Below are 61,308 nucleotides of genomic sequence, written 5' to 3' on the forward strand. Positions count from 1 at the left end.
TTGGCTCCATTGTCTCCCTGACAGAATGAAGGTAAGAAACGTTCATTCATAAACTAAGCCTTTGGTGGAAGGGGCCATATACCAAGGAACACCACAGGTGTCTGAGTTGTAACTTGCAGAGTAGCCTGGGAACTTTGCATGTTTCACCATTTTCAAATTGTGACTCATTTATGTATTTAAAAAAAAAGTTTTCTGGAGCTCATCGGACACCCACCACCTCTGCTAAAAGGACAAGGGCAAGCTGTAGCAACAGGCAGAGTCCAAGCCCGGGCAGCAGCAAGAGGAACCACAGGAAAAATCCTCAGTGGGACTGCATGACAGACTCCAGCAAAAGTCAGCCTCCCACCCCAGCAGCAACACAAACCCAAACAATGATTAGTCCCTTACAAACTACTGGGCTTCACTCTCTTCGTTTTGGTTGTTTAATGTAAACTCTGCCGAACCAGAGGAAACTAAACAAACAAAAAAACAGGTGCACTTTGTGCTGGGGGCATTTCCCCCTCCCACTGAAACACACACACACACACTACTCAGAGTAACCCAGAGACAGCCACGCACCAGACACACACATGTATCACTCTCCATCAACACACACACAGAGCACAGCTCACTCAGCCAGTCCTACCCACACCACCACTCAGGCAGCAGATCCAGACCCACGGGAGATTCAGTCACCTCCCGCACGCCCTCCACACATAGGGCACAAGCTCGTAGAAGCAGGACCCCCCCCCCCCCGCACCCCAAACACTCCAAGCCCATGCCCCCAGCGACGCACGCCAGAGGGGACTGCTCTCAGGCTGTGCCCCATCTGGATGAGGGGCATGCCCCACCATTAGGTCTGTGTGAGGCTGCCCCGCTCAAGTCCTCCCTCCCCTGGGGGTGAGGAGGGGACGGTTTAATCACCACAGATCTGGCGCACCACCAGCACCAAATGGGGCGAGTCTCCCCTCCCGGGCAGCGAGAACTAGCGCGGGGCTGAGAGCGGCCCCAGTCTGAGCTGTGCTGCCCAGGGCCGATTTGGGTGGTAGGAGAGGGGGGGGGGGGCCGGGAGAGTCATGGGGACCTGATGCTGCTGAGCGGGGATTGTGCAGCAAAAGGCGCCTCTCCTGCGGCCGCCCTCCCTCCTTTGCCCCGGTTCCTCGCGCTGCTCCTGGCCGCCGCGCGGGCTCCTGGCCAGGCAGAGGAGGGGGAGGCGGCGACTGAGCTGGAAGCGGCTCCCTGGGCCAGCCGCGGGAGCCACACACGGGCCAGGCAATCCCAGCCCAGCCAGCGGCCGAGGCTGGCGCTGGAAGGAACCTCCTGTGTCGGCGACGCGCTTGCGCACTGCAGGGGCGCCAGATTTGGCGGGAGGGGGAGTGTCCAAAAAAGCCCTTTGTTTGATGGCATCTCTGTTTACAGAGTATACTCTTTAATCTCAACCTGTTTCCTCCTCCTCCTCCTCCTCCTCCTGCTGCTGCTGCTGCTGCTCCTGAAAACTTCACTGTGCGGCGGTGGAGCACTTTTAAGCCGCACAGAAAGCAAAGCACTTCAGCCACCAGCACCGGTCCCCTTTTCCTCCCCCAGTGGCTAGTCCCAGGATGGCCAGGAGACCCAGGCACAGGTAAACTCTTTGCAGCAGGGAAGCATGTGTGTGTGTGTGTGTGAGTGAGTAATAGCCCACGGGGTAGAGCGATTTGGATGAGTATTTCTACTTTTGAGTTTGTGCAGGAGTGCTTTGCCAGAGCCTCCCCACGCCTGTCAGACTGTGCACAGGGAAGGGGAAAGGGAAACCTAAACGGACCCTGCAAGACCAAATGAATAGCGGGTTAGCAACCCTCCCCCACCCCCCGTTCCCCTCGCTACAGTCCCCACTTCGCCGCCCCACTCCCCAAAAGCCTCAGGGTGTTGGGAAGATTGCAATTTGCAGTGCATCTTGCAAGTTGCTCAGACAGAACTCTCCCAGGGCCAGGCATGGCGCGCGTGGCTGCAAATTAGAAACAAACAAACAAACAAAATAATCATCATAGTAACGGGCAGAGGATTCCCACTTGGACTTGTTGCCTGCAGTGATCAGTGCCGGGCTGCTCCGCGACCTGTTCGGGCTGGAGGAGCGGAGCAGATGGCAGATGGGAGCCCAAAAATGTCGGACGTGTTTAGTGGCTGCAGGTAGTTCATTGATTCCCGTTTCATTCATTCTTTGTGGAGGTGGGATGTCAGGTGGGTGGCAGACAGGCGGCGTGAAAGGAGGCGATGGGAAGGGAGCAATCCCCCCCCCCCCCCCCCCCTTTTTTTTTTTTCTTTTTTTTTTTTTTTGTACAGTTGCAGTTGCAGAGCCTTTCTTTTAATTACTCCGGCTCTGCCCCACTCCCCTCTCGGTTATAATTACGCCCTGCAAGGCTTTTATTTTTAATGCACACGCCGCTCTGCACATGTCGGAGCCCGAGCAAGCTTCTCAGCGCGGTGAGAGCAACTTAGACTTTGGCAGGAGAGGGTGGGGTGGGGTGGGGTGGGGTGGGGTAGGGAGAGAGGGGCGTTTGGCAGGAGCTGTCAGGTGGCTGTTTTCCTCCTCTTGGGCATACGGCTCGCGGCAAGGGGGGGAGGAGGTGGGTGGCGAGGGGGAGCTGGGGCTGACCGATTGCTGCTGCTCCCTTCCCTCTGGGTGGGGGGTGGCGTGCTGCAGTGCGAACTGGAAGGGCGAGGAGCGCCTCGTGGTTGCTGCTGTTACAGACAGACTCAGTGCAGGAGGATTGTTTTCCAATTATCTCCGGACAGGCGGCCGGACACGTGGAGAGTTTCTTTCTCCTTTCTCTCCAGCACCCTCTCGGGTGCCCCCCCCCCCCTTTGCTTGGTTTGGGACAGAAAACCAAATCCTACCGCCCCGCCTCCCCCCCTCCCCCCGCGCAGTTTTCCGATCGCTGGCTTTAAAAAAAAAAAAAAAGGCTTCACTCGCCCAGTGTGAGACATCTAGGAGGTGGTGCGGTGCAAACTGGTCTGTGTGACTTGAGTGTGAGAGACGAGCGAGGGAGTGTGTTCCTTGGACGGGCTGCGAATTACTCATCCTGCCCCTCCAGACCCAGAGAGCGAGAGAGGACACAGCGTGCGCTGCATGTGTCTCCGCCTCGCGGGCGCGCCTCCCTCTTGGGGCTAGATGGGAGGTGGTGGTGGTGGTGGTGGGGGGGGGGGAAGTCGGGGGTATTTTATTTTGCCTTTGCAGCGTGGCGGAATGAGCGTGTCAGGAGAGGTGGAAGGGGAGCCAGGCCTGCAAAACGAAAGGGTCAGTTGCTCTTTACAGGAACTGAATGAGCGGCAGAGACGGGAGGAAAGTGGAGCAGCTGCTGAGCTGGGCCGCGTTCAGAACGGTCCTTCCCAGCCAGAGTTGGTGGGGTCAGGTTCGCAGAGGGCGGCGGAGCGGCAGATACTTTACCTCTTGCTGCGAAGGGGATGTACTGGGGAGAAACGGGAAACTCTCTAGCCTGCATAATCTAAGCAGCTCCGTGCAGGGCTCTGCAAGGAGAAATCGGCAAGGTGGATTAGTCAAAACAACGAAAGTGGATTCCCCTCGGTTGTTTGTGCCCGGTTTCTTCAATCACAGTAGCAGCAGCAAGTCATTTCCTCTCCCCCCCCTCCCCTTTTTTTTATCATTGCACAATTTTGTTTCCTTGACAAAAATGTAGCATTCATATTTGTATTTAAACGGCACTGACAAATGCACTGGCATGTGGGGCATCATTAACCCTTTCATTTAGTCCACTTCACCGGTGATTAGCAAGTACATTTGTTGTTGGGGCCAGATTTTGTTCGGGCAGATATTTAAAAAAAAATGTTCCAGGCATATGCTAGAAACCAAATTTGCTACACATGGTGTAAGATCAGCCTGGAGAAAAAACACACAAATACACACACACACACACACACACACACACACCTGCTCTCCTGCCACAGGAGACACAGAGTGGAAGTTACTCATTCTCCAGTGCCACAATAAGATCCTTCCAAGGTAACAAAATAATTTAGATTACAAGCATTACATTAAAATAATATTAACCTTTTAATCACTAATCTTCTACTCCAGTTTCAGTTATGGCATGTTCCACTGATGTACCTGGAACATGTGGCAGTACTGGAGCTGTCACCCTGCTGGTTGTACCGGGTATTTACTTGGTACTTTCAGTATCAGTGACACCAATTTTCAAAATGATACATGGATATTTAGCTACAAAACTTCCTTTAACATCTGTAGTAGTCACACAGCTGTCTCCATGTGTCACTTAGAAAAGAAAATCTAACTTTAAATAAAAGCAAAGAAGTTGAGTTAAGGATGTCATTTTGTTCATACAAATAGGACCCTGCAATCCTTACTCATGAAAGTAATTCTGTTTGTAGTCACTGGGACTACTGCTGTGAATAAGGACTACTCTCTTGAGTTGCAAAGTTGAACCCTAAGTCACTAGCTATGCCTAAATAGTCCACAAGTCTTAATGAGTGAACTATCTAGTCACATGTGCCACCCTACCTAGGCACAGTGGTAGTGAATTAAGAACGGAATTAGTGGATTTGTTTTGTCGGTTTGTTAGCCAACTGGGACTGTCTCTCAAATAGGCCACATGCATCACTGCAGATGCTGAAAAAGCTCTTAAATAGTCATTTTTCCTTGATACGCAACATGTGTCAGAGGACAAGGCTGAAGACAATGTTATTTTAACCTAACATACTTTCTTTTAAGCTTTCTCATTGCTTGAATTTTGGTGGCACTTGCATCTTGACTAGCAACCTGTACACTGAACTTCAGCTTAATGCAAAAAAACAAAACCCAACCCCTGAAAAATAAGGTTCACAAGAGGAATTGTATCTGATCCTTAATTTAAGTGTTATTAGTGTGGATTTTTTTAATAAGGTTGTTTATCAAAAAATGGTTTTTAAAATTGTATTTAAATTTTTTTCTCTATATCATGATTATTAGTCAAATATTACATTGTCTTTTCTGTAGTACTATAGATGTCATCCCTTTGCTGAAGTTTCAAAAGTGATGTTTATATCTTAAAGTTGGAAATAAAACATTACCCAACTGTTGCAAAACATTTTAATTTTAGCTAGCGGGATAGAGTAAGTCTGATTGTGAAAACAGTAATAGAGTCTTTTTTACCCATAGATAGCCTCTGGGGAAATCCCTTAGTCATGAATTAGGTGAGTACTAGAGTATTTCAAAAACAGTATGAGGTATTTAGAAATGGGATAGAGATAGTAAAAATATAAAATTAGCAAAATACTCATATAAAAAAGCTTGATCATTCATGTGGTTACTATGTAGATCTTATATTGTACTTGCCCTCAGCTTTGTCTATACTTGACCATGAACTGTGACATATTTGATAAGAGTTTATTTACAAAATAGTGTGGATCACTTGATGGCCTTCATTTTAATTAGTTTTGAAAAACCTGTGCCCTTCAATATTTTTGGTCTTCTAATCCCAAAATGGTGACTTAAGTATATGATTGAATAATTTTACAATTTTACTGTTTTTATATTTGTACATAAAATACTATTTGGGAATTGTAAAACCAGCTACTTTATCAAATATGGGAAAACATTAAGCATTCCTCAAAATGTATGGCACAAGTTAAAGAATTTGTGTATACACTGGAACATAGCCTCTTGTTCTCTTTATTGTCCCAAACAGTGTATTTGAATTTGAAACTTTCATTGGTTGAAAGGTTGCCAAATGTGTAGTTGCCACTGATCTAACAGTACGAGCAGGTCTAAACATGCACAGTAATAAGAAGGTTGCCAGCCCTTTGCTTGTATCTGTGGATACCAAAAACAGCAGAACCAGTTCACAATAGTAGAACAGAATGCAGAACAAAATCTTGTTGTGCAAGTTTTCAAACTTTTATCTGTATAACCTTTGTAAATATTGTTGTTTTTCATATATTTTGTAATTCACTAACTTAAGTCTTCATGTTCCACTCTGTGTTGCCTCGTGTTTCTTTTTGTAGTATATATAGTAGTGATGAAGATGATGAAGATGTTGAGATGTATGATCATGACTACGATGGTCTGCTTCCTAAGGCTGGAAAACGTCATTTAGGAAAAACCAGGTGGACCCGTGAAGAGGTAAATAAAGGTTCACTTACTACATTTTGGTTAAAAAGAGAGAGAAAATGGGTCAAATTCTTCTCTCAGATGCAGATTTCGTTAGATACCAACTTCAGTGTGAAGCTTATGCATATGTATGAGGGCATAATTTGGCTGTATACATAATTAGATGTAACTTTGAGGGCTATTGTTTTTTAATTAATTAGCTAATGTCTAATTTTCTTTAAAATGTCTAAACACTGATTTTTGACTCAAGGAAGACTGATATATAGTACAGGTGTTCAAACTACTGCATTAAAATGATAGGGTATGACAATTTTAAAGTTACCTGTAGAATGTTTGATAGTTAGTACTGGCCCTTTTTGTTTGAAAATGGTTGCTATGTGAGAAATGACGTCTGTTGAGTATCTTAACAGCAGCAAACAACTGTGATGCAAACTTCTGCACTCCTCTTATTACGAATAAGTGGGTCATCTGAAGTTTGTGCTTTAATAATGGAGTTGTGATTCTAAGGAGCAATAATTCAAATCTGGAAAAAACATCTGTTCAGCACCAAAAGCCATCATTAAATATGTGTTCCCCTTCTAAAAGACTAAATATAGGAGTATGCTTTGGTAACTTTTAGTCATGCTGCTCTTGTGTTTATTTTCGATGTAAATTACAGTATCAAAAATTCATTTACAGGTACGGATAATCCATGGTAATTTACAGTAGTTTAATTTTTCTGTAAAATGTGCTAATCCAGTTATTTGAATTATATTTGGGCGTGTTCAACACCAATACCATGTTGATATATAAACATTAGCAGGTCACTTCATTTAAGGCTTTTTAAAAGCTTGAATTGCTATTACAGTATCTTTGTCCTTCCTGATGTGTGAATGAACTATTTTTTGTCTTTAGGGCCTACATTACTGGACTTTTCTTTAAAGATACTGGGCCAAATTCTCTGCTGATGTAAACAGGCAAAACTCCTTTGAAATAAATGGAGCTTCACCCATTTAGGAGTTTTGCCCATTTACACCAGTAGTAAATATGGCACATTACTTATATTATGCATTCAGTATAGAATCTTATGCAGTATCGTGATTAACATTGCCCTTAAAATCTTTAAAGTATGGCACCTGAATCCTATTGAATTTCAATGGGCATTGGACCTTTGGCTCCTTTAGACTTATTTGAAAATCCCAGCCCAAAAATAATAATTTAAGTTGCCTTGGCTGGTCAAATGCAGATCAGCATAATTTGCATAGTCCAGAAGCTCAGAAAATATATTATTTTTCTCTATGACATATTTAAGTTCCTGTTCATAACCAAAGAAAAAATATCTGCTGAATGAGGAGATGTATTTGGAAAGAAAAAAGCATAATCAGGCCGGAGACTTTCCTTCTTCCAAAGAAGTGGATCCGTCAGAATTCAGCAACATGGAGTATTTTCTTTTTTTATCTTAGTGTGACTGGTATATTTTAGTTGCAGCAGTAGGTGTTTGTAGCATTGATGATGTTTTCTTTATGACCCAGGATGAAAAACTAAAGAAACTCGTGGAACAGAATGGTACAGAAGACTGGAAAGTTATTGCCAATTTCCTTCCTGTAAGTGGGTATTGTTTCTGTTTTCATTCGTGGAGATGACAACCTTTATCACCCATTTTCAAGTAAAGGAAGGGGGAGAGGTTATTTCTTAACTACATTTTCATAGATATAAAGCCCCGCACAAATGGGAACTTAAGAAATGCAGCTATGGTACAGTAGGATGCCTTCTTGAATATCTTAACTTTTATGTTCAATTTTATTTCTTTCAGTACTCAGTTGGAGGTGGGGAAATGTAAAAAGACTTTTTTGGAGATTTTTTCTAAAGCAGATGGTTGAGATGTCAGTGAAACAAAGAGAAAAAAACCCTATCTTTGATCAATAGTAAATAGTGTTTATAAAATATGAGATCTCTTTTGTGATCTTTTAGTGTTGTTCAAACACTACTGGTAAAGATATTTTTTAAAGAACAACTGTTATGTTAATAGATGTTAAAGGATACATTTGTTTAGTTACCATGATACAGTGACAATTATGGAAAATATGTTTCTCTAGTTAAGTGTGCAGAGTGCTTACCAGCCATTGACTGCTGAGGACCCTCATTTCAGTCTTGTCTCAGTCATTGCCATATAAGTTTATTATATTAATTGGCAATGAGATACGTAGAGGGTCTGGTTGGGGAGCAAGTGCACCCAGAAAGAAATATTGCAATACTTTCATCTTATTTGAGATGTGATTAATTTGTATATTTTATGTGCAATTAGAATCGGACAGATGTGCAGTGCCAGCATCGATGGCAGAAAGTACTAAACCCTGAACTTATCAAAGGTCCATGGACTAAAGAAGAGGATCAGCGGGTAATCAACTTTCCTTTCAGTCTCATATTTTAAATAATATTTAATGATAGGCCGAATACGGCAGTCAGAACTTGAATAAAACTCATATAGACTTTAATGATTTCAGTGGGAGTACTGCCCGAGGAAGGATGTGAAGACTGGTCCAAATAATATCAATATTTAGCATTTATGTAGTGCTTCCTGGTACAGTTTCAAAGTGCTTTACACAAATTAAGTAATTAATACTTATAACACTGCAAGTTTTAATGTATGGTAGAAATGCCTTTGATATTACCAAAGCCTTTTTCCTTTCAGTTAAATATATAAATAGAAAATATGAAGCAGTGCCTACATATAGGTTCTACTACCGCGGTTTTGAGAAACTTCATTGAAAATATTGCAGCATCACAGAATGATTGCACTGATTCATTATGTAACACTAAAGCATGGCCGGTTCTTGTATGTTTTTTTGAAGGTGATAGAACTTGTGCAAAAATACGGCCCAAAGCGCTGGTCTGTTATTGCCAAGCATCTGAAGGGGAGGATTGGAAAACAGTGCAGGGAGAGGTGGCACAACCATTTGAATCCAGAAGTAAAGAAAACCTCCTGGACTGAAGAAGAAGATAGAATTATTTACCAGGCACACAAGAGGCTGGGAAACAGATGGGCAGAAATTGCAAAGTTGCTGCCTGGACGGTAATGACATATAGTAGCTCTTAAATAGGGAAGAGAAAGCTTTGGGTCTGAGCAGTCTGTTTCAGATGTCTTCTTAATATGCTGAAAGAATTGCATGTTATAAACCAAAATGCTTTGAGCCAAATCCTAGTGCCAGTGAAGTCAATGTGTGTTTTTGCCATTGACCTAAATGGGAGAAGGTATATGGAGAAATAAATATTTTAAAAGTATTTACCACTGGATAAAGAAAATTACCAAAGTAAATCATCAGGGTTTTTCTAAGTGTGGGTCTAGTCTTGTTTGCACCAGAGTACTTGTCAAAACTCCCATTGACTTAATGGTGCAAGAGCAGACACTATAAATGAAAAAAAGTTTACATTCAACTTAGGGGACAAAGTCAACTTGAAATCCAGTCGATATTTTTAACAATCAGTTAAAAGTTGTTTCACAAGCTACATCTGCCCCTGTGTCCCCAGACAGTTTTGATGGTTTTACATTAATATTTTCCCCATATTTTAAAGTGTTTTTCTCTTCTCTATTGCTATGTGAATGATTCACATACAGACTAAGGGAAACGGATTAACTAAAACTCCAGTACTGAAAACCCATATGTACAATTCATGTGAGCTGTTCTGTTGGCATCAGTAGTACTCATCTGTAAGTGTGCAAGGTTCCGGCCCTACTGACTTTGCAGGGGTAACAGTGAAAGTGCCCAAATGCAAAGTGCCGTCCAATGTCCAGAGTAAATGAGCAACGTTTTTTCCCCTCTAGGTTCCAATAGTTGGTAAAACATCTTCAAGACCCAAGTGTAATGGGCTCTTTTGGCTGGAGGGAAGAACCACAAATAGGCTTGTCATTTGGAGAGCATTACAATCTCACTACAGCCTTCCCTGTATCACAGACACCACAGTTAATAACACTGGGTGGTAATGAAGTAAAGGCTTTCAGATAGAGGAGTTATTTGGGTGTACCCCAAACCCTGATTTTAATAATATGGTTTTCATAGCTTTTGTCTAATCACACAATTGAATATTTGAAACAGTTTGTTTTCTGAAATAAACAACTGTTTCCCTAATAACTGTTCAATATATCGTAATCACTATCCAGGTTGCCCCATTAGAAAATTTTCTCTGCTGGTTCCTGCATTTTCTTTTTGCAGTAATAGAATGCAGCAAAATTCCATTGGAATGTTACTGCTTCAAAAAAAATGATGGTGCATCAGGCAACCTGGAAGATGGGTTTTGCTCCACATGCCAGTTGCTTCACCTAGTGGGGATGAGGTAGACCTCATGTGATTAATTTCTCACAGTAAGATATAACTGAAAAAAAATGCCAGAACTGGGTCCATAAATCCTATTCATAGCAGAGATCCATGAGTCTTATCCCATACATTCTTATGGTGAAAATTCCCCCTCATAGATGATTTCAGAGTGCAATGACCTGAGAGAACTGATCTGTATTTTGTCAATGGAATTGTTAAAAGTCTGTCCTTAAGTAGTATAGGCTAGTGGGAAGAGGACAGAACACCTTTCTGTGTGACATACACCATTGAATTGTAACAAATTTATTGAGGACTCCTAGAAATGCTCTATGCTAACAACAGTTTCCTATCAATTAACTGTAATTTGAATTAGAGAGACAAGGTCGGTGAGGTAATACCTTTTATTGGACAAACTTCTGTTGGTGAGAGAGACAAGTTTTTGAGCCACACAGAGCTTTACTTCATTCACTTAATTTGAATTGAATGTTCTATTTGAAAAACTCTTTGTGTATGTATTCCTTGTAGAACTGATAATGCTATCAAGAACCACTGGAATTCTACAATGCGTCGAAAGGTTGAACAGGAAGGTTATCTTCAGGAGTCTTCCAAAGCCAATCAGTCATCATTAGCCGCAAGTTTTCAGAAAAACAATCACTTAATGGGCTTTGCTCACACTCCACCTTCTGCACAGCTTCCAGCAGCCTCCCAACCCCCAGTTAATAATGACTACTCCTATTACCACATCTCTGAGCCACAAAATGTAAGCTGCTGAAAACTTTTTGCTAAATATGTAAATCTGTGATTAATTTATCTACATTGAAATGGATGAAGAGTGATGTTTTTGTTATTGCTTTATTGGATGGAGGAATGGGAGCAAATAAGGAATGTTGATCTTAGATACTCAGGCTCCGATTCCACATGTGCTTAACCTTAAGAATGTGCTTATGTCCCACTGAAGTCAATGGGACTTCATATGCATAAAGTTAAGTAAGTGCTTTGCTGAACTGGAGTATCCTATAATACAGGGATGGGCATGCATAACCCTAAAATATATAGATAAATCTGCTTTCCCTTGTGCTACAGCATTCTAATATCTTAATTTTTAAAACAAACTAACCAGCCATAATGCATATGAAATATCATTTCTTATGATGGTGAGTATTGCACTAGTTGAAATTCAACTATATTTGGACCTGATTCTGCAGTCCCTTTTTATGTGACTCTCCCATTTACTTCAATATTTCTTCTGTTTGAGTACTTATTGATGAACAAGTTAATGATTACTGTTTTTAATTCAATTCCTTTTATGCTAATAACTAATATGAAAATGATCGCTACCTTTAAAGAATTGTGTATGGGTTTTAGATTGCAGTGAGGTTTTAGATTGTAATAAAATATATGTATTTCACATTTGCACTTCAGTTTAGAAAAATTTAACAAACATAACTTTCTTTGATTTGTTCATCCACTCTCTGAACTGATGGGTGCCTCTTATTTGAACTTCTTTCCTCCTTTGGTGCTTAGTGTCATATTTACTTATAAAAACTGCTCAGTTTTCTTGCAAGTTAGAAGACAGTGGTTTTATGGATTTTAAATGTTTAAGATGCAGGAGTAGTGCTTGAGTTTAACCCAAACACACACTGCAGGATAGCTCGCATAATGGCATTAATAAGTTATAACTGTGAGTGTCTTTTGTGTTTTGGCCTAGGTCCCTGGTCAAATCCCATATCCAGTAGCACTGCATGTAAATATTGTCAATGTCCCTCAGCCAGCTGCTGCAGCTATTCAGGTAGATAGTTTAAAGATCATTTCAAGAGTCAATTTGTTAAACATTTGATATGCAAGTTAAAATGCAAACTTCTTACCGTGAAAAAACATTTTTAACATACTGAGTGATGGAGAGAGAAAATGGGGAAGAGGTGGGAGTTCTGACACAGCTAATAATCAGTTATTTTGAGGTAAATTTGAAACACATTAGATGACATTTAGTATGATATCTTTCACTTTTTCAATTTCAATGTCTGTTTTGAAAATTCAGTAGGGATTTTTACAGTGGAAAACATGACTGACATTTGTTTTACCCTCTGAGGCTAATTTGTCTGTGATACCACAGGACGGCAAGCCATAAGCATTTTAGTTGCAGCATCCAATCAGACCTTTATCTTTTCTTTTCCCTTAACTCTTAATTTCAGAGACACTATAATGATGAAGACCCTGAGAAAGAAAAACGAATAAAGGAATTAGAGTTGCTACTAATGTCGACTGAGAATGAACTGAAAGGGCAGCAGGCATTACCAGTAAGACTGTCACTGTGTGCTTGGATGGAGGGATAGCAGCTTTACCCCAGTGCTTGTCTTTTTACCTTCTTACTCCCCCTCTGCCTATGACACTAATTAGGGCTCTATATTTCCATTTTAAAAGAATGAAACATAGCACATATTTAATATGCATTTGCTTTGTAAATGCGTTTGCATTAAGGTACTAAACAATTTGCAGGTATTTTTATTTTTACAAAGTCAGTGGGAGCAGGATTGGGCTCTGTATTTTGCCACCAGGATGGTAACACTTAAGTTAACAGAGTAAATCCCACCAGATCTGCTATTGCTGGGGTTGTGTTTCCGAAAGTGTGCAATGATTCATGTAATGAAAATGTAGTGCCTGTTCATTAGATTTTTTCCTCTCTGTTGCATTCCTTACTTCAGCTGTATATTAAGTACTTTGTAAACTTCAGACTTGGTGCATGTTCGATACTTTTCTGTGAATAATGTTAGATCCTTTAGCTGCATGTGTGCAACCAGTGCTGGCTATTACTGAATTCTCACATTTTGTCATGTGTAGGTGGTAAAATAGCTAAGTAGCTTATGCTATGTATTAATATAGTTAAAGCAAATAAACCAAAATCATCCTAGAAGATAAGTGATAGCCAGCCGATACTTTTATGAGTAATTTTTTCTGGTTAATAATAAAACGATTGTGTGCATGATATGTTAGTTTGGCTGCTTTTAACTTTTAGTTAATGTTTTGCAATTTCTTCTGTTGCATGATCACACTGGAAAGAAACTTCTGTTAATTTGCTCTTCTGCTTTCCTAACCACGTTGATTTGACAGCCTCTTCATTGCATTGGTGTAAGCTGTAGCGTTAGACAGGGATAGAAGAAGATGAGATGTGCAAACAAAAGCAACTCTAACTCTTAAATCCTTTAGCCTCTTACTGGGCTGAGTGGTAAGCAGGGAATTCCTGCCAATTCTTGCTTCACACAACAAAGGACTTGTAGACTCTTTATGGACTTTTGCAGTAACATAGTAGTATGAATTTATTGGATATACAATATATATGCCCATGATACTTAGTACGGGAATTAAATAATGAGGTACTTTCAAGATAACAAATAAAAATTTACCATTACAAGGTCTTGCACTGATGAAAGGAAACATCTTGACAATTGTTTCATAGGCATAAGTTTTTAGATGATGCAACTACTTTTATCTTTCCTCCAGCAGCATCTGACACCTTGTGCAATTTCATTGCTAAGTTCCTTCTGCCTTTTTTCCCTCCTTTTTTTTTTTCTTCTTCCCTTAGACACAGAACCACACATCAAGCTACCCAGGCTGGCACAGCACCACAATTGCTGACAATACCAGAACTAGTGGCGACAGCGCACCTGTTTCCTGTTTGGGGGAGCATCACCACTGTACTCCATCTCCGCCAGTGGATCATGGTTGCTTACCTGAAGAAAGCGCATCCCCTGCAAGGTGCATGATCGTTCATCAGAGCAACATCCTGGATAATGTTAAGAATCTCTTAGAATTTGCAGAAACACTGCAGTTAATAGATTCCGTAAGTAGAACGGTCACTTCAGGTGAATTTTTGTGTAGTCTGGGTGGAAGGGTAGTGTAGCTGTGAGCTCCCTCTATTTATTTCTATTTTCTGAATAACGTACTTGCAAGATTTGAAACTGATTTTAAAAATAATACGTGGTGGTTTGTATCAAGTCCCAAAGAGTGATTTAATCTTATATAATATGTAGTTTTCTTTCTTTCTTTTTCCCCCTTTGTGTGTGTGGGAGGAGTACTTTTTGGCAAACTGCAAAATTCAGTAGTTTAAACAAACTTTTTATAATACACTATCTCTTAAAATGAAATCATAGTAGATATAACAAAACCAGCTTAATGGTATAAGTGATTTTCATTTCTGACAAAAGAGACAGGTAGGCTTATGTGTGATTGTGCACACTTCTATATGCTTTTCTGAAATTCTTCCCTGCTGTGGGACATAGCATCAATAGATGCCTCTTTTCAAGGTTTAACAAGCTTGCATGGCATATTTAAAGAATTGGAAACCTTAATTTAATACTGAGTGTCTTACTGCATTTAACATTAGCCATTGTTCACTGTGATTTTTCGGTATGTCAGTTGTAATAAAGGTATTGCATTGAAATGAGTTGTTAGGTGTCATCCTAATTTATAACAACTAGGGTGCACATCTCAAACTTTGCTACATCCCATTCCGCATGTAGTTGCAAGCATGCTGATTAGAAAGAGGATGAGCTTAGTTGGAGAGTGATTAACACATTTTTCCATAATACAAGTTGCTATCTCCACATTGATGCAGATAATATTGGTAGGACATTACTTGACTCATTGTTACTTCCAGGAATTTGGTTTCCAGCACCAATGGAATAACATTCAGTTTAATATATTCAGTGTATATATTAAAAACATGAGTAAGTGTTTATAATATTACTCAAAAAACTAGGGTCAAGCTAAATTAAATTGGGAAGGGCTTTTTTTGTTATTGTTGTTACTGGCATATCGTAGTGCTGTATTTTCATGAGGTGGCACTATATACTGTCTTATAGTTCCGTGCCTCCCACGTTGTTTCAGGATCCTTCATCATGGGGTGATGTCAGCAGTTTTGAGTTCTTTGAAGAAGCAGACACTTCGCCTAGCAAAACTCCCTCAGGCAAAGTCTTACAGCTTCAGCAAAGAGAGGTCAATGCGTGTAGACCCGAAGGACACCCTAACACAAACTTGAGCAAAATCATGTTGAGTCAGGGTTCTCTTGACTCACCAAAGTCCTTATCTACCTCAAAATGCAGCACAGCTCCGTTGGTCATTCTTCGCAAAAAGAGAGGGCAGTACAGCCACTTAGCCAGTGGCCACAGTAGCTCCTTCATATTTGCTGACGTCAGCAGTTCAACTCCTAAGCGCTCCCCTGTCAAAAGCCTACCCTTCTCTCCCTCGCAGGTAGATCAAGTCTTCTGCACAGATGTTACTAATTCTCAAAAGTCACCAGCGTGTTAACAATTTAGAAACTAATCCTTTGGAACAAATGACTAATTACTGTTGCACTTGTTGATTTCACTCCACGTTTGAATCTTCTCACTGCTGTTAGTCTTCACCACTGAGTTGAAATTATCAGCAAGCTAACTGTTGATTCTTTTTTTTTATTGTTTCTTTAATTCTTGGTGGTTTTGAAGGGGAAGATGGTTGTTTGCTTTCTCTTGCTTTTAATTCCTCCAACTACCAGAATTTAACATATCTGTTTGTTGTAACACTTTCCCATCTCTGTCCATTTACAGTGTGATTCACTGATCCAGAAAAACCCAAACTCTATTTATTTAAATAACATGCAGGTTGTGAGACAAAGTGACAAGAGTCAGAAAATCCAAAATTAAATAATAGTTCTCCATCCTTAACTCATGATTCTTGGGGTGGGACAAGACGTGGACGAGGAGAAAATTTGCATATGAAGGTCATTTTGATCTCCACTTCGGATTTCCTGTCATTTGTTGCTGTGTGTCACAGCTGTACCACCATGTCAGCATGTTTTTTTGATTGTGGATTTCTTGGTAATGGTTTTTGATAGTCCTTAAAGAAAGAAAAATAATTTATGGGAGGTTATAAAATGCATTTTATTTATCTAACGGTCTCTTGCTACATTTGCATTTAGATATATTTAAATATATGTTATTGACCAAGCTAAGTGCATATTTTGACGTGCTATATTTTTGTATGTGTATATTTTTAATTTGTTGCAAGTAGGCTTATTGGGTAATATATATTTTGGCAAAACTTTAACTCACAGAAGAAATGATGTTACTAAATTCATAGAACCATAAACATTAAGATGAAAACGAGGTTAAGTCTATGCCCTCTCAATGCGGAATTTTTATAAATAATACAATTTTTACTTACAAATAATACAACTGTCTCCTTTTCAATCAGTCCAGTGCTTACATTTCAGAACATTCAGTGCATTTGTAGCTTGCTATAATTTTCATTTTGTGTTGTGAAAATGGAGTACTCTGTTTTCAGAGAGATGATTGGGAGTTCAGTGTCCTGTAATAAACAATTTATTTACTAATTTAAAAATATGCCTAATACTTAAAGCTTAATGGAATTTAACCACCATACTTTACGAGCCAACTCCTGAAGTCCTTACTCATTTTTACTTGGGCCTTACTTAGCCAAATAGTTGTTGAAGTCATTTGCTATTTCTTTGATTAAAAATTCAATGGAGTTCTCAGGATTTAGCTCTGTGACTAGTGGTGAATGCTTCTTATTGCAACAGAAAGTAATTTTGTTCATACTTCCAGCACTAAAAATGCTGATTTTTTGCTTCATGATTCTCTCAACGAAATGAGGTAACACTCTTACCATGTATCAGACACTAATAACCACACATACAATTATATTTTGGGTCAATAGAAACATTTTTGTTAATTACCTAGAAAGATTTTTTTCTTCTTTTTTTTTTTGTTCAGCAAAGCTAACTTTTAAAGGCAACCTCATCATCTAGGTGTTCATATTATTTTTTCTTTTCATAACTGCAGTTCTTAAACACCTCAGCCAATCATGAAAATCTGGACTTGGACAATCCCACTTTAACTTCCACTCCGCTCTGTGGTCACAAAGTGTCTGTTACAACACCATTTCACAGAGACCAAACTTTTAAGACTCAGAAGGAAAACAATATGTAAGTCCTTTTTATTTTAATATTGTATGTTTAGACTCATAGGAGTTTATTTTTCTATGTTAGAACACAGCCAGCACAGAATGCTGGTTTGTTTGTTACAGTCTTGTTTGTTGATGCATTTTATTTGGATTTTCTTTAATTTAGAAAAATACTTGATGGGAAACAATCATGTATGATACATTCATCCATTTATTGGATTTATTATTGTTTTACATTCAGTTATTAAAACGTGATTTCTTCACAAAAGTAAAATAGCTTAATGTGAACTCATGGCATTATCACAAGATAATATTTAATAAAATCCATCAGTCTTTGACACCATGTCACTTTTCCATTGAATTATAGGGTCAGAACAAAGGTGCTCAAACACATTCTCTATAATCAAATTTTGTCTCTCACTCATTTTAAAGTTTCAGAACTCCAGCCATCAAGAGGTCAATATTGGAGAGTTCTCCAAGAACACCTACTCCATTCAAAAATGCACTTGCAGCTCAAGAAATCAAATATGGCCCCTTAAAGATGCTGGTAAGAAGGAAATTGTGATCAAAGTCGCTTTGATATTAGTGTGAAGCCATTACCTGGATTGTAACCTATACATGTTTCTCCCTGTCAGCCTCAAACTCCAACTCACCTTGTAGAAGACCTGCAGGATGTTATCAAACAAGAGTCTGATGAATCTGGAATTGTGTCTGGGCTACATGAAAGTGGAATCCCTTTAATGAAGAAAATCAAACAAGAGGCAAGGCATAAAACTTTTACATGGGGCAACCTAAATCAGCACTGTTAGCTGTGAAACGATCATCAACTTATTTTCACTCAGGCAGCAGTGTCTCTTTTTTTTTTTCCATGTGAATTCCAGGATCTTCATGCCTGAGCTAAATATGTTATTAATACCCAAGTCATCCCCCACTGACTTCATTCTGAGTCTTTCTGTTTATTCCAGTGGGTGTTGATTCAGGCTATTGTAACGTGCATTATTTGCATCTTACAAAGGTGAATTTATCCAGAAATTTGGACTAATTTTTCTAATATTGGTGAAATATATAAAACAACCTAATGGGGACCAAACTACACAGAGTGACTTAGAAGTCACAGCTACAGACTGGGGACTACACAGCTAGACTGGGGACCGATGAACTAGGCAGCAGTTCTGCAGAAAAGGACCTGGGGGTTACAGTGGATAAGAAGCTGGATATGAGTCAGCAGTGTGCCCTGGTTGCCAAGAAGGCTAATAGCATATTTGGCTGCATTAGTAGGAGCATTGCCAGCAGATTGCGGGAAGTGATTATTCCCCTCTATTCGGCATTGGTGAGGCCGCATTTGGAGTATTGTGTCCAGTTTTGGGCCCCCCACTATAAAAAGGATGTGGAGAAGTTGGAGAGAGTCCAGTGGAGGGCAACAAAAATGATTAGGGGGCTGGAGCACAAGACTTATGAGGAGAGGCTGAGGGAACTAAGCGTATTTAGTCTGCAGAAGAGAAGAATGAGGGGAGATTTGATAGCAGCCTTTAACTACCTGAAAGGGGGTTCCAGGGAGGATGGAGCTAGGCTGTTTTCAGTGGTGTCAGATGACAGAACAAGGAGCAATGGTCTCAAATTGCAGTGGGGGAGATCTAGGTTGGACATTAGGAAAAAGTTTTTCACTAGGTGGGTGGTGAAGCACTGGAATGGGTTAGCTAGGGAGGTGGTGGAATCTCCATCTTTAGAGATTTTTAAGCTGCGGCTTGACAAAACCCTCACTGGGATTATTTAGCTGAGGTTAGTCCTGCTTTGAGCAGGGGGTTGGACTAGATGACCTCCTGAGGTCCCTTCCATCTCTATGATTCTATAAGTCTGGTGGTTTGAAAAAATCTCATTACATTAATGTATCATTAATGTAAATTCAAAAAATACATGTTCTGTCAATAGTTTAAAAAAAGGATTAAAACTTGTATAAATAACGAAAAGTGGAACTAGTGGATAGCTGACTGCATGTATTCAAAGATGTTATTTTTTTAATTGACTATTTAAGAATTTTTGGGTGCAAAGAGTTAAAATTGCTACAAAGGGCTAAATTGTGTCTTTGGACCCATGGACCCTGCAGACTAGTACAGTTGCTGAGTAACTAAAGGACAAATATTTTCATGATGAGTTAGATGCTGCCTTTTAAGACACGGCTCCTTTTCTGCTTCCAGGTGGAGTCTCCAACAGGCAAAGCTGGAAACTTCTTTTGCTCAAATCATTGGGAAGGGGAAAACCTAAACACTCAGCTCTTCACACATGCATCTACTATGGAGGATGTGCCTGTATGTGCAAGTGTCCAAACCCCAGAACTCTTTCTTCGTTTTTAATCCAATATTCTTAAGTGCAAGAAACAGAACAGTTTATTTTTGAACTTCCTAACAGAAAAAGTATTGATTCATTATGTTGCAGGCATTCAGATATAGGTGCGGCATTCCCCATTGTCTTTGTAAAAGGCATCCATTTGGAAGAGAGTTGTACCTCTATATACAAGTGACTAGATCACGGAGTTAGTACTGTTAAAAGAGAAGAATCTCCACTTAGGTTCCACTCTAGCAAAGCACATGCTTAGCTTTAAGCCTCTGAGTAATTCCATTCACTTCATTAGAATGACTCAGGTAAAGTATGTGCTTAAGTGCTTTACTGGATCAGGGCTTTAACTTAGCACTTTATTATGCTGCTGTCTAATCAGGCTTCAAGGACAAGAGGGCCCAAGCTCCCTATATGACAAGGCGTATTATTATTATCCCCTGTGCAATTGGAGTGGGTCTGTTTTTGAAACATTTAAAATATTGTGTGTGGTCTTTGTACATTTAGTGTTATGAAAACTCCTCTAAATATTCCTTTTCTTTTTCTGTTTAGAACCTTCTTACTAGTTCTATTTTAAAGATGCCAGTGTCAGAAGAGGATGACAGCATTCACAAAACATTTGCAGTACCTAGAAACAGGCCATTGGCTAGTCCATTGCAGGTAATTGCTCTTTGGATATAAATATCTCTTTATACGTATAGTAGACATCAGAATGATTTTAACAAGTTTTTGGGTCCAGAGACCTGAGATGTTAAGATTAATTGACCTTGGTTTAGCAAACTGAAGGCCTCACTTTATCTGGTTGTGCATTCAATGGTATTCCATACAGTATAATGTAGCAGAGTGGCACAGTCAAGCTGGTCCTTTCTTAGCTGAAAATAAGATAATACCAGAGATGCATGTTTAACTCTACCACTTGAAAACCTCTTAACTCCTGAAGTCTTTTGCCCTGATTTTTGTATCAGTCTCTCTCAACTATATTAAATGTTTGTATGTTTAACTGCAATTTGAATATAAGGCTAGATTAATTAATTGTTTACATATGTATGTTTTGCCAAATTTTAACAAACACATCAAATTTTTAGCCTTTCATATTCAAAAGGAACAACACAGGGCTTGATCCAATTATGTCATGGGATGTCTTCCCGTTGATTTCTTTGTATCAGGCCTTAGAAAAACAACAGTAAAAAGTGAGGAAATTGAGTAAAACATGAATAAAGCACTTTACAGATATCTTTCTTCATCACGTTTTTTAAGGTAGATAGCTAAATAACATTATGGCCCTTTTACAGATGGGGAAAACCAAGGTAGAGATATTAAGTGATTTGCCCAGTGCCACAGAGAGAGTCATTGTTAGAGTGGTGATTAGAACCCCATAGTGCCTAGCTCCCAGGCATGTGTTCTATACTACTAGTACTCTTCCCCTCCCCCCCTCTATCCAGTAATAGCATGATTCAGCATTTATGTATCAACCTTTACTTTAATAAATACAGGGTAAGAATAGTTCTACTGGTAATTAAACAATCTACTTTTGAATTTGCATTAATAAGAATGTTGGTTATTTATTACAATTTAACAAAGCAGCAAAATCTGCCTTTGATTGATCAGCTCTAACCATGGTACATAAGGCAGTACACGTTAAAAGATCAAAAGTCTGTCTGTGTTTTTACATTTCAAATGATAATACTATGTAGATGTCAGTAGTAGAGTTGTGCGAGAACCAGAATTTCTGTTTAGCAGGAAATTCCACAATTTCTAAATTTCTTTTCTTTCCAAATTGGAATCAAATCAAAGAATTCAGAAGTTTCCTGCAGAATCAAATTTTTGAAAAAAATTTGGTTTGGGCCAATCGAAACAGTTTGTTTTTTGAAGCCAAGTTTTAAATATACATATATACATTTAATAATATTAAAAAATTCCTAATGAAAATTTGTTTCAAAAAGAAAAATGTTCCGTTCCAACAATTAAATGGAACATTTTCACTGCATAAGAATGCTTCTTTTCCATATATTTTTTAAAACCAAATATCCTCACAATCAACATCTTCCAGTGGAATGTTTCAGTATGGACCAGAGGTTTGCAATGTTTTTTTGCTGAACCACCCCATTCTCCATGGGAGTCACATATAGGCCCCTTCCTTAACTTCCACCTATCTGAGGAAGAAAGTGACTCACTGAGGAGAGAGGGCAGCTCATGTCCAGAGTGGTGACCGGAGAACCCAACTGGCTTCATCCCCAAAGGCATCTGTGGCAGTGCAGACTGGAGCAGACCAGGGTCCTTGCCCTCTCTCTTTCCTGCCCAGAGCCTCTTGTTCCTGCAGGCTCTGGAAGATTTAAAATACATGTGGCTGTGGCCTGCCAAGTGTCCAGGACAGGACAGAGCAATAGTAGGGAGAGCACACAGGGAGTCCCCAGTGGCCAAGGAAGGGGAGAGCAGCAGGCTGCTTCTAAGGCAAGGCGGAGCTGCGCTTCCTCTTCCCATTCCTGACTGCTAGGAACTTCCTGCTGCTCTTCCCACTGCACACAGCCAGTCACAGCCCCTCTGATAACCTTGTCAACCCTTCTCAGGGTTGCACCGCCCTGTTTGACAATAACAGCATTTTAGGATGGAAAATTGTTCTGTCAAAAAAAAAAATTCAGCCCGCTCCAGTCAGTATGATTAAGATCAGGTTGTGTTACTGAGAGGTGTCCAGCTAAATCCTGTATGCAGCTATGGAAAAATAAACCCCCATTTAATGTTAAGATTTTAGCGTGCTATTTTCCAAAATGTCTAAATGACATAGGAAACGTCTGGGATCTTAAATTCATAACTTTGCTAGACACTAAAAATCATAATAAAGACACAGGATTTATGGCTTATGACAACAATTTATAGCCCACTAACTCCCGTTTTTGTCCTATGGCTACAGAGGTGTTAATGGGCCACTTCACCTTGAATGGTACCTTAGAATATGTGTTAACTACTTATGCAAAACTATCTGTTCAATCTTGTATTTAGCTGTGAGACTCTTAGTACCTTTCCCAGACCTGAAGAAGAGCTCTGTGGAGAAAGCTTGTCTCCGTGTAGAAAGCTTGTCTCTGTGTAGAAAGCAGAAGTTGGTCCAATAAAAGATATTACCTCACCCACCTTGTCTCTCTAAATGACATAGGAACAGAAGTCCCATTGAAAATCAGCACTCCTTAGGAGTTTTTGAAAATCCCTCCCCACGTGACTTATAACTCTATCTGGTGAATGGGATATTTTGATCTCTGGAAATATTAAATGAAGTTACATTTCTTATTTTGTCAAAGTAAATTTCTTTATAGACCACTCTGAACCAACGGCCTTATACCACCTTTTCTCCTCCTCATATCAGTATTTATGGAGAGTTTTGCTATACATCCGGATTAGTATATCAGTCTAAATTTGACCTAATTTCTGTACAAAAATCTTGACACAATTCTGTCAGACAAAAATGCCATTGACTTCAGTGGGCATTAAAGACGTTCAGTGAGTGTTCAGCATCTCAGGATTTGGCCAAAGGGGCATTTTACCTAAGGAGGGACTGAATAAAAACTGACTTAATAACTTGGCCCAGTATTTAGTAACTGGGAAACTGAAAGAAGAACTAGTAGTAAAAAAAAACCAAACCAAAAACCAAAACAAGTAGCTGACACGAGACACCTTGGTACAATAGTTCAAAGGTTGACATCAGTGGATTTACACCAGCGATTAATTTGGGCCATCATTTCTCTCTTAAATTTGTAGGGACAATTTTACTCTCACCAGCTTCATTTCATTCAGTACAGTAAGATCATTTGTATGTAGTAAAAGCAGAATTTTTCTCACAGGTATAAAACAACTGAAACTCTTTAGTATATAACTATTTTCGGTAATCTTTCCTTTACGTTGTTCCCCTCCCTGTTCCATTTTCTAAATGTCATCTCCTTAGGTAGGTTTACTAGTAATCATAAAAGAATAGACTCGTAGGACTGAAAGGGACCTCAAGAGGTCTTCTAATCCAGTCCCCTGCACTCAAGGCAGGACTAAGTATTATCTAGGCCATCCCCGACAAGTGTTTGTCTAACCTTCTCTTAAATACCTCCAATGACGGAGATTCCACAACATCCCCAGGTAATTTATTCCAGTGCTTAACTACCCTGACAGTTAGGAAGTTTTTCCTAATGTCCTACTTAAACCTCCCTTTCTGCAATTTAAGCCCTTTCTGCTTCTTGTCCTAAACTCAGAGGTTAACAAGAACAATTTTCTCTCCCCTTTTTGTAACAACCTTTTATGTTCTTGAAAACTGTTACCATGTTCCCCCTCAGTCTTCTCTTCTCCAGATTAAATAAACCCAGTTTTTTCAATATTTCCTCATAGGTCAGACCTATAATCATTTTTGTTACTCTTCTCTGGACTTTCTTCAGTTTTTCCACATCTTTCCTTAAATGGGGCTCCCAGAACTGGACACAGTACTCCAGTTGCGGCCATATCAGTGCGGAATAGAACGGAACAATTACTTTTTTACAAACACTCCTGCTAATACATCCCAGAATGATGTTCGCTTTTTTTGCAACAGCATTACACTGTTGACTCATATTTAGCTTGTGATCCACTATGACCCCTAGATCCCTTTCCACAGTACTTCTTCTTAGGCAATCATTTCCCCTTTTGTGTGTGTGCAACTGATTGTTCCTTCCTAAGTGGAGTACTTTGCATTTGTCTTTATTGAATTTCATCCTATTTACTTGAGACCATTTCTCCAGTTTGTCCAGATCATTTTGAATTTTAATCCTATCCTTTAAAGCACTTGCAACACCTCCCAGCTTGGTATCGTCCACAAACTTTATAAGTGTACTCCCGATTCTATTATCTAATCGTTGATGAAGATATTGACAGAACTGGACCCAGAACTGATCCCTGCAGGATCCCACTCAATACGCCTTTCCAGCTTGACTGTGAACCATTGTTAACTATTCTCTCGGAACAGTTTTTCAACCAATTAAGCACCCACTCAGTTATAGTAGCTCCATCAAGGTTGTATTTCTCTAGTTTATTCATGAGAATAATTCTTTATAATAACCCACTAAAAATCTTTTTATTCACATGCGTACACATACATGATAGACCAAATGCACTGATTAAATGGGAGTAGAGTTTGACCTATAGAACAGATCTGGATGAAGTTTAATTGTGTTCAGGTGTGTTTGCATTGCTATTAATATTTTTGGCCTGATCCAGTACTTCTTACACAGGCAAAATTCCCACTGACTTCAGTCCAAGGAAGAATTAGAGGATCCTTGATTATTATTCTTCTAAAGTCGTGTGGAGACGTTGGTTCTAAATTAGTCAAAATATTTTTCTTTGACCTAAAGTATCATTGACACAAAGTTTTAGCCGACGAGTACCTTTTTTAAATTACGTTTTTGAACAGTATCTGTTTGTCTGTTTTACCTTTATGTAAGTGAGAAGCAGTAAGTTTACCAGCTTGTAACCTTTTTCATTGCTTTCATAGTCATACATGCCTTTGCTTTAAAAAACCTGACATTTGGCAGGCAATTAATCCACAAACTAGTCTGATCCCTTTCTGTATTTGAGTTACTGAACTCCCGAGGAGAAGACTGTGGCTGTTATAAAGTAACAAAATGTGCAGCAGTTTCATAGGGTATTTTTTGACTGCCTCTTTGAATACACAATCAGTTAGCATTGCTGCTGTTGAGTAAATAATAGTAGCCATATCATAAAAGGTGAAAATCAGCATTGATGTGGAAGGATGGCACCAGGTTGCCCAGGACACTTGAGCCCCAGATATGGACTATATCGTGATTCTGTCAGCTGAGCATCCCTGTGTGCTGCTGAGATGGTCTGTATGCCAGGCCGCTCTAGTCCAGTGTAGAAGGCCAGGTGGGCACAGGCCAGGGGTCCATGTCTTTGGTCCAGTGATCCCTGTTTCTTGTGTAACCTGAGTGCAGGGGCTATGAACTGGGTGTCCTGCAGGCAGGAGTAGGAGATGTTGAGGGGGCTCGTACTGGCCCTATGCCTTTACCTCAGAGTGAATTTCTCCTCCTTGCACTCTGCCACATAGAGACTAAATACAGTACACTCCTAGTTATCAGAATCCCCCCATATTGCACTACAAATTACAAGCAGTACATTCACAAGGACAGAATGCAGCAGTGACATCCTTCCCCTTAAAGAAAATAAGTCTTAATTCATGCTAGTCAGTGCTCCTTTCCCATCAACGAGCCCTGCAGCCCAGGACACGGCCCCTCCCAGTGACCAGCAGGGCAGGGATCTGACTGACACTGCAGTCGTTACTGACAGGGCTCCCTCCAGCCACAGCCCAAAATAGACAGCCTGGGCATTCGGTCAGCCAAATAGTGGTGTGCAGGGGAGGGGCCAACATGCAGAGCACTGCCATTCATTGGCTCATAGCCTGGAATGGCAACAGCAGCAGCAAATCAGGTAAAGCAATGCCTCTGCATGACTTTTCAGCTCGCCACTGCCAGCTGTAGCTGGACCTTTACTGCCTACCAGCTTGTAGCTAGACCCCAACTCAACCACACACTTCCATTTATTCAAACACCCAGTTATCCAAAAGGTTGGGATGTCCCTTAGGCTGTGCTTGGCCTTTCTGTGGGTGAAATTCACCACTCAGCCTGCTTTCACTGTCATCAGTCAAACAAAACTCAATTTCACTGCAGATGGAGTTTTGCCTGAGTAAGGACTACACGGGATGAGACTTTGGGATAAATCCTAAAGTACTTACCCAGACAAACTGATTCATTTCCGTGGGATTTTGCCTCAGTAAAGCCTGGCCAGAAACACTGTAAAGACGTTAGGATTTGGCTGTCCCAGTGTAAATACCCAGGCTTTTAAAGAAAATTTATATAGTCACCCAGTAGACTGACCTATCCATTAATCCAGGGGTGGGGAACCTTTTTTATGTCAAGGGCCTGATGGTGGCCCTGGCGGCGGGGGAGAATTTGGCGGCGGCGTGGTTTCGCGGCGGGGTTCCGTGGGGGGCGGGGGGCAGTGCCCGCCGCCGAAGTCCCCCCGCCGCCGAAAAGGGACAAATGGCGGCAGGGTTTTCGGCGGCGAGCACTGCCACACCCCCCTCGGAGCCCCGCCGCCGCCGTGAAATCGCGCCGCTGCCGAATTCCCCCCCGCCGCCAGGTCCAGAACAAATGATTTCGCGGGCCAGACCAAATCATATACGGCCCGCGGGCCGGACGTTCCCCACCCCTGCATTAATCTATCAAATAAATTTTAAAAAAAACCCACAAAATATACAAGACCAGGGAAAGAAAATTGAGCTAAATCATAGACTGTCCACTCAGTCCTGCAGACCTCACTATAGCAAAACACATCACCTCATAGCAGCCATTTTTTGTAATACAACTTTAAAAAAAACCTTTTTTGTTTAGAAATAACAAAAGGAAACTACATATTGTACAAGCACTGTGAGTTTAAGCAGCACATTCTTAAACCTTTAGCTCCCATCACTTTCCTCTTTTTAACCACAGACTGACACCCTTCAGTTTGAATTTCCTGACTTTCAATGGTTTATGTCACAATCTTAATTTTCTTTAAAGAATGAGTTTAATGCAAGTTAAAAAACAGTTACTTCTGTTCTGGGGCCGTGTTGATCTTCTACAAGGGCTGTTGTTTTGAGTTCACTGGAACTGTAATTTTCTCTTTTTTATTTTGTGGAGTTTCTTACAGTGCATTGATGTTAGGCTAGGAAGCGAAACACATACACATGAGACAGCATATATAGCTTGTAGCAGAGGTTTTTTTGGAGAGCCTGTTGGTGACTAGCTTTCATCCCTGGCCACGTTTCCCTCTGTTCCCAAAGTGAGCAAAACAGCCCTAATCCTGCTCGGAGGATTGAAGTTTGTATGGAAGGCAAAATGGCCATGATGTGTAGCATGTTTTCCCCTAATAGTGTAGCCCCCTCTCTCTGTTCTGTGGCTGATACGCAGAAGTCAGGGGAACAGTCAGTCTGTGCAACATAGTCCTCTCTCCGGGCAGCAAAACTTAGGCTGCAAATGCATCAGAAGTGACTGCTTGCCTTAACAGCTGTGGTTCCGTCGTGCAGTTTTCAGAGACCACAGAAGGGGTACAGGCACCTGGCAGCAGAGAGGCCAGCCCATTGCAGCATTCTGAGCTGAGTTTTGAAAGGAAAGAATGTAATCTAAAGGGGAAAGAAAAATCTAAGGGGCAAATGCTGAAGTCTTTACTTAGGGACAGAACCTGACTGGCGCTCAGTGTTCGGAACCTTTCAGGATTTGCTCCATTATCTTTACACAGGAAAACTCTCATTGGTTCCAAATGCAAATTTTGCCTGAACAAGGATTTCAGGTTTTGGCTCTATCACCATCAAATACCCTGTTCCTAACATCAGCTTTAATTATTATACTGGTTATGTCAAAGAGCCATGACATTTTATTTTATTAAGCGAGAGTGGGCTACATATCTGTACAGTTGGAAGAATACCACGGTGGGGAGGGGATCGCTCAGTGCCCCAGTAAGAGCCAGTGTGATGAGTCTACACTGCAATTAAACACCCTTGGCTGGCTCATGTCAGCTGATTCAGACACACAGGGCTCATGCTGTGGGACTGTAATAGCAGTGTAGACATATCCTTAGTGCTATTTTATTGCTGTTACTTAAGCAAATTAGAACTGATTATTCCCTAAGCAAATGAAATAAAATTGGTTTACAGAAATTTGACATCTGCATTAATCTTCATTAACATGGAACTGATAAATGGCTAGTGAACAGACGTGCCTTGGTTCCAAACACTGAGGAAACAGGAAACTGTAAGGTTATATTTGGTGTGTATTATGTTCTGTTAGAGGAATGCTTTATTGCGGCATCTATTTTGCTATTACTATTTAAGTAGGCAGCTCTGCATTTCTGCTGTAACCCCCTCTTTTAATGGCATGTACTGTAACTCAGCCATAAACTATCAGTACAGGTTGCAGTTGGTCTCAGTACCCCACATACTTTTTAAGTAGAGAAGGAGGGTAAAACACTCAGTAATCTCACCCCCTTAGACTGTCTGACAATATCTTCAATGTCAGAATAACTGGGCCAAATGCTGCTCAGATGCACCTTTGCAAACGTAGAGGAACATCAATAACTTCAGTGGAGTTATTGCAGATTTTCACTGGCCTAACTGAGCTCAGAATCTGGCCCAGGAACTTTTAACTATATCTTCCAATATGTGCCTTTGCCCAAAGATTGTTATTCCATTTCCATCGGTGTAATAGCTCTGTATTATGTGACTACAGCAGTGATTGTTGTGAGTACCCATGCTCAGCAGGCATAGTGTGGTAATGCTGAAAGAATGTGTAAAATATATAGACAGCATAATGTTAGCCAATTCATAATCTAGGTGCGGAAAGGCTAGTCCTGTCAGAAAAGCACCTTTGCACAGCCTTGTCTTGCTTACTGTTCTGTTGTCTCTAAAGGATCCAAGCTTTTATTTAAAGTGCTTTAACTGGATATCCCAGTTAAAGCTTTAACAGTTTGTTTATAGTTCACTTCTGCCTGGGGCAGCTGAAGGCACGTTACAGGATAAGTGAGAGAATTCTTTTGCCAAGAGAAGGATGTGCTGGTAGGATTACTGATGTAAAAAATGAACCAAGGAGAATGACATGGCTAGAATTGTACCACAGTTCAGTAATTGTATGGGAACTCACAGAAGCATGCGTATGTTGGTTTTTTCCATAAGTCTAATTTAAAGAAAAACTGTCTGTGAAAGAACAAAAATGCTACTACAGAAATAGTGGTAGCAGACGACTGAAAGAATTCTTACCCATATGCAGACTAAAGCCAATTAAACTTTAGTGGGCTTTGGATCAGGCCCTAAGGCTTCTGACTATGGGCCAAATCCTTTAGTCTTTGTGCAGCAAAACTCCCATTGATGTCAACAGGAGTTTTGCCTGTGTAAGGACTGCAGGGTCAGACCCTTAAATGAGTTCTGAAACAGGGAAAATAATGAGGGCTCTCTTAAAGGTGCATTTTAGTGTCGGGTTCTGAACTGTTTCCTTTATGTCTCTAGCTTTCTGCTCAACCCCGTCCCTTTCTTTTCATCTTACGATGTGAATATTAGGCTCTGCTTTCTGCACTCATGCAGAAATTCTCTTGCAGCTGAGCCCCATTGACACTTTTGCAGATCTGGTGGCATGGAAAAAGCCATTCATGGTGCTCCTCAGCCTCCAAGTTGCTTTTCCCTTTTTACAAAGTGGCTTCTCTTGGACTTGTGTATTCACATCCGGAAATGTGCTCTGCCTGGGTTGTGAGACCTAACCATCTGTGCCAAGAGTGGAAGTAGAGTTGTTCGAGTTCAGATGACTTCAGCATGTGCCTCCAGAAGTGAGCGGCAAGGTTCGCAGAGCAAAGGCATTGTGCTTTGTTAGGGGCTTGTTCTAACTTTCTTAAAGCATTGTCTGAGTACCAAACTGCAAGAGTGAAGACTTTAATAGAAATCACATGGGTCCAAATTTCGTGGTCCTTATTCAAGCAAAACTCTTATTGACTTAAATTGGACTAAAGAATTTGTCTCTTCACAGGTATTTGTGTGTGTGTGTGTGTGTGTGTGTGTGTGTGTGTGTGTGTGTGTGTGGGGAGGGGGGAGGGGAGCGGATTAATGAAGTCTAAAAAAGTTCTAGTACAAATAGAAAACAAATTAGAAGCCAATTTCTGCCATCATGTCTATAGAGCAGAGCTCATATAAGTCACTTTAAATGGAAGCATGGTGTGGATCCACTGAATTCTCCTATACCCCTCATAATATTTTGTGCCTGATCCAACGCTGCTTCCTCATTGTGACATGGGAGACAACAGACACCAAAAGCAGGGTTTGGTACTGTTTCATTGGATTCTTCCATCTTAATACTCACTTAAATGAAGGCCAGTGTGGTAAAATGTTATTTAATGCCTTTAAATAGAATAACAGACGTAGCAGCCTGCTGAGATTCGAAGATGGTAGGATACATGGTTTTTTAATACATACATCTATTAATGCAAAAAAACCAATGTAAATACTTACACAAGATTACTTTATGAAATTGGGACATTCCCTGCATGATTTTAGTTCCATTTGAAATAAATTGTCAGCTTGTGACAGATGGAATCTTGCTGCCATATGTTTTCAGCTATTTAAAGGAAGACAGAGCCCACTGTGCTGTAGACCAGCACATTGAAACTTCAGAAGCTCATAAAGAAAAGGGAAACATACTTTTGTCCTTTAAAACAACAGATTTCTGGAATGACCAAACAGGGGAGAGTTTTCTTTCAACTGTTTACTAGAAGCCAAATTCGACCCTGTAGTAAAATCAGTGGAGTTACTCCAGACATTAATTTGATCCTTTTATGAGAGAATCCAGAAATGGGTTGGGGGGGAATTTTCACAAGCATCTAAGTCACTTAAGTGTCTAAATCCCATTGAAAATCAATATAACTTAGCCTCCTAAATGACTTAGGTGCTTTTGAAAATTTTACCCTGGAAGCTGTTTACCTCAAACATATGAAGAAGTTGCAGCATTTTGTAGTGTGTCACATGCATGTCTGTAAAGTGAAAAGTATGTCACACCTGCTTTTTAATTGTGGTATGTAATCAAGATGGAGTCACACCACAAGGTGTTTGACAAGCTGAGGTTCGGTCAAACTAGGTGTATAATACGTCTCTTCATTTCACACATAACATGCAGAGCTTAATGATTTCATGCCTGACCTAGCATTCCTTCTGGGCATGGGACTCTATTGGAAGTCAGTGGGAGTTTTGCATGCAAAAAACCTGTAGGATCAGGACCAGCATTTGGAATAAATAAATAAATGGGTAAAGGCAAAAATAAGTTAAAAAAAAAATCCAGATATATAGAAAACAACTGTAATGTGATGTGCACCAACCTTTACCCCGATCACTCTGCTTATATGTTGTATCCCTTTCCCTCCACTGTTCATTTATTTTCTCTCTTTTTGATTGTAAGGCCTTTTGGGCGGGGAAAATGTCTGCTTATGTTTTTTTGTACAGCCCCCAGCACAACAAGGTTCTGACTGGGGAATATATGTGATATTTATATAATCTTTTAAGTTATCTACTATGTCCCTGGCTTTCCACATAAATGTGTCTCAGATAACATTGTTCCCAGTTAGGATGATAGTCCCTATAGCTTCAGATTAGAGAAGAACTAAGGAGCCTATTGTGGTATAGTAGGCCAAAACAAGTACTTTAAACAGCACATGCTTTAATTTAAGTCCTAGAAGTAGGGTGGATAATGACCATGTAATTGAGCAGTGTGGATCTTGAAATGTACAAGATGCTGCATGTCACAGGCAAAGGAGTATCCATGCTTGTTTCTGCTGATTTGGCCACACTTCTAGATCTGCAAGCAATCAGGAGAATCCACCAACTTGTCCTCACCTACAGTACAAATCCCCTTGTAGCAAACAATTTTGAATCAAGTAATTATGTTTACATTTTTGGAACACATGGCAATTTGTATGACTAACACTGCCTAATAATGCAGTTGTGTATTTAGATCATAAATTGCCCTGGCAAAAGTGTCAGTTTGAACACTCAACATAGATTAGAAGAAAAAATGTGCGAGAGAGTTAGTAAATTCCAGGAGCTGAAATTTCTACACTGTTTATGGCTCAAGGCAATGAAAAACATTTCACCCATATAGCGAGTCCATAAACACAACTGTGCACAGCCCTCAGTGCAGATATGTTTATCTCAGTGTAACACTGTACAAATAGTATCTCCAATCCCTGTAAATACCCGAAGTACTGAAATGTCTTAAATTGAACACCTGTCCCCCCCTCCCTTTTCGCTAAAGTGGCTCTGCTATTGAGTATGTGCTAATCACTACACAAGTAAAAGTGGCTAAGAGGGTTGAACTATTGTTAGCTGCTGTCATGATTACGAAATCTGGTTGAGGTGTGCAGAGGCAGGTAGACTCTATTTTTATAGAATAAAAAAATCCAGCCGGTAATTTTTAATCTCTCTGTGTCACATTGACTAGTTCCAGAACAGTGTTAGGGTTAACCTGCAAAGGACTTCTCTAGTTAGGCCTTTAGTAGAAAGGCAAGAGAAGGGAACTCTCTGAAGACTGTCTTGTACAGAGGAATAATAGCCTTGCAGTTCAGAGAGCAGCCTAGGTTTTAGGAGATTTGAGTTCCATTCCTGACTCTACCTGTTTGATCATGAGTAAGTGATTTAATCTCTCTTTCTGCCTCAGTTATCCATCTGTAAAATGGGGATAATATTTCCTTTGTCTATCTTGTCTAATTAGATGTTAAGTACTTCAGGGCAAGGACTGTCTCCTAGTATGTTTGTACAGTGTCTAGCACCTGGAGCCTGAGCTGAGTTGGGGCCTGTAGGTGCTACCATGATACAAAAAAATAAATAATATTCTATCAGATCCTAACCTCTCTCCTTGTTTTTAAAATTTAGCATCTGAGCAATACTTGGGAATCAGCATCCTGTGGGAAGATAGAGGATCAGATGATCCTTACCGAGCAGGCACGCAAATACATGAATGCATTTTCAACCCGGACTCTGGTCATGTAAAGGGTCTACAGACAAGCATTATGGTTTTCAAAACACTTCAAGTTGACTTGGAATTCACCGTTCCTCTACATGAAAACTTTTCACAAATGGGAGAAGAGCATATTTTTGTTGTGGTACAACAGTTGGGAGCAGCACAAAGTGCATTTAGTCACGGAGCATATTCTTGTTGGATTTCACCCAACTTCAAAGGATTTTTTAAAACTAAATGACACTTGCCTAAATTATTAGGCATTGAATTTTAATCAATTAATTATCTTAATGCAGTCTTTTTAAAAATAAAAAGTGATTTTTTTTTTGTACTTTTTGAGATCAAGCAGACATAATACACCAGTATTGTTATTTCAGTGATGAGACATAGGGTTTTTATAAAGAGCAGGTACTCAGACAGTTTTATTCTAAATCACTGGACAAAATGCATTGGTATAAAATACTGCAATAAAAAAGCATTACTACAAACGCTAGTCTATACAAAGGGGGAAACTGATCGAGATTATGAATGCTCAAAAATCCATACCGTTTGAAGTACTATGATTTTTTAATGGTTCTAAACCACTTATACATTGTGTGTTTGGTTTTTTTGGGATTTTTTTCATTAGCTTGCTTTAAAAATTATTACTGTATGAAACAGATTTATGAGAGCAAATTATATTTTTATTCAGTAATTTAATTTTGTAAATGCCAAATGGATACTGTGTTTTGCTGCTATGGACTTTAGCATGTAGACATGCTGCTAGCGTAAAAGGGGCAGTAGAGCTTTATATGGAAAGAAAACAAACTTTGGTGTTAGCTACTTAACTATGCACTAGCATTTCAGACCTTTTTATTTTATTTTTTTATATATTTACTTTTTTTCCTTTTGATAAGCAATACTTTTGAACACTGTTCCTGGGAGATTTTTTTATTTTTTTTGTCTAGTTGTGTTTTGTTTCTCATTGGTTTGTAAGAGCATGCATTGCACCTTCATATGTTTGGGAGAACGCTGTCTTGTTTATGTCGTCTGTTTTGTTCCATGTTTAGCCTAATTGTTCCCTAACTTGGGTTTTGCGTACTGAATCAGGTTCTTAGAAATGTATGGTTCTTTGTACTGCCGTACCAAACCTCTACCGATATGGCGAGAACACTGATTTTTGTTTTTGTTTTTAATAAAACTCTGACTTTGCTGCCTTAATAGCATTTGGTGCAGATTCATCTGCACTTAATTTTTAATATGACAATGTACTGCCTTGTAGATAAATAAAGTGTGTCCTTTTTTACTTAAATGCTCTTAGTCTCTGAAACTTGCTCAGATTTAACATTATTGCCAGAAATAATATTGCCACCGTCAAGTCAATGGGACTTTTTCCATTGAGACCAATGGGACAATTAGATGAGTAAGCATTGGCAGGCCAGGCTCTGCCTCACTCCTTTCAATAGACAGTAGTATTATATTATTAGTAACATTCTAAGAGAATGACTTTAGTCAGACCTAAAAGGCCTCATCCTGTGATGCGTTGTACACCCTCACCTCTGATTGACCTTTCTGGGAGTCAAGGGTGCTCAGCTTACAGCAGATTCAGGCCCTAAATCTACAGCCACACCAAAAAACAGATTCATCTTGGCAACTGAGGGGCTAGCAGATGCTTCCATGCAAAACTGGTGCTCTGCTGGGATATTGACCAGTTTATTTGCATCCTCCAATTTGAGACTGGCATGCCAGAAGCAATAAAAGCAATATATCCTGGGTGTATATACTGCAGCAGGACGGCTGTGTGTACTTTTTACAGGTTCCAACAAACCAGAGATCACAATCTAACCCAAAACTCCTAGGGAGTTTCACGGGTAAGTGAGCAGACCTGTAGGGACTGATCCAGGAAAGTGCATAGGAGACTCACGCTCTCTAGCTTTAGCTAGAAAATGGGGGCACCCCAGCACCTTGCTCGATGAGTTTTTTTAATAAATGGTCTCATACAGATTACTATTAAAAATATTGGTCAGCTTATTCAGCTGTTTCAGAACCATGCGCTAAAAGGTTCCAGTCGATGTAGGCATTCCAGAGAGCTGCTTGTGTCAACGGGAGCAGAATTTGGCCCCCTCTGAGAGACAATTCAAGTGTAATTTGAGGCCCAATCTACTGAGTCTCTAAAAACCAGGGTTAAGAGCCACACCCTTACTCCAGCCCTTTATTGAAGGTGAAAGGGCTGGAGCAGTGTAAAGGAGCCCTTAGCACCCGTATCCACCTGGGAGAGGATTTTCTCAGTTCAGGCACTGTGGTAGATAGCCAGAATGCTGCCCTTCAAGGACCCCCCTTACACCGGTGTGCTGGCGCAGGAAGGGCATGGCAGGGTTAGCCCCTGACACCAGTGCTGCTGAGATTCCAGCTAGTGCTGCAGCCCATAGGGCAACCCAGGGAGACTGGCCTAATTTAGACAGATTCCCCAGGGCTGCCTAAGTCACTTTGACGGCCCCTCCGGTCCCCAAAGCAGCTCAGTATAATAAAGGTCAAAAGATGGCTTAAAGCTGCCTTAACTGCTTTCTGTGCCGTGACTCTTAAGACAGGCAGCACAAGTTCTCGCCCATGTCACGCAGTGCAGCTCCAAAGGCCTAGCCCAGGGAATGGAGGGGACAAATGTGGCTTTACAGCCCCGTTCGCAGAGCCTGCATGCATGGGTGCTTTTGCACTCTGCATGAGCAGCCGCAGGTTGTTGCAGCCAGTATGAGCAGCCGCAGGCCAATATGAAGTGGGCCAGTGTAGGGCTGCTTATGTTGGCCTTACGCTGCTCATGCACTGGCGGAATTGCTCAGCTTCTTGTGGCTTATTTACTGTCCTTGTAGTCTGCTGGAGTGGGGGGGTAGCACTGACCTCCCCCGCTGTAGATTCAGGGGCATGAAATTGTATATACAGAATGAGAGAGTGCTGCACGATTTCATGGACGGCCACTTCAGCAAAGGTAAAGTGTTTTATTGGCGGTATGCTACAGCTCAAGTGATGCTTTCCAGCTAAAACAAGCCCAGGCTTATGATAGATGGGACTGAAGCACTTCATGGCCAGGAGCTTGCTTCTCAGTGAAACGCGAGACCTAACGGCAAAGCATTGCTGGTTTTTGAGAGTGCGTTACTGTAACCGTCTATCCAGGACTTAGCTAAATGGGGAATCTGGAGGTTTGCTCTGAAAATACCAAGCATTGGAACGTTCTTTTTGCATAGGCCTAATCACCCTAACATCGCATGCAAAAAGCCTTTTAATAGATGCCGTATTTATGGTGACATTTATAGCTAATAGGTAGGAAAATTCTTCCTTTTTCTTTTAACTTTTTATTGAACATGCAAAACACCCAGTAGATTAAGCCTGATTTGCATAGAATTCTGCATGCATGTGGATCTTGGAATGAACAAGGCTACAGGATTTGTTTGAATGCTGTGGCCCATTTATTTGATTATTTATTTTTTCTTAACAATTTTCACTAAGGTTGCTTTGCAAAATAAGGGATAAATCCTGCTTGCTGTACTCACCTGATTAGCTCCTTGGGCCAAATTCTGCTCAAAGGGTAAAATACAGCTCTTTGCAGAGGCTTAGCCTAAGTCCTATGCCTTACTTAAACAACAGTCAAGCCCTCTTCTGAGGAGGTAAGTGGTCTTGGCAAGAGGTAATTGGTTTTGTGTTGGCCTCCTGGATATGAGTGAATCTGCCCCAGACCGCTGGAAATCTGGAGTCAATCTAGCAAGTCAGAGGTGTATGTGAAAGTAAAATTTGGCCCATTGAGATTCAGTCAAGTTATTCTGCATGTCTAGCTTAACAGAGCAGAATTTGGCTCAAAACATCCTCTTACATTCCTGTAATTATAGCTTCATAACCTCATCAGTGGGAAGGCTTTTGAATTTTGCGAAGAATTAGATATTATTTAAGCATGTGGCGTCAAAGGGACTGTAACAGCTTGTTCTTCTTTGAGTGCTTGCTCATGTCAATTCCATTTTAGGTGTGTGCGTGCCTCTCAGTTACCAGAAATGTTTTCCCCTTACCAGTACCTGTAGGGCTGGCTCTGACACCCCCTGGAGCCACATGCACACGCTGCGGTAAATGAGGCACCGCCGGCTCTACACCCCTCAGTTCCTTTTTTCCCAATTGCAAGTACTTCAGTTTCCCTGTTCTGGTTAATCTCCTAGTTAGAGATTAGGTTAATTAAGTAATGCTTTGTTAGTTAAGTACTGTAGTTAGTTAGTCAGTTAGTGTTAGGTGTTAGTCCCGTTCGAGATTTCTGCTTGGGAGCGAGGCATGCCCCGCTCTCTGGGCTTGAAGCTCTGCACAGTTTGCGGCAACCCCTTCCTGCTCAGCGACCCTGCACAAAAGTTGTTTGAAGGAATCACACCATGAGGATAAGTGCAGGATTTGCAAGGGCTTCAGGCCAAGGACTCAGCAAGAAAGGGAAATCTGCCTGAAAGCCCTTCTCATGGAAGCGGCTTTGAACCAGCCTCGGAGCCGCCATGTTCCGCCTCAGTGCCGAGCAAGTCGTTGGTGCAGCGTGTCCCACCAGCACCGGAAACATCGTGGCACCGACCTTCTCCTCCACAGAAAAGGTAGAAGAAGCAGTGCCTGGACAAGGACTGCTTCCTCGCACCAAAGAAGAGCAGGGAAGCGGGGTCGACTGAGGGCCCTACATTGTCCCAGCCGGCTGTGCCAGGGCACTCGGAGCAGGACTCACCCTTCAGGGCTCCAAACTCTCCAAGGGAGCCACCCCCGACTCCAGGAAGAGGAAGGGGGTCCTCTCCAGCTTATAGAGCCATTGACACCGGAGGTGTTTCAAGTGGTGAGAGACTTGATAGCTTTCCTCCTGCCGCCCACTCCTAAGCCTACACCGGTGCTGGGAAGGGATAAGGCCCCCATCTCAAAGGGGAAGCCCGCAATGGGACCCCCCTCACTGGCTGCATCAGTCACCTGAGACTCGAAGGGTGTTGCCTCGGGATTGGTTGCCAAGGAGGTGGTCTCCGCCGCCGTCGAGATGCAAATCCCTGGGGGCGCGCTCCCTGTCACCAGCATCGGGGTCAATCATGGATGGTTGAGCGGCACTGCACATGACTGTCTCCAATAAAGGAGCATGGACTATTTCGATCGCTGGCTCGGAGGAGCTCGCAGCATTGCACCTGTTGTCCGGCACTGAGGTCCCTGAGGGAGCGACACAGTTCCTATTCCCCAGCACTGAGGGACTCCCCCGTGACAGTCAGGCATCAAAGCCGGTCACCAGCGGCAAGAGGCTCTCCCAGAAATGGTCGGCACCACCACAGCCCCCCGGCACCGGGGCACTCTTCTGCTTCCCGGCATGAGTCCCTGCGGTACCGCTCTGGGCAGTCCCATCACTAGTCCTCTAGGTCCCATTCCCCGATGTCCCATGCTAGTTGTTGTGCTGTTGACCGCAATGGGTCTAAGGAGTTCAGGCGCCAGCAGGAATCGCCACAGGACAGTAGGAGAGAGTTGGCAAGAGCCCCGCCGTGGTCCTTGGCTAGTGGCTTACTCCTCGGAGGAGGATAGACCTGCCTCCCGCTCCAGTCACTTCCGTGACCCAAAAACTCAGGACCAAGGCCCAGGTCCTTCGCCATCAGGTTGGCCCCAGGGGCAATGGCCGACACAATGGCCATAACGGCACCCGTGGCGGTTCTCTGTGGAGGGGAAAAGGATTGTAATCCAGGTACTTCCTCATCCCCAAGGCAAAGGGGGGGGGGGCGCAGACCCATTTTAGACCTGCATGGGTTGAACAAGTACCTCAAAAGTTCCACATGGTATCCCTAGCCTTCATTATTCCCTCCTTGGATCCTAGAGACTAGTATGCCGCCCTCAACTTGAAGGACGCATATTTTCATATTGCAATGTTCCCCGTGCACAGACGGTTTCTCTCATTTGTAGTGGGTCCTTCCCATTTCCAATTTACAGCCCTCCCATTTGGCCTGTCTTCCATCCCCCATGGGTATTCACGAAGTGCATGGTGGTCGTAGCCACACATCTCAGACGGTAGGGCGTGCAAATTTACCTATATCTGGATGACTGGCTGATCAAGGGCAGGTCCCAGTCTCAGGTCCAGATCAGTCTCGAGCTGGTGGGGGCTGCCTGTCATCGCCTAGGCCTGATGGTGAATGAGCAAAAGTCCACACTAGTAGCAGTGCAGAGAATAGAGTTCATTGGGGCCATTCTGGACTTCACATGAGCCAGAGCTTTGCTGCCATAACCTCGGTTCAAAGCCATATTGGGCCTTATCAGGTGCCTTCGCATCTGTCCCCTTACAACAACCCGAACCTGTTTGCAGCTGATGGGCCATCTTGCAGCCTGCATGTACATGGTATGCTGGCCTTGGTGTACACCCTGAGGAGACACTCCCTGGATAGAGTGATCACAGTGCCCCCAGAAGTCCTCTCCTCCCTAGATTGGTGGTTAGACTCCCGGGCAGTCATGCAAGGGATGCCCCTCGGTCACCCTGATATCAGATGGTTAGGACCTGAGGTGAGGGGCGCATATCAGCTCCAACCACAGTACCCAAGGTCGGAGAGAGACTGGAGGTTGCACATAAATATCAGGGAACTCAGGCCAGTACGGCTGGCATGCGGGGTGTTCCTTCCCCTTCTGAAGGGCAAGGTGGTCCAGATTTTGATGGACTACAGGGCCACAATGTATTACATCAACAAACAGGGCGAGGTCTGCTCCTCAGCGCTGTGCCAGAAGGCAATGTGCCTGTGGGACTTTGCAATATGACACAGTATACACCTGGTGGCTTCCCACCTTCCCGGTATAAGAACACCACAGCAGACCACCTCAGCAGGTCCTTCTTACCTCGCCACACATGGTCACTTCACCCGAAGGTGGTTGATATGCTCTTCCCGAGGTGGGGGTTTCCCCCAAGTGGACCTCTTCGCTTCTGAGTTGAACAGGAAGTGCCGGCAGTTTTGCTTCATTCACGGACTGGGCAAAGGGGCGCTTATGTACACCTTCCTTCTTCCATGGTCAGGGGCGCTTATGTACACCTTTCCTTTTTCATTAATAGGGGAGGAATCAATCAATAGAGCAGACAAACATTGCCCAGAATCAGCGCGAGTCTGAGGTATGCTTTTAGCTGAACAGCTTTTAGAGTCAGCCTGGCCAAATCTTTCAATCCCCAGGACTCATGTCTGAATTCAAATTAAATTGGTCATTCCTAACCGACTGGAGTTGTTGCTGTTTGCCTCTTTCTTTTGAGCTCAACATAGGTATCTCAGCAGATTTCACTGCGGTCGCTGGTGCCAGTGTGAACACACAACCCTCTTTTCCACTAGAAAGGAACAACTAGGACTTTTTCTTTGGATGACGCTTGAGTTTTAAATGAGTGAAAATATAGCATCCAGAGCTAAATTCTGCCCTCAGAAGTGCAGGCACATCAATAGTGCTGGTTATACAATTGAAAGTTAGCGATTTATTCAACACATTTGATGCCTTTTATTCATGAATTATCTGCAATCAAATTAAATTTGTTATAAATCTGTGAGGTATTTAATATGATTATACAAATCATTTTTACAAACATACTTGGGACTAAGCACTTTAAGCGAATTGTTCATAGAAAGCATTTGGGCCAGTAATCAGCATTCCTTATATTAAGGTTTGTGATTGGTCACCTACATCACAAGGCACTGGTGTTTCTGTTCCTTGATTAGATGGCTTAATATTGATGAACTACTTTGACTTTTGCCAGAAACAAATTTCATTTAGTGGGGAAACAAATTTTGTTTCTTGATTAAATTAATCACGAGTGTGCAACCGAAATGCAGCGTTTATGAACATTTGTATGGGGAAAAAGTGTTTGGTCAAATTAATGTTCACAAAGGTGACAAAGTTTCTAATTCACAAAACTGTTCACAAACAAACACATTTTTACACTATTTGACCTACTCTACACATCTCCCAATTGCTTCCCATGTAGCACAAAACAGGAGCGCTGATGTCAAATACTTGAAAGGTTGAACACAGATGTGCATGAATACTCCTCTCTGTCTGTCATCTTCTTGTGATGTTTCACTAACTCTCAACTCAACAGATGTGGGCACACGCTAAACTTGAGGGGATGGCAAGCCATGGATTTGCAATACCTATACTTCCGACAGTCACAACTACAGGTTTTGATCCCAGAAGCATTGATCCAACTTTTGTAGGTAGATAAAACATGTGCTACACAATTCATCATGGAGTTGTGCGGAAGTGATGGCAGATCTATTGGAGGGAGCATCCTATTTGCATTGCATGGACATTAAAGTTTTCAAAGCCCTTTTCATACCTAGGACTTTCCCATTATGTCTTTGGCCAGCAACTTCCCCTGCATTGCTGTGAATGGATGGCTCTGGGCATAGAGTTTGTGAAGTGCTTTGGGATCTTTAGATCTGATAGCTAAACAGAGGGAAAGCAAATGCCTCCTTTGCAATTTTAACCATAGGCTCTGAATACTGTAACATAGCCACACACGAGCACAGATAAAATATAATCAATAAAAAGCTGTTGGTGTTGAACTGTGGCACAAGACTGGTGTCACTAGCAATGAAGAAAGAGTATGAACTGGGGCTGTTCTCCCTGACACAATCTGCACCCTGTGTTCACCTAACCCCTCAGTGGAGCTTCAACCCCTCTGTGGTGTGGTTTGTTTCAAAGAGAAAAGTAAAGGGCCTTTACTGGTCAAACACAATACAACAGGGATTACCTCAGCTGGAGAAAAGCCAGGCCATGGCTTACTTCAGCTACATCCAAAGCAAAGGTCTCAGTTACAGCTCATTTCAGTGAAGGACTAAAGAAGAGCAATATTTTCTTTCTTCATTCTCCTTTCAGCGCCAGTCACCTTCCTAGAGATCCTTTCTCCCTGTCTCTTAGCCCCCACAACACATCCATCTGATGGGGCCTGAACCAAAGCCAATGAAAAACCACAGTGGCTTTTGACCAGACACACACTGTACTGGGCTAGAAGATATTAATTAATTTCCCACAGCTGACCCAGCCCTGCACTCAGGAAAGGCACCTGGGGCTCTCGCTATGGTATATCTAAAATGCTTGGTGTTGAAGGGCTCATCTTCACTGCAAAGTTAATTTGAGTTATAACTTAGGTGTTGCCCCATTGCCCCAACTTGTGTCCCACCCACCCACAAAAACCCTTGACTGGAAGTGGCTGGCCCCTCAAGGGATGTAGGCTATAGCTTGAGTTACCACAACATGTCAGCTGCTAAACCATTACCCCTGGAGTCTGGGCACAGGCTAGCCCCATTTGACTGCTGCTAGTCCTCCACTGCCTTCCCTCAATTCCCGCCATGTGCTCAGAAAGGGCAGACTCGTTCTCCCACAGTTCACTGGTAAACAATTCATAGAGTGGCTCAGCTTACTGCAGCGCTATGAACCATGGGCTGTGTCTCTAGACATCTTAGTGCCACCTCTGAGTGAGTGCGGTGCCAGGGTCAACACAGCAGCTGGTGTGTTATTTCACAGTGTGGCCGCATTCACTAGCGCTAGGCAACCTTGAGAGGAGTAGCTTGAGTGCCGATAACTTGAGTTAACTCTGCAATGAAGACATGGCCATAGCTGCCTCTAACCAAAAGGAGAGGATTAACCCTTCCCATGCCAACCTCTGGGTGGAATCTATATACTCTGTTACAAAACCTATACAAATACAATTGCAGCTCATATAGTGAAAGAAAACCCCCATAGAGACTGATGAGTATATACACCTCAACTACAAAAACAACTCTTTCCAGCTCAGCTTTTGATAGTTTGCACTAGACCAAAGTGGCATAGTCTGAATGTTTAGGTCCCAAGAACACTGTGAGGAAAAAAGGGATGAATCTGACACACCTGCCTTATACTTTGGCCTTAGGCATCATAAAACAGCACCCCCGCCTATTTGATGATTAAAATAACATGCTGGATTATTTTCCTATTGTTAATCTGTCACTTCTAAATTTGGATGTCTATTTGACATCCAGAAAACTCCAGCTACCATCCACTCTGGCATCAGATGAATGAAGCAACCACCTTTTTGATATGACAGCTTGAATGGACGAACTGTTAAATTTAAAGTGATACCTTGGTTTGCCTCCCTAACTGTCAGACTGATACAAGCTCCTTTTGCTTCCTCTTTAACACCCATAACTGACTTTGTTCAAAGGATTTCCAAATCAAGAAATAAACTCTTGTTAAAAAAATATATTTTGAAATAAAGGAATTCAATTTTAAAGAACGATTTAAACTTTCAAGTACTCTTGTGTAGCATCAGAGACTCATAACACTAGAACTGCAGTCTTGTCATGTTGGGGTTACCTGCCTAGGGTGTGATCCAGAGTCCATGAGGAAATTGAAATGTTTGGAAGACAGGAGAAGTCTATTTTACTATATTTAGAATAAGTTAAACTTAGGTTTTCTATGAATTATGCACATTGGCAGCGATAGGGCTGACCTATCTAGTGCTCTGGTGGCATTCAGATCGATGAGGATGATATAAGATATTATAGAGAAGAGAAGACTGTATTATACCATGTGGATCTCCATGTACAACTCCCCATCTCCCAGAGCTACAAAGGACTAGGACTTAGGTGACCAGATGTCTCAATTTTTTGGGGATAGTCCCGATATTCAGCTTTGTCTTATATAGGTGCCTATTTCCGCCCACTTTTCCACACTTGCTATCTGGTCACCCTACTAGGACTGCTCCAGAGACAGTGAGTGTGTATGCTGCTCCTTGAGAAGTTGCGCTCTGTATTTCTCTAGCCAACCCAAGAGAAGTATTCATGCACCCCAGAGAAAGCAGTCTCTAGCCCTTCTTCGCCAGAAATACAAAGGCTTACACAAAAGGGAATAAAGGGTAAAATGAAGGCAACTAGCAGCCCGCCCATTGCAAAAAATGAAAATAATCCAAAAAGGGATTTGCTATGTGAACAATGAAGACCATTTTTTGCTATGAAAAATGAAACCGTATGCCACCAGTTTTCATTGAAAATAAAGCAACTAAGGGTCTGAAATCAGTCATGTCACTTAACTGACAAGTCACCTGAAACCTGCCACGTTCAAGAACATATGGGTCTTGAGATTTGTACACTCCCTCATTTGTGATCACAGGAAAGGATGTCTTGTGCTTAAAATAAAATAATTTAATAGTAATAATAAAAACAGAAAAACTAGTCAAGCACTAAAATTTTCCAAATTATTCTCTCATCTTCCAAGTGAATCTGGAGTTATTTTTAAACACTTACATTGCAAATGACTTTGAATAAAACCATTAACATTTATTCAACCCTGTTCAGATGTTAGGATGATAAGAGATCTGTCCAACTACATGGATTTTAAAGTTTCTCACATCTTAGCCTCAACATGTGTAAGTTGTGGACTGGACTTAACTGCAGAAATGTCTATAACTGTAATTCCTGCTTGCCTGATTCAAGTGGTCCCCATGAAGTCAATGGGAGTCATAATGTGAATAAAGCAAGCACCATTTGGCCTGAAAATCCCTAATACTCTAATCTGTGGGTCAAGGTTGCTTTGCTTGAGGAAAGGCGCAATGCAATGCCAGCAGTGAACGGCCTTTACATGGTCCATTTCCAAGAGATATAATGATACAACCAAATCAGTGGGACTGTATGCACATAATGAAATGTGACAATGCATTCATTTGTGAAGGATATAAGAGAGCCATGGTAGTTAGGGCAGCATTTGCATAATCACATTAACTTCAAGGACCTACTTTAAAATTGACGTAACAATGCTTCTTATTGTTGAGAGCCACAGCTGTCCATGCTGAACTGGCAGTATGCTGGGGCAACCTGTATCACAGCTTACAGCTTCAAGCGGCTTCAGAAATCCAAAGGGAAAAATTGTGGATTCAGAAATATCCTGTGAATATCTGGCTTCTCCTGGAGATTTTAATGTCCATGAAGCCCAGGGTTTCAAATGTGATCTCAAATACAACATTCTCTATTTTCCATAACCTGTAAACACACAAAGTGTGAAAGAACACACGTGAGGCTAGAAATTACTTATTAAGAATGTTGCAATACATAGATGTCAAATATGTTTGTATAGCTGGGGGCATGTTGATTTGGGGCTTAAAAGAGATACAGCTAGGATATAAAAATTCAGAACAAATATTCTATATCTTACATATCCTGGTGACATACATGTTGTCTTTAAAACATAGTTAGGGAAGGTTGGCTTATATTCATCTTAATGTTCCCTTGTACAATGGTTCCTCTACATTAAAGTAGATGGTATTCTGTTCAAAAAATGTTTCTGGCAGGTACTATTTCATAGGAGAAATAGTCACTTAAAGTATTGCTGAATTTCATGTTAACTGTTGACAAACGTAAGTACAACACCTTAAATTCTGATGAAACAGCAGCATCCCAACAGTTCATCCCAAAGGATGGTATTTGACAAAGACAACCTTGCCCACATCCAAAATGTGACATTTGCTTTAAATATATCCAGAATTCTTAGACAAGCTCAAGGTGGTTCAGGATTAGCTTCTGGGAACCTGCAGCTTTAGAGTGAGTCTTCTTCGAATAACACTAACCACAATCATAATTAGTAAGAAGGTCAATGCTATTGCAGGTAATGAAATTACTAGAATGCACATTCTGTGTTTGAAAACAAATAAAAGAGAGCAAGCAAAGAACAAAACAGTTTTAGCAAATATGGTTCAGCCATTTCTGCAAATGAGGGTAAGGAATTTTTTTTTTTTTTTGCTCATGTTAAAAAAAATTCTTGCAATCATTTACTTGAGAAGTTCTGGTGCCTCCATGCTTGCAATCATGGACTTAATATTTGGCAGGGTGATTGCTCTGCTCTCCAGGATGTGCCTTTTGTCAATCAAGTTTGGCCAAGTTATAACATATGAAAATGTCAGTTCGCACATGCTCAGTAAAAACTTTTTGAGTTTGGTAACTAAATTCTCTGGAGATTCCATCTGTGCAGAGCATTTTCCATCCCAGGTTGCAGGGGCTGAGAAGGCTATCCCTGAAAATGTTCCTTCCACTACAGGGGATTGTTGTGGTGCCAGGCACCAGAATTAAAAGAAAAAGGATTGGCTCTACTGTGCTTGAAATGCTTCCTCTGATAGCCAAGGCAGTGTAGAGGAGAGGAGGAAGCAATCTGACTCAAATAGAGGGATGAGGAAAAAAGTGGGGACAAGGATAGGCTGAGAGATATAAGAACTGGTAGAAGGAATCCTGTAGACATAACAGTGTGTGATCCTGTAACTAAAGACTGTATCATAATGCATACACACATGGGGGACCATAAGCAGTGGTATCTCCTAACTTTTGAGTGCTTGACTTTGCAACCTTAATGTTCTTTTAACATAATTTTTTGGATGCAACTTTCTTTATGTATATCAAAAACAAAGGAAATATTTAACACCAGAGTTTATTCAAGCTGAGAAGAGTAACTGAAAAGACACACATGCCTTTAATGATAGGTTATGCACTATTCACCTGTGAGCTAATTACAGGTAAAGTATATAAGCAAATTTACTTAACCGAGGTGTTATTTATTTTGTGCAAATGTTTTACATCCCTGATGACGGGATTCTTGCTTCATCCATTCCCAGTACTCCTCTCTGAACGTAATACTAAGTCACATGAGAGTGTGAGGGATCAAGTGTAATAGCATTAAAAGAGAATTATAAATTTCCTATTGGCAACAGACAGATATGAAAACACTGGAGGCTGGAAGGGGAACTGGGAATGGAGCTGAAGGCAAGAAAACTGGCTATAAACCTTCATTTATATTTTAGCAGGGGAGGGGTGGAGGAAGATACAAGTTACAGATGAGATTCGTAAGGCAGTTCTTAATAAAACTGCCCATTTGTGGACTGTTAACATTATGAGCAGATGCAGCTTCTTCAGATTGTTTAGATTTGCAACCAATCCTGCTTCCTTACAGCAGCAGGGCATATTGCAGAGCAAACTCTGTCAGAAGGGGAAGTCTCAGTCACTCTGCAGTGATCTCTTCTATCCAGCTGAAAGAATGCTTCTAACCTTCAACTACACTCCGACAGTATGAGGGGGATAAATTGGGGCTATATCTGCACAACTTACGAATTTTGATTGATATTGTGAAGCGTACTGTGAAAAACTGCTATATCCTGTGCACGTGGCTCCGCCATTGCCAAAAACGCCTGCAGCAGGACACACCAGACAGGGACTATAAGAAATACTTAAGGTTAATGATGGTACTTAGACCGCACAAAGGTTATGCTAAAAAGCAGTTGCCGCCTGAGAAATCCAGTGTTAGCTCTGGCCCTCTGAAGGGAGTGGGGAAGGTAGGAGCAGCAGAAAGTTACCCATAGGACAGAACAAAGGCAGCAAGGTGACCAGGAGGAGTTTGAATAAGGGAGCCAGACAGGAGCAGGGAGTCAGACAGGAAGAGGAAGTGTGGGACAGGCCAGAGAGAGCAAGGTCACTGCAGCTGGGTAACAGGCTCCAGGAGGGAGAGACCACCCAGCATGTAACAACCTCATGATGCAGGGGATACCCCCCTCTTGCCTTCCTGAACATCAGTAGTCCTTAGGGACTAGGGAAAAGGTGAGGTAGAAAGGGAAATGTGAGTAACATTGATTGGTTTTTGTATGATCTGTGGTCTCTTGTGCTTTGTGTGATTAAGAATAAAAGAGCATAAATGTGTTAGACTCTGAGCAAAGTGTGTGTTAGCAGCTTTACAGCTACTGTGTGCACCTGAGAGACTTAAACTGAACCAGAAGCTCCACAACTGGGAGGCAGAGTTCTGCGAAATCGATAGAGTGTCTTGGGGTTCAGCGCTGGGCCTGTGGTCTAGGGCAGGAGGCTGAAGAGCTCCATTTCCAAGAAGGGGTAGCAGACAGAGTCAGTGCCCAGGATAATCCAGAGAGGCCAAGGGTAGGAGCAAGACTGCAGCTTGCTGAGGCATTAGACATTTAATACATAAGGTTGCCAATCCTCCAGGATTGTCCTGGAGTCTCCAGGAATTAAAGATTCATCTTGAATTAAAGATTGTCATGCAGGGGCGTGCACAAGGGGGGACAAGCAGGGGCACGGGACCACCCCCCCCAGTAATTGGCAGCGGCACAGAACTCCTCCGGCCCCAAGGTCGCAATGGTGGGGATCAGAGGAGAGTGAGCTCCTCCTGGGACTGGGGTGGATGGGGGAGGGTGGGAAGAGCGAGCTCCAGCCGGGTGGGGGGAGGAAGGGCACAGAACATGTCCTCCAAAAGGGGTCATAGTTAAATTTCTGCTCACGGGCCCCTGTTGTCATGTGCTGAAACCTCCAGGAATACGTCCAAACAAAATTGGCAACCTATTAACACACCTCAGGGGATCCAGCACACACAGGCCTGGATTCACCCCACTGCAGTCCTAGTGGGCAGCCAGTCTAGGATGCTCACTGGGTTCTGTGACATTTGTCATTTAATTTACGTCAATTCAGGTGCCACCGTGGTGAGTGCCATAGAAATGCATGTAGATTAATCGATTGATATACGGCTAGATTATGTAACACTCAAGCTGGTGAGCATTAGCTCACACAGGTAGCTCCAAGGATTTCAGTGGGAGTACTCCCCTGAGTAAACATTGCTCAATGTGAGTGTGAATTGCAGAATTTGGCTCTATGTCAATTGATTAGATAGTCTGCTGCTCAGAGAAATCTCACACATCTTTCAGATCAGGGAGGGGAACCCAGGAGGGTGTAGGCAGCACATGAGAAGGAGTGGGACTTGTACACCAGAGCAATTTTAATGTATTCCCATGTAGAAATCAAAATGTGAAAAGCCTACAAAGAGAGAAGGATTTAGATTGAAATAATCTAGAGATTCCATTAACTTGCTCCATGGGCATAGTACCTAATCAATTCCTTCCTAATATATAGCCATGAACCCAGGACCAGCCATGTACTATACCACCACAGAGAACATTCCCTACAAAGAGGCTGTGATCAGGTGCCATTCCTAACTTGCTCTCAGACCCAGTCCATACACTATGGAGAGTCCTAACTCACACCTTTCTGGAGCGTTGCTAACATAGAAATGATCAATACAGCATATAATTCAACTCAAACCTTCTCCTCAGTCTCGGCTGTTCCTAGAATTCCTACCCCAGGACTGCTCAGCCCTCCCCCTAGGTTCTCTCTCTTTAGAGCACCATTTCCACCTATTCACTTCCGTCTGGGAGAGGTAATGAGCCACCTGATTTTAGTAAGTGAACAGAACCAATAAACTCCATGTCAGCAGGAGCAGCACCTGCTAGCAGGGTGGGGCTACTTCAATTTACAACCCCAGCCTGTCCCACAGACCTGTCAATATCAGTTATCAAAATCTGTGCATGCAATGGGAGAAGAGTTTGGAATTATTTCAATCACACATGCACAGTCCAATGAAATGGCCTGTCTTATTTCTTATCTTTATAAAAGTATAAACCGAGTAGAGCAAATTAATCCCGGCTGTAACTCTGTCGAAACCAGAATAAATGTGGCCCACAGAATCAGTGATCCTGAGCATCTGTGCCTGCATACTGCAGCACCACCAAAGTCACCTGTTTCTTTTAACCCCATAGCTCATGTGCCTTAATGGCACTGATACGCAGCCAAACATAAGATAATGCTGAAGGACCGTTAATGGAAAGCTGAGCAGCTTGTTCACACTTCTTGCAGTCAAGATTCATGTGTAAGGTAAGCGCGCATCTGCCAGAGGTGGTGGAACAGTGACTCATTTATCCATGGAAAAAGTCAGTGTGGTCCCATGACCACATATGAAACTAGTGTTGAAATGTGCCCGTTGTCTAGCCCTTCCTACACACGGTTTCTGCAGCAGCATCTGCAATACCACATCAGAAAGTCCAAAATGCCAGAGCATGCATAAGAGCATATGATTTACTAAACCAAACAAGACACTTGGCCCCTCTATCCTGGTATCTTTCCTTTCAGAGCAGGCGATACCTGTTGCTTCAGAATAAGGTAAGCCCCACCCATACAACACTGCAACTAAGTGAACAATTGTGTGTTTGATGGGAACAGGGGAAAGGATTTCCTTGTGGGTCCTTTCAGGTGCTTAGCATGTCCTGAAACAAGAGATGTCATTATCCTTACATGCTATATGTGAAGTTACCTAGATAACTTTGTGATTATCATGGCATACATTGATTAATGGATAGACTAACATTAGAAGGTCAGCCATGTAGCCAGTTCTAAAAGAAACCAACCCCCACCTTCTTCATGACAATATATATTTGGGTTATTGTCAGCTGCTGTAACCCGTTGATCTCCATTTAGCAACTTCTGTATTTTTTCTTCTTTTTATTTCACTTTGGCGGTGTGGGGTCGTAGAGCAATGATGTAAAACAACAATTTAAGAAAACAACCTAAATTAAGCATCTGTTTGTGTGATTTTTAAAAAGAGCAGATGTCCCTTGCTCCTACTAGCATTTTCAAAGCCCACTCACTTGGCATATAGCAATTTTACATTTAATAAATTACATTCTGATAGTTTCCACCCGCTTATTAATGGTTTTCCATATAGAGTCTTTATACTATATTTCTTGTGACTTACTCACACTTACGTATCTAAGCTCTTATATTGCTATCAAATTATTAGTATTTACATCTATCGCAGTAGAACCTAAGCACTCCAGCCAGGACTGTGACCTAGGGCAAGTCACGTAGTCTTTCTGTGTGTCAGTTTCCCATCTGTAAAATGGGCATAAACCTCACAGTCATGTTGATTGTGAAGTGCTTTGAGGCCTACTGGTGAAAAGTGCTATAGAAAAGCTTTGTATTTGTTAGCATTATTACTAGGCACCATACAAACTCATAGCACAAAGACAGTCACTGCCCCTGAGCTTCTATAGGCTCAAGAGATTAGATAGGGCTCAGTTGAAAGATTTACTTCACAATATTACTCTCACAATGTGAGAATAGGTCTAATCCCTTTGAAAATCTGGATGGTGTCTTGCTTTTCCACTACAGGCAATGAAGGTGCCTTCAGGAGCAGGTGAGGCTGTTTATAATATGCCAGCACATATCACCTAACTGCATAGGGTCCCTCAGAGAACTGCTTTGTCAGACATACATCACGCTGTATACACAGTGCTCCAGAGCACTTCATTTCCTTGTACTGGATTATTTGAACAAATACAACAGCTCCTTAGTGAAGGAAGTATGGTACCGATACTGCCTGACATTGATCTTAAGTGAATGCTTGTCCCTTCTGTGTATAGTTGCTCAGTTTGGGATTTCTTCCATGCATCCCTTATGTCTTTCAAAAGGACAGAAGAAGAGGAATACCTACTATCCAAAGCTATTTCTTTGGATAAAGAGTCCCGCACAGTAGCTAGGCATGCAGCCTGTTGCCTGTTCTGTGCTGCTTTGCCGTGCTATGTAGCAATACAGTAACTTTGATCCCTTGGGAGGTGAAGCGGAAGTTGCTCTTCACCATTAAATTTTTTTATAGATTGCAAAGTCCATCCTTCCACCTGCATCCAAAGCACTGAGGCAGCTGGCAGAACAAAGCACTAGAGAAAAATAGCTGACCAGACTCTATCTGAAATTGCCAACATACAGGTGCAGTCTTGTTTTTCATCTCAGTTGAGTAGTCTTTAGTGACTGTCAATGTTTTACTGAGGCTTATTAACCCCTTTTCCCCCAAGACGGACACAAAAAACCCCTAGCTAAAAATTGCATAAATAAATGCCTAAAACTAACGATGCCTTGTCCAAAAACTGTCCCCCAGGTAAAAGATTAATCATAGTTCTTTTGCAGTTTCTTTTCGTTTCCATAGTACTTTTCTTCTCAGGATCTTAGAGCACTTGCCAAACATTAGCCAATTAAACACAAAACTTTTATTACATAGTTAAGATATGCAGAGGTCACGTCTCTCACCACTGAAATGCAGCCAACTCTGGGGTGGAAGGCAGCAGTCATGTAACAGAGACCAGCAAAACTACACAATAGTTTTGGACAAGCACTTTGGGACAGGAAGCGAAAAATATAAGCCATTGAAAATAAAGGCAGGATTTATGGAGCAGATAGGAATTCCCCAGACTGAAGTTTGATTGAGACATTAACATTAAAATAAAAAGTTTCAGGGGCTCTTTAAGGCTCACAGGTGGTCAAGGGGACCTAGAATTTATTATGCCTTCCACAAACCAAAGCCCTGTTAGCTCATCCAGTCCCTGGCCCTGCCAATGCAGAATTATTCCCTAAGGTGCAATTGCTACTGTTACTTTCCTGTCTAGTTTTCAAAGTGGGGCTTCTATCACTTCTCTTGGGGCTCTATTCTACAATTTCAAGGTCAGGATTCCCACTCCACTCCCCCGATATTCTACCTACATTTTGCCTCCCTTAATTGAATCTAATTCTGATTAATGATACCCCCATATTTCATACAAAATCATAATTCTCCATACCTGGTGTTTATACTCTTCAAATATTTATACATTGTTATGCCCATCCCAGTCTAATGAGCTGTCATGAAGCCAAGATACACATACGTAGCTCCTTCAAACTTCCCCCATGTTTCTCCAGCCCCCTGATCATTTTTGTTGCTGTGTTCTAAACTCTTTCCAATTTCCCAATTGTCTTTCTGGTACCAAGGGTCCCAGAAATGAATTCAACATGCCAGGTGAAGCTGCACCTGAACCATGTACAGTGGGACTCTGGCCTCCCGTCTCAATTAAAAAGGGCCGAGACATCATCAGCCCAAAATTGCACTGGCCTTTTTTTGCTGCCATATCACATGGTAAAATCATGTCTAACTTGCCCTTTGCTATCACTCATGGTTCTTCCCTCCCGTTGAGGACACGTGGTCCAGATTATTTTTCCCTACACCCATTTTTACCCAGTGACTCTCACTTTATTTTCTGCTCATCTTTCTGATCTCTCACAAATGGTAACATACTGAAAGCTTCCTCTTCACTATCTGAAGCGAGGAACTTGCATGATTTAAGGGTCGAAACAGCCAGACTCACATTTCCCTTCACCCTTCAGTGTGACCAAGCCAGGAGGAGGGGCAAGAGGAAGGGAGGGGAGCAGAGATAGCATCTGTGTTTCCCAGCAGGCCGTGCTCTGCATTGCTAGGTTGGGCATCCCAGCTTCGTTTTCTGTGTGTCTCGCTCTCCAGCCTCCTGGGTGAGAAGGGGAGGTGGGAAAGATGGACTTGTACTGCTCACCAACTGTGACGTTCCCCCCCTGCAGTCTGGACTGGTATGTAGCTGTGTCACCCCAATTCTTCACTCCTGGGCCCCGACTTACCCAGCTTTGCTGTGTGAACCAGCCACTCCTGGGTTGGCCGACGCCCAGCCTCCTGCATATAATCGGTCCCTCACCTAGTGAAGGAGTGCTCTGGCCAGCCACTCATGGGATAGGCCCCCAGCAAACTCCCCCAGTCCCAGATGCAACCCTGGGAACTGCCGTCTTGCAGGGTTCAGTGCTGTACACTGCACCCTGCAAGCCCATTTACACTTGTCCGTCAATTTATCAAAGGAATATGCACCAGGAATATGCACCAGCTCTGTCACTCCAAGTGAGGTCTCTGCACACAATCAGTCCACATGCACTACTTTAGATAAGACAAACAAATAAGTTTATTGATTACAGCAAGATTTTAAGTGAATCTAACTCAGATTATTAATAAATCAAGGAGTTAATCACAATTAACTAAAAGATAACTTGCATCTTAACCTAAGATTAATATTTCAGTCTGTATTCAGTTTACCACACAGGCTGGTTGTGATGCCTCTTGCAACCAGGCCCCCCTCCCTCTGGGTACATTCTCAGTTTTTGGTGTTGCTTAGAAGATGGATTCCAGGGGAGAGCCTGAGACAAAGACGCCTCAGCTTTTAACCAGTTTCTCCAACACCTCCTAAGGTCAGATGGTCAGCCATGTCCGGCAATGGGCATGATTTCTCCTACTTGACCAAAGTGCTCACAGGTGCTTAGGCCAGTCCATTGTTCCTGTATGCATGCCTCTGCGGGGCGTGGAAACACAGCCTTGTGTTCCTCTGCATCTATTCAAGCCACATGTGAGACACATCTGGGGATATGACGCAGCAGAGTTTCTGATCTGTATATATGTATGACATTGCAGGAAACATGCTACCATTAACAGTAATGTTCAGTTTGTCATGAGCATTCCAAAAACACCTTAGGGTATACTTTGCGTCAGACCATACACAGTTACACTGTAAGGGTGAACATGAATGATACACAAATCACACCATAAGGGTGTACATGGGTACAGCACGTCACACCAACCTGGCTCCATTGATGGGATCCAAACATAGCCCTGGTCGATCCTCCTTAGCTGGAAAGATGACAGCTGCAATAAAGGGAGGATAGCACATGGGAAAATGTGGAGATCATTGGGACTCTGAGAGAGAGATCATGCCTCCTGACTTGTTGTGGAGGGGGAATATTTACTAACATTATTATTGACTGAAGCTTGCACTAGTGTCAGGCATGCAGAGTGTCGCCTAATTCACTTGGAATAATTCACTTAAAATAATTTACCTCAGGCAGCTTGACATTGCTAGACTGCCGTTTTATTCCTGCCCCCAGCAGCCCCCCTCCCCCGCTTCTCCTGAGCGTAACCATCGCCATGTAAAACAACTGCCGGAGGTTTTGTGATGTGGAAGCTGGCCATGCTGCTACAACTCCTGGGGGTCTCTGGAAAGCCAAGCCAGGCCATGATGCCATTGTCTGGCACCAGCCTGGATATGCTACTGTCAGACTGCAGCACTCTGCCAGCGATGGCTTCAGTGTCCTTCATTTGCAATGCTTATGCTGTGCACAAAGCCTTTACACCGCGCAGCAGTGAAAGTGAGCCCCATTTCATCTGCCCGCGTATTTTGAACAGTGAGGCTTGGACGTTTTCTTGGTCATATTAATACATTACCTACCTCATAAACTGGGGTGAGCTTTAATTCATCAGATGCTTAGAAATCTTCAGCTGAAAGAGGCTATACAATTGCAAAGTACTATTAGTATGTTTGAATCGGTTATTATTATTTGATTGTAAACGACTCAACTCTAATACGTTAGGATCTTCGCTGGCTAAACTGGACCTTCACTAGTTAGAGTGGAATTCCATAGTGAAGGGAATGCTAGGTTTGTAAAACCATTTCCTCCCATTCTTAAATCAAATAATTTTGCATTCATTCAATCTGTGAAATAATTGGCTGATTCACTAATGGAGATGATTAGATGAGAGCCACAGATAACAGCATATAGTGATTGAAGGTGAAGTAAAACGCCCTTATTATGCAGGGACGACAGTCTTAGCACCATGGCAACAATCTAATGATACAAAAACTTGGACGCCCTTCAGTTGCATCAGAACAATAGGTGCTATCAACATGACATAGCGAGGTACTAACAACTGAGAAACCAGAGTGTGAAGTTACACTCTCCCTTTCTATTTACGGACACTGTGTAAGTACAATATCTTACTATTTACCAAGCAAAAGTTGTACAACGAGAATGCTAATGACTAAGGGCCTGAGCCAATTCCCATTGAAGCCAATGGTAAAAGGCTCGCAAACCTAGATCAGACTATGTTAAAAGTAAAAAATGTTGCATGGTAGTTAAGCCTAGCAATCTCCATTGGCTTCAGTGGAACTTGAACTGTAATGAAATATTTAAATATTTATGCTTTCAGGCACTGCTATGCTTTGAAATCATTGGGCGATTGGTGTGGGTAAGGACTTTGGAAAGTTCTTAGCAAGGAAAATATTTACAAAAGCTACTCCAGCACTTGAACTTGGATGCTGGAAGAGCTTTACCCAGGGCCCAGTCCAAAGCTAATTGAAATCAAAGGAAAAAACCTCCTATTCAGTTAATTGAGCTTTAGCTGAGTCCTCTAGGAAGCAATGTCCAGCTCTTGTGGTTTTCTATCAGGCACCAAGTTGTTTTGATGAAGTTTTGAACTGGGGTAAATGGTTTAGTGACTTTATTTGCAGTTCGCAGAGTAACATCCCTCTGCACTTAGTGCCATGCACAAACTAAAATATACCTGGGAGAGCCCATTTTGCTAAGAGGCAAAATAAAGGGTGGGAAACCAAAACATTATGATCATTATTCCCCTCCCTCACCCCCCCAAATTGTTGCATTCATAACTACATTCTCTAAACAGAAACATCTTTGGGTCTGAAATGTAAGATTGTTTTTTTCAAAACAGACAAAAAATGTGATCTCATAATCTGTTCGTCGACACTTTAAAAAAAAAAAAGCTGGTTGCAAGTTACAAATGAACAAAAGGAAGGTGTTTAAAAAATAAGTCTCGCACTCCAATATCATAACATCTCAAATTGGATCAATGTGTATTTCATTTAATTATTTGTTTCATGAATGAGCCAATTGACGTTGCACACGTCAGTACGGCTCAGAATTTGGCCCTACGATTACAGTGACATATATTACAGAAACAACCTTCTAGGCTGAGCCTTCGTTAGCCATGTTCCAACCAAGATGAGCTCCCATTCCTCTGTTATGAAGCCCTGAAAATACAGACTGGCTGGATCGCCCTTAGATCTTCTGATACCATTTCCACACCTCACATAATGAGCAGATCAGCTCTTTGCTCCTCACCACAGTTTTTGTAAAATAAACACTTCATCCAATGTCGCATGCAGTGGCAGTGTAGCTGTGTTTATTTGTTCCACCTTGTATCTAGCAATGACTCTCTGAGTTAGTTTCCCAGTCCTGAGGAAGAGCTCTGTGTAAGCGTGAAAGCTCATCTCTCCTGCCAACAGAAGTTGGTCCAATGAAAGATATTACCTCACGCACTTCATCTAGTGTGACATTCAGACAGTTCCATTTGCAGGGAACAGCTGCCTTTTTCCCTGCCAGCATCACCAGCATTCTCCTCTCTCCTTCTCCTGTTCTCTAATTTAGGAGTGCAAGAAAACCTGAGGCAAAAGGCAACCCCTTTGTTTTTAAATGGAACACACTTCAGAGCTGTCAGCTCTTCTGTCCTGGCTCCATCTCAGATGTCAGGAGCTTCAGCAGGGCCTGCTCTATAGTCTGTCGTAAATGCCTAGGGGGACTGTGTTGTAATAGTGGGACAGTCTCCAAGTAGACCTGAAGAATCCAAAAATTTGCAAAGCAATGGCTCTTGCCATTCACTAGGACTTTCCATCCCACGTCCAGTTCTGCCAGCCCCAAGTGTACAAAAATGCTGAGTCAGTCCCCCACAGTCATGAGATTGGTTTAAAAAAATCAGAAGGGTTTTTTAAAATTAACAGATTCTTGGTTCCTTTTATTTGTACTCTGGTTTTTGAGCCTTTTGGCTTCACTCTAATCATGTTTTCTAGTCTCTCTGTAATGAAGGCTAGAAACTGTATTTTAATATAAAAGCTGAAATTCTCGCACAATCACTTGAATCCAGGAGCTGGGGCTTAAAAAAAAAGCACCAAATATTACAAGACTCATGATAAAACCACATATGTTGGCACCACTGCGTGTCTGCAAGGGCTTCACAACACTCTGTTTTGCAATCCCTGTAGATGGGAAGGAGAGAGGACTCCAACAACAATAAAAATAGTAATAATGGGCACCATGTATTGTCAAAGTGCTGTATGCCCATCAGCTAATCAGCCCTCAAGCCATATCCATGACAGAAGTAGTGTCCCCGCTTTAAGACTAGGGAAACTGAGGCAGAAAAGTTTGACTTACCCAAGACCATGCAGAGAATCAATGGAAGAGCAGGGTTAAAACTCAGGAATTGCTGGCCCCCAAGTCCCTGAAAAAGTCTGAGGTGAAATATCAGGCCCACTGAAGTCAATGGGGTCAGAATTTCACCCCTGTAATTCAGAAGTGTTAAAATAATAGATTTATGACAATGTAATGAAAAATCTCTTATATCAGCACTCCCTAAGATTAGTGACTAAGCATCAGGATAGACCTGGTGGAAATTATAGATCCTGTTTTACTGTATGAAAAAGGGTACTACATGGGAAATTGGAACATATAAGAGGAAGGGAAATACAGTATTTCTAAACTGCCCCACAAGAGAAAGATTCAAGTTTTCAGTGGAGGTCAATATTTTTCACACACAAAAGCTTTTTTCCTTTGAAAAATGTTCTTTTTAAAAAGCACACTGGAAATGTTTCTCTTACCAAAAACTGTGTTGATAAGAAAACATGCCTTTGGGTAAAGAAAAAAATTAGGAATAATGATTTTGACAACAGTTAAAAATAGCTTGAAAAGCTTCATGAAAAACAGCTTGAGTTGAAACCCTGCAAAATGGAAACAACATCCTTTCCACATGTTTGGTGAAATTGCCTTCCTGATTTTTAATCAGCTCTAGGATTCTACAGCATAGCGTTAGGCTTTTATTCAGCCGAATCCTATTGCTACTGGTACACACACCTCACTATTATAGTGCAAACAACCCTCTCATGCATTCCTTTACCTGCTAAGAAAGATACAATGAAAAATAAACCAAACAACCACCACAACAACAAAACCGCCTCACACAAACAAAGCACCAATATAAATATTTGCATAAATGCATCCCAGACTGAATAAATGATCTGCGTTACAGCAGGCATGAATGTGTGAAGAAGCTGGTCGACCCATGGATGACTGGGTGTCTATCAAAGGGAGTTTGCTGCATGGACGTCTGGCATGGTGCCACCAATCAGCTTGCACAATTTGAGTTGGGAATTTTAAAGAAGGGAAGGGGAAGCTGCAAGGAAATTGAAGGCACGTGAAAAAGAAGGGGAGCAAAAACACAAAGTGCAGGTATGTCAGAGCACCCTTAGTTTAATGTGATGCCCTTCACACACAGACACACACATGCTGAGCCACATTCTCTGCTGCCTGCATTAACTGGGGGAGTTTCTACATCCAATTTGCTCAAGGTAAAAGGTAGAGGAGAATCCGGACCAAATTCGCTTTGTGCCCTTATTCACCTGAGCCCAATCCTGCCACACATACTCATGCAAGTAATTCCATGGAAGTCAATAGGACTAATGGTTTGAGCAAGGATTACCCCTGTGAACGAGTGTTGCAGGAACAAGAACAGAAATGTACGGAACAGTTATCCCTTTGTATTTGTCGTGCTGTTGTCACACTAGTACACCCCATGAGGGTGTGTGTCTGGACCTGATTGATCTCAGGTCTGATGGAACAAGAAATTCCTCTGGAGAAAAATGCCAGTTGTTTGGTGCCAGGACAAGTTGCCAACATGCAATACCATCAATCCAAAAAGAAAGAAAATGAGAGACACAAAAATATACCCCCGCACCTTAGCTGGGTAAATCAGCATAGCTTCATTGACATCAATGGAGCAACCTCAATTTACAATAGCTCAGGCTCTGGCAGTGGCAGTATCTGAAAAGCATACCAAACCCAATGCACTGAAGTAGCCAGGTCTTCCTTTCTCCCAACACAGTCCTTGTTATCATAAGTAGACTGGGCTGAAAACCAGACTTTATCGCCCTGGGCTGCAAACTCAGTCTAAGTGAGCTCAGCAGCGGATTTTAGCCTTAAAACTTTCTTCCAGCAACCTCCCTGTTCTCCTCTGAGGCAATCTCAGTTGGCAGTGGTGGGTGCGATTCAAACCATGTTAGAACAGAAGGTGGTGCTTTATTGCGCTCCGTTTTACTGGCACTAAAATGCCAGGGCTAAGTATTGTCAGGGCAAATACAACTCCAAAAAGCCTCACTCAAGATAGGCTGTGCACAGATGAAAGTACAAACCAATACTATGGGGATAATAGAGGCAGCATGGTCTCACGGTTAGAACAGAGGAGTGTAAGTCAAGACTCCTGGTTCTGCTCACGACTGCCACTGGCTTGGTCTGTAAAATTCAGCAAGTCACCTAGGCCAGGCAGTTATCCTTGGGAAAAATCAGACCCACTTATTTGTATAAATTGAGGGGGCCTAATTTTAGGCAGCCAGGTTTGTAAATTTTGGCCCAGGTGACTTATTTGCGGTGACATAGCGGCAGATCCAGATCTCCTGACTCCCTGTCACCACGGCTCGAATCATGACACTGTGCTGCCTCCAACTACGACTGTGGCCAAAAAGATTTGTTTGTACTTTCTTCATCCTGCAGAGGTTAATAGAAAATGCGTATTTAAATTCACTATCAATTAAAGTCTGCAGTCAACAGCTATGTCCTCACCAAGTAGTTGGTTAAAAGGAGGGGCTGCTGGGGGCCGACTGGCTCCTTCTGATGCCTCTTCTGCCCCCTCATTTAGCCCATTAGACATGTGGGGGTGGGGAGAGGGAAAAATGTGGATTTACTTCATTTCATGTACTTTTTTGACGTCACTTTCTCATTATGACATAACACCAAACCAAAATGAAGACTAGCCAGACACTTTCATAAACCTGTTATAGGCTTCTGCGTATTGTTATTGCTTAGCTTCAGATGGCTTTATTTTAGCGAGTACGAGGCTGATGTCATACACAACCACAGCAGCCATGAGTGTGTTGTGACAAGTTATCGCCAGCAAGTGAAGATTAATGCCTTCCACAGAACTAAGCTGTTACAGCCATTGCTCATACAAAGAGGCTGTTAAAATACGAATGCCAGATATAGCGGTGAAATGAATGGCTGATGCTACACTGGTGAAATAAAAGCATTAATAATAGTGTGGAACTGTGCATTTAGGGCCCATTACAAATAACCAATGCTATGTGAATAGTGATATAAACACTTGATGATAATCTTCATGTAATAGGTTGCATTTATTATGCATCTCTTGCTGCCTCACCTGCACTCTGCCTCTTCATCCATTTCTGCTGGACCTATTCTACCAGTGGAATCTATGAAAAGATTCAGACTGCTGCCATTAAAATAATAAACCAACCAAGCAAAACAGCCGGCCAAGCAAAGAAGCAAAACAGCTAAAAATGGTATCACATGTTGTGAGGGAAAGATGACTTCCCTCTCGGATCACACAGTTCTGAGGTGCAGGATGGGCTGAATTTAGTTCTAGACCAGCGACAGATGCACGGTCTAATATCTTACGACCAATTGGCTCCAGAAATGGGATTTATACCATTGGATTGAAAAGATCCCCAGAAGACGACAAAGTTCAGTATTTCTTGGTTTAAATTGTGAACTGAGGTGAAGAAGTCAGGAGGTGCAGTTGAATA

The 61,308-nt window shown here is 41.9% G+C and overlaps 1 protein-coding gene across 8 annotated transcripts; it reads left to right on the forward strand.

Annotated features, from left to right (window-relative positions):
• Positions 1-1,562: 1,562 nt before the first annotated feature.
• Positions 1,563-34,465, forward strand: MYB (MYB proto-oncogene, transcription factor). Of its 8 annotated transcripts, none has more exons than XM_067542514.1 (16): positions 1,578-1,600; positions 5,974-6,091; positions 7,591-7,662; positions 8,364-8,456; positions 8,911-9,131; positions 10,897-11,131; positions 12,080-12,160; positions 12,564-12,668; positions 13,952-14,209; positions 15,256-15,618; positions 17,208-17,350; positions 17,761-17,875; positions 17,964-18,089; positions 19,524-19,634; positions 20,212-20,319; positions 33,110-34,465. In XM_067542514.1, the coding sequence occupies exons 1-16, from the start codon at positions 1,578-1,580 to the stop codon at positions 33,224-33,226; spliced, it is 2,289 nt and encodes a 762-aa protein (XP_067398615.1). In that variant the 3' UTR covers positions 33,227-34,465. The 8 variants fall into 8 exon arrangements, with proteins under 8 accessions (XP_067398622.1, XP_067398615.1, XP_067398617.1 ...); XM_067542516.1 differs by having other exon boundaries at positions 13,952-14,161; XM_067542515.1 differs by having other exon boundaries at positions 12,564-12,659.
• Positions 34,466-61,308: the final 26,843 nt, after the last annotated feature.

Source organism: Emydura macquarii, unplaced genomic scaffold (genome assembly GCF_026122565.2).
Source record: "Emydura macquarii macquarii isolate MOO-44397 ecotype Brisbane River unplaced genomic scaffold, CSIRO-AGI_Emac_v2 contig_705, whole genome shotgun sequence".
In the NCBI taxonomy this organism is placed as follows: Eukaryota; Metazoa; Chordata; order Testudines; family Chelidae; genus Emydura; species Emydura macquarii.

Excerpts from the sequence above, each read along its gene's own strand:
- MYB (XM_067542514.1), top strand. The coding sequence starts at position 1,578 with ATGGCCAGGAGACCCAGGCACAG. Across the intron at positions 14,210-15,255 it reads CACTGCAGTTAATAGATTCC|GATCCTTCATCATGGGGTGA; the intron begins GTAAGTAGAACG and ends ACGTTGTTTCAG. Across the intron at positions 19,635-20,211 it reads CTACTATGGAGGATGTGCCT|AACCTTCTTACTAGTTCTAT; the intron begins GTATGTGCAAGT and ends TTTTCTGTTTAG.